Source organism: Nipponia nippon, unplaced genomic scaffold (genome assembly GCF_047370975.1).
Source record: "Nipponia nippon isolate SJK-2023a ecotype South Korea unplaced genomic scaffold, ASM4737097v1 scaffold_4, whole genome shotgun sequence".
Classification (NCBI taxonomy): domain Eukaryota; kingdom Metazoa; phylum Chordata; class Aves; order Pelecaniformes; family Threskiornithidae; genus Nipponia; species Nipponia nippon.
Genome location: NW_028262358.1, coordinates 80,871,115 through 80,943,203, shown reverse-complemented (window position 1 = coordinate 80,943,203; position 72,089 = coordinate 80,871,115). Strand labels below are relative to the sequence as shown.

General features: G+C 39.2%; 1 protein-coding gene across 1 annotated transcript; it reads right to left on the bottom strand.

Annotated features, from left to right (window-relative positions):
• Positions 1-36,684: 36,684 nt before the first annotated feature.
• MCHR2 (melanin concentrating hormone receptor 2) lies at positions 36,685-54,766 on the bottom strand. The gene is given in 4 exon segments (XM_087777127.1): positions 36,685-36,716; positions 36,719-36,882; positions 46,953-47,162; positions 54,585-54,766. Coding segments are annotated over 4 exon segments (588 nt in total).
• Between the last annotated feature and the right edge of the window lie 17,323 nt (positions 54,767-72,089).

Sequence of the window (72,089 nt, the reverse complement as noted above, 5' to 3'; positions counted from 1 at the left end):
AAACTGGAAAACATGCTTGTCTTGCTGCTCATAGGCAAGGCAATGGCCTCGCCCCCATGTTTCACACCAGCCACAGTTCCCGAGTTTGTGTCAGTGCAATCACAGCCGACAGGAACACTTCAGTGAGTGGCTTTGGCCTGTAGTCTGTTAGAAAATAATGTCACAACTAGCCTTCTTTGGTTTTATTGCTCTCCTTTGATCTCCTGGCGACCTTGGTTATTAATTTTCCACAAGGGTAGCACTTCTGAAATCCATTAGGAAACTCTCAGTAGTGATGAGATTCTCAGTTGTCCACCTTCATTTCATACAGCCTCCCCGTCCCTCTTGCAGCTCCTCATCCAAAGCAGACCTCAGCTGCAGCTCCTGGAAGTGGAGCTCTTCCCCAGATGCTGGCCTCGGTGGGTCACCATCCACGGCAGCCGGGGCAGATTGGTATGTGCCTGGCCCAAAGTAGGGCTGTGAAAGGGACAGGGTCATTTAGAGGGGAAATGGGACCTTTGAATGTGTTTTTGAAAATCTCTGTCCAGAACCTTGCACCTGTATTACTGCCTTTTGTAGCACCAAGCATACAGCTGCCTGATAATAGCAACACTTAATCTCAAAATTTAAATAAGTATCAGATTTGAGAAAAAAACGCTTCAAAACAAACACTTCGTGTTTGTCTTCAAGCTGCTATGTAATATTAAAAAGAGCATATTAGGGAGTGATTGCATTTTGGAAAACTACATTACCTAGATATATTTATTGTCTGTACATATTACTGCTGTTGTGTTGCTGTGCTTGTGTTTATATATATGCACACAGACACATAGACATTTCTAACTAGAGCAATGCAGAAACTGAATTTCAATATAGACTAGTTTCCAGCTCAACAAGCAATAGTGATTTTTTTAAACTAATTTTTGAGTGATAGAATATTTTTAAAAATATATTTCTCTCAGCCTGTGTGAGCACGTTAGAATATTTTGATGACAACTGTAGTCCAAATGGCAAGGTCCTGTTACAAGGAATTCATCACAGATGTAGTCCTTTAGGCCAAATTATGACCGAAAGAAGACTGAAAATAAAATGTTAAGAAACAGCTGATATGTTTTAATATATGAAATGCAAACTTGGCACGATCAGTAGGTTCTGACATTTTTTTATTTGCTAGTAGCACTGTGGGGCCATCAGCGAAAACTTTCAGCTCCCATCCCCCTCCCCTTCGGCAGCTGTTGACCATCATTTCTCAATCAGGTCCATTTCTTCAGCATGTCAGTGAGCTTCAAAACTTTTCTCCAGATGGCTGTTGAAGTTGGGAGCGATGACTGCAAGCTGCATATTAAATATCTGAGTTCCTTGCTCGAAGTTTGAGCCTGCAAATTCATGCAGCCTTGTTTTTCCTGGGAGGCATGAGTGGCTGGATGCAGCTGAGGCAGAGAGAAGGCAGGATGGAGTGTGGAGGAACCAGACAAGGACAGCAATGGCATGTCAAACCCATGAAAGTGAAGGATTATCATTGATTTCTGTGGGATTTGGAGCAGGTCCTATGCCTTACGTTACTTCAGATAGGGGCTGGCCTTCAAGGCTGTGCAGGTCCTGTTGCCTCAAGAGCATCCCTTGGGATCCTCTGCTCCATGGCACACATGTCCATGCAATGGTGCCTCTGCCCAGAGTATCTCTGTTCTCTTGGAGTATTGCCAACTTTTCAGATCCCCGTAGAAAAGATTGTGTATCTTTTTTCTGTTCCTGTCACGGGACTTTTGTCACTGAGGGAAAGGCAAAATGCATGCTTTGTATTTTCTCAGGGATGTTATTATTGCATTTGCGCTGCTGTGAGGTCCTGGCCCCTGGAGGTATTATGTAAACTAAGACCAGCTTTTTATTACTATCAACAAACCCCATTTTTTCCTGAACTCACTGGGTGGGATCTAATCTCAAGAAAAGATTCTTAGTAGCTGGTCAACTGAATTGCTCCCTGATTACTGTTAAATGCTGTTGATCATTTATGTGCAGATTACTATGTGATTTTAGGCACTTGTGTCACATCTAAATGTGGACACATAACCTTAGGTGTTTTAACCTTAAATTGAATCACACTCACTGTACTTCAGAAACTTTCTTGCGACTGTTGTCAGGCTGTTTTTTCATACCACGTTTGTAGTCTCTCTCCATTTCACCCCTCCCAAAAAGCCAAAGTAGACAAGTCATATCAATAACTGCCATCTACTTGTGTGCTGTCTGTTTCAGTTACAGCATACACATTCCCAGTCACACTGGTGATAGAAGACTTCTGAATTTCTTCAGTATATGGTGAATCTATATTAAAAATACAGCTTGTCAGACCCCAAACTTATGTCCTCTTACAGAATCATAGAATCGTTAAGGTTGGAAAAGACCCTTAAGATCATCAAGTCCATCTTCATTCAAGCCTAGGTCTAAATCATTCTTTCTTAATATGTTGGAATTTGGCCTTAGCTTGCTTTATTTTTCTGGATGTATTAAAAAGGGTGCCGTCTCAGTATTCAGCCTAAGTTATCCAAGCAAAAGTAAAGAAAACAGTCCCAAGCCCTAGATAGCATCCCATCTGCGATGTGCTAGCAACCCTTTATAAAGCACAACGTTGCCATTTCTGGGAGATGATTGCTTCCAACAGGGCCTCATTTGGTGGGTGAACAAACCCAGGATACTGGGAAGCCCCAGGGCTGGCATGTTGACCATGGGTGGCAAATATGTGGGTCCTGAGCAATTTAAGTACAGCTTCCAAGCGGAGGTCATGAGAGTGTGGGAGCTTCTGGCTGATCTGCAGAAGGGATGAGATGGCCTTCTTGTTCCAACCCTGTCACGCTGAGGCATGGTGGAACACCTTCACTCCAGGGTGGAGCCATGGTTGCCAATGCAGTGTGTTCAGAATTTCCCCTCTCTGAAGCGCGTAGTGTCTGGTGGGTCTTGGCCATCTGAAGATTTTGTCTGAAGTTTATAGATCCAGAAAGGACAGAAATCTGTACTGTAAAGTGAAGGATACAGCTGTACCACTACTGCATAAGGTGAAAATTAGTTCCATTCATGTGTTATGTAGCCATTTGACTTTAATAGTGTTGTGATCAAACCCAGTTAACTACAGGGAAATGCAGTGTTGGGGTAGTGGTTCTCAGATGTTTACCCCGGGTTCTCCCTGAGGATGCTTACTGGATATGACAAAATTCTACTGAAACAGAGAAAAGGTGTTCAAATCTGAAGGAAAGCTTGCATATCCAAATGCTTGTCTGCTTGTTTTGGTTTTTTCCCCCAGCTGAATCGGTGGACTATTATTTTTCCTGCAAACCTTTGTTTCATGAAAAATTTATGGCTTCACAACAATTAGCTCACATCTGTGTTCCCTGCAGGATAGCCACAACAGTATACGGACAGTTTGCTGCCCGATAGCTTGCATATTATTTATTTACAGTTTCTCTTACCTATCATTATTTTATTTATAGTTTTTTATATTTTCCTCCAAGTAGGAATTTGATTCAAGACAAAACTTTATGGGGAGACAACAAGAAGGACTGTTGGGTCACACTAACATTGGAGAAGGACCCTCAGGAAAAGCATGTAGTTTATACAAACATGAGATTAATAGCACCTGTGAGCTGAGATCTAGACTTTTAGTCTTGTTCTCTATTTGGGTTAGGAATTCAGGAAGCAGAAAACTCATTATATCTGGTACTCCTGAGCTGTTACAGATCCACTGAGTGGATCACACTGATCCAGGAGTCCTTCAGTCAAAGTGTTAAAATCTGAGTTAAAAATGAGCCTGGGTTTCTGCTAAGATGTAGCCCATGTTTCCTTCAGGTTTGTACTACTGCTCTCCAAGAAAAGCTCTGAGTAATTTTCAACAAATTATTTCATTGTAGTGAATTCACTACACTGTGGTATATTCTGGGGTTTATTTGGCCTCAGAATAATTTATTTGTCAGTATCAAGAGTCAATACAGCTCTTTGGATCTTCCTGCTGAATCTAAAAGGATAGTACGGAGAAAGAATAACTTTTAGGATGGCCGAATAATGTACAAATCTTTCCTGTGTTGCTAAGCATTTCTGGAATTCCCACCCTTTTTCAAAGTCTAACTAGGAACACAGACCAGCTGGCTACCGACATGAACTCTCTGGCGGGGATGAAGAAGCCTGCTGATTATCCCGCTAAGCCATTTGGAAGTGGCAGCTTGCAGGCTTTTGGGATCTACAAACACAGGAGAGAGAAGTTCAAGCCTGTTGGAAGCTGATAACGTCTGGGTGAGGGGGAGAGGGGATGAAGTGCAATCTGTGGTGTGGGAGAAAAGTGAGAGTCCCAGATTTCCAGCCAGGCTGTTCTGCAGTACCTTCTCCCTATATCTGATTCATTGTGTATCAAACATGAGTAGAACACGATACCAGAGACAGCTGTCTCTAAGGGGAGTACCTGTCATTGCTCGCTGACAACATGTTCCTGTCAATGACCAGTCCGATACTTGGCTAGCTCCTCTATCCTTGGCATTCAGCTTGAGGTGTTTATGGTACACAGGTAAACTCAAACCTCTCATTTCAATACTGCAACAGGCCCAGCAAGAACCCTTAGTGCACTAGGTCAGTTCTACTCAATCATTTTTATTGAAGTCGCTGGATAGTTGTACCAAGTTCAGCCAATCTGATCAGAATTTGCTCAGCAGGAAGCAGCACATCAGCTCCGGCACGTCAGTGAAGCCGTGCTGCGCTCACAGTGGGAAACTGAAACGCTTTGGTGTTTTGCAGGCAAGAGGTCTGACAGGAAGGTGGGAGTCGGTGCATGGAGGGGGCTTCTCTGGGATCCTTTCAAAATTCCCAGGCGACTGCCATCGAGGTCTGGACAGAGTCCCCTATTTCAGTTTTCCTGCTCCAGTCCCTTCAGTCCTTCTGACTTGTAAGTGGGTCCTCTGCCGTGAGTATTATCTGGCATCCTGTGCATTTCTGATCCCTCTGAGTTCTCAAAAGACAGAAGACTTGTTAGAGGTCTGTTTTGTGTGGATTTGTTCAAGATATAAAGGGAAATGCAACAAAGGTAAACAGAACCACAGCAAGGACTTGACAGCTGGGGATTCTAAACATCATCTCTTCTTTACCTAGGTTTGTGAACAAAATACACCAATTATTTTCAAAGTCACAATTCTTTCTCATAAGCTAGAAAAGCGAGTCTTCAGCAGTGTCAACTACTTGCTCAGCACATGTTTTAGGCATCACCTAGTATTTAACAAACAAAAAATCTTAGAAAACTGGATTAACCAGCTGGCATTTACCAGTTCTGGCCTTATTAAAACAAGTAGGTCATATTTACCAAGCCTCAATATGATCACAAACCACAAAATGCATCTTTTATTTCCAGTATGGAATACTGTTATTTTAACACAATTTTAACTTTAATGGAAAGAAAAATTTGCTTAACTGTTTTGATACTGCATTTATATATTTGGAGGGATAGCACTTTATTTATTTTTTTTTTAATTGGGAAGACAGTTTATACTGCAAAGGTGAAAGGATCTCCTTCTTCTATCCAGAGCAAATCAGTGTGTTTGTGAGCTAACCAAGGCCAGTCCAAAGGGGTTAATGTAGCAGAACCTGCTGTGACAAAGGGAAAAGTTGCTGGTTTAGAAATTACTAATGTAGAAACAAGAATCACCAAATAAACCAAGGCAAGTGATCTACCTTGAAATATGCATTAGATCTAAATGCAGAGAACTATAAAAAAGAAAATAAAGAAAAAATTTTTGATGACACAGCCTCCTGAACTTCCACGGAGCTCAAGTACCAGTTGAATTTTGGGTTGTCTCACACCTAGTGTGCTGGATGGCGCACTGACATCGAGTGAGAAAAGAGTTTCCTGCACGTAAGCACGTTCAAGTCATGGCACATTAGCATCAATATTTAAAACATTAATGCAAAAATATCTCAGGCATACAGATAGGTGATGCTCCCAAGCGCCCTGTTTGCTAACTGCAGCGCATTGCAGGAACTCTCTACTCTCTACACAAGAAGAGCAACCCTATCATCTGTCTCTGTTTTTCTTTTGGTTTTGTTGTTTGGGCTGAACAGCAGGTGACTCCGAGCACTTGCAGTTCTTGTGCTTGCAAATACAGCTAATAAAGAGCGCTAGAGCCCTGAGGGGTGTCTGAACACAGCGCAGTCCCTGGCTCGCCGGCCGGGGTACCCAGCAGATGGAGCACTTTACTCACATAATACACGTCGGTGGGCCAGCACAAATGTTTTGGGTCATGGGCTAACACTGATGATGTAAATTATACTCAGTGGTAGTCTTCCAGTACTGTAAGAATCCTAATTTTTTTTTATTTCTTTTGCCACTGGACCCTACATATTTGCAGTCTAACTTGATGATGCTATTTTAATGATGTTGGCAAGTCCAAATGTGTTGTGAAAGCATGTGTTACTTTTGCACTTTCCAGCAATATATTACTTTAATTCATCCAAGGAATGGTATCAGTGTGTTCTTTTTCCTCCTCAAAGCATGCAATCTTGTAACACATTCAGAGCTTTAAAAGTTTGCAAATTTTGTGGAACTAAACCATAACTCAGTCTTTGGAAGTGGATATCTTGTCAGTATTCCAGAGCTGCTAAGACATTTTGCTGATGAGTCATACTTTTTTCTTTTCAAAATCTTGCAGGCTTTAAAATGGAAATTAAGAAGGCCATTATAACGCTTTCTAAGAAAGAAAAAAAACATGTGCCAGCACTCTAAAAGGCAGTTGTTATATTGCTAGACAAATGAATGTAAATTAGAGAAGAGCAAAAAGGGGCATGAAAGATGGAATATGACACAGATAAAGTCTGGAATAAAACCATACAAGAAAAAATGAGTCAGAAAAATCATGAAAGGAACATTCATACTAATTTAGTGAAGGGAAAGAAGAAAATTCAAAGTGACAAGACTGTGTATCCAAAATGGCTTTCCTCTCACATCTTTCAGCCTGCCTAGTAGCCCACTGCTGTGAGTCACACTTGCTGCCTTCTCGCAATTCCCTGAAGTGCTATCAGCTATGATTACTGCATGCAGCCATGTATTCTGTAACCTTGAGCCTTGTCCCATTACCTTTCATGGGTATATGAGACATGAGACTTGCTGAACTGCTGTCCTGGACTTAGGCACCTAAATTCAACCTACTCTCCAAGTAAGGCAGTTCGAATCCAGTCCCTCAGTTCCTGAAGTGAGATTTGGGTGAACTATATGTGCCAAAGTCCAAAACTGGGGAAAGATAAAAAAAATCCACATTGCTTTTTCAGCTGCTGCCTATCCTTAGAGCATTGAAACCTACAAACCCTTCATTTTGTTACTGAAACTACAGTTGCACCTCTGTGCATATCCAAAACTGCCCCAGACCAAATATCCCAGTGCCTTGTTCAAACTCATGGCTCATCATAATCCAGAAATTATTAATCAAATTATGAATTAAATCCAGACTCATCTTCACTTTGGTCCTCTGTTGGGCTTGTTTGAAGAACAAACTGCACACCTGGCACTAGGAAAAGGCACCCTGCAAAATGCAGTTGCAGCCGGTTCCTTTTAAAGGGCATCTGGAAGAAGAAATAGTGCCCTGTATTTATATGGGGGCCACACCACTCTGGCCCAATGAATCATGATTTTTTTCTGTGTAGTGACACACCTTCAATAAGAAAGATGGAGAATCTTTAACCCAGACAGAATAGCCTGGCAGCTAGGACACCCTCTTAGCAGATGTCTTATCCGCCCACAGGCTGTGGGAAGAACTGATTCCAGGTCTCGCCTCCTTGACTAGTGTTTGCGTTCCACACTGGGAAGATGAAACAATTGTGGAAAGACTTTTAGAATGGAAAAAGACCGCTGCTCCTGCCTTTACCTTTTATGTTTCTAATGGCTGAAAAAGGCATCTCCTACAATGGTGACGTATTTAGAACACAAATGTCAGTTTACACAGAAACTGAAGGGAAAAGAGGTGAAATAAAAGCAGTCAGTCAACAAACCTGTGTGTGCATCCAAACCAGCTTGCTCTTCTTAACTAGTAGTGCTCCAATATCTCACTTGAAAGCCAAAGTAGAATGGGACAGATATAAAAATGGGAACATACAAAGCACCTAGCTCATTCTGACTGAGACTTATCTTGTGTAAATTGCATATTCAGGCCCTTCACAAAGCATCACAAGGCTGACCACTGTCAGCTCTGTTTTTAACAATGGAATTTGGAGAAAAATTGTCTGCAGGGGTGTTGCAAATAACATGTTCGTGAGTTCTTGCATCAGAACTAAACAGGCTAAAACTATTGAGAGTCATTGTAAGAGCTCTGAAAACATTTAGTCAAGGAGCAATTAGAACATAAAAGCAGACCAATTCCCTTTCAAGTAGGTGGATTTTAGAGGAAGGAAGGTTTATTCCTTTGGTATAAATGTAGCACTCCAGGCAGTAATGAGCCTCCCAGCACCGAAATGAAATCTAGGAGGCCTGAAAGAATCTGAGAAGAATCAGCAGATTTACATAGTCCCTCCCACTCCCACTTAATGTTAACTGATATTCTCTTGCAGATGAAAATTTACAGATTGATACCACTGAAAACTTTGAACCACATGCAATGGAGAACATTCATAGAAAGCAAAGAAAACTTTCTGTATTGTCTTGTAACTCCTGTGGACACCACCATTCCATAGTAAAGAGGACAGCTATGGCAATAAGACCATTCATAAAATGAGTTGAAGACAGCAATTTGAATATAAGTTCATGTACCACAAACAGAAGTAGGGGAAATAAACAGAAGACATTGTAATTTAGTAGCTTTGATATGCACAAAATTGTTAAGAATGTAACAGAAAATAAAAATGGTTGTTCTGATTCAGATGAAAGCTCACATAGTCCTGTGCTCTACTGATCAACAGCAGATGTTTAAAGACATAATGTAAGAAATAGAGCAACTATACAAATGCTTTTCACAGTATACAGTTCTGGCTTTGGCTACAGGAAACTAAGGATTTCAGGAAAATAACTCACATGGCTTATAGGACCAAAAAGAAAAAAGAGAAAGATTTGAAGTATGAAGAAAACCCTAAAAGAATAAAGGAAATTCTAGTTAATCATGAGGGTCAAAGGACAGAAGTGTTCAATTACTATTCTTGTTCTGTATTTAGAGAGAAGAGGGTGATGTACTCATATGATGAGAAGATGATAAAGTACTTTCTAGTGTTGTCCTCACTAAGAACTGTGGAGGGTGTCATAGCAAAGTTGATCACTATTTGAATAATCTACCTAGAGAAGCGATGAGGAAACCTTCTTCTGAAATGTTCAAATAATTTTTTTTTTTTCTGTGTACATGTATGTAATTTTTGGATTCATACCTTTGACCACAACACTCTGTCATTGCTATTCCTTTTGGTGTTAGAATAAACACAGTCTGATGTCTTATGCTCTGGTATAATGACTGCAATTTCCAGCTCCTCTGTCCCAATGCCATTACTTCTTGAAAGCAGATATTGCCCTTTATTATATAGTGTTTAAATCCTTATCTCTTTACCTATCTGAAGATGTTTCTGATGTGTGGAAGCAGGGGATGGGAGGTACATAAAGGTTTTTGATGATCAACGCACAAGTTTGACAATAGTAGCAGAAATAGTTGCTGTCATGCTAAGCCATCTAAAGCCAGCTTTCTTGGTAGATAGTTCAGGAGTGTGCTGAAGAGCTCACATAGCCTTGGTGTAACACAGAGGATGCTGGCGATGAGCATACCCTGCTAGGCAGATGTCTGTAAAGTGGTTGCCAGTCAGGTACCAAGCACTGAGACTGCATGAGGAAAAACTTTGGTTTTCTAATGGGAGCTTTTTTACAGAGTGGTGGAGGGAAAAGAGTATTGCGTGTCAAAATATGACTGTAATAACTGTGCTTCCAGCCACAGTGAACTCAGAATAAAATTTCATCAGATATTTCTATCACCTCAAGGGAAGTTTTTCTATTACCTGACACTTTGGTCTATTAGAGGAGATATAAGTAAAAAGTATGTCATACTCTTATAATGTGCAGTCAGCTGATATCATGTATCTAAAACCTGTTATGTATCTAAAACCTATCATGTATCTAAAACCTATAGAGAGTCAGCTTGCAAATAATATAGGAAAACCATAAACATTGCAAATCATGGCCTCAATGTGCTGGGTGACCATGGGGAATATGTGAGGAATCCATGTCTTGTGACACTAAAATGTAATAGTGAATATTATTGCAAATGTTTAAAGATCTGGAGGCAGAATTATCTAGAGGAGCAAAGAAGGATATAGCTAACTTTCTTAAAGAGGTAATACCCAATTTAAAGAGTCATTGCAGGTAGGAAAGAAAATGAGAACATTGGTTGTAACTGATGGGAGATCTGAAAAATGGCTTGGGGGGGGGGGCAGATACTATAAAATATTGTCCATCCTGGCTCTATATTCAGTTCATCCTTAGGCAGCCTGCTGATCCTTTACAGCTTTGGTGGCAGCTACTGAACCCTGTGCAGGACTAGTGACTAGGATGTTTTGGCAGCATCCTACGAAGAGAGAAGAACCTATAAATCCAAAGAACTTACGTAATTCCAGCACAGGCATCCACCACCAGGAACTGTTTGTATTTCTTGAGGAAAGTCAGCTCAAGCAACTGTGGGTACAAATGTTTCCTTTCTGTTTGGCCTTTTATAGCTCCAGGATATGTAGATATAAAGAGACAGTAGAAGTTCAGTACTGCTATTGAGGTTACTTGTGGGTTTTCAGGGTTTCAGGTTTGGACTTTTATGTTTGTGTTGAATTTTAGTTATTGCACCTTATCTAACCCCATAAAAAAAAAGTTTTTGTCACCAGCAGTTGAATGGTCTGATGGTATCATTTTGTCCTTACTTCCCAATGTAATTACTAAGTCAATAATGCTCAGTGTTTGCCTTCCCCAAAAGCTTCCAGTTCTACATTTCCAGTTCCTCATGTCCAGATCTACAAAACAGTTTATTGATGTATTGGAAAACAAGCCATCTATATCAGTCAATTATATGGCACCCTATATCCTCAAACTCACAATCACTGTGATTTACATTTGAATTAACACTTTATTTGAAAGAGACCTTACCAAAACAGTCTCTGAAATTAAGCAAGTATTTAATCCTCCAGAAAGATTAACAGTCTTTCAATTCCAGGAGTTTGAAAAACCTATATCTGTACAACAAATCCGGTGGTAATGTGCAATCCATATGCATGTCAAATCAGTAAGATATTTGAGCCTCTGTGAATGTAAACACATATGCCATTCTTTTTCCCCTTGACCCTGGGACCTGCTACCGAAGAGGGAAGTAGTTTCTAGTTAAGCATGTTGGCTAAAGCATCCCAAATGTCCAGGTTCATTTCATTTGAGAGTGCTTCAGAAATGCACAGGGAGAAAGTCCTTTGGTTCGGAGATGCTGTGTTAGGAGGAGGAGAGTGTTTGTTTGCATCCAGTGATGTGGATAGAGGTCTCTCTTGCCTTCAGCTTTTCCAGGCTGGCTTTCCATTGTCACTGCAAGTATGTGAATTTTCTGAATTGTCCCATGTTGTTTAGGTTTAGTTTCAGGAACCATGGCAAGAAAGAGGAGTTCCCCAAAATAAAGAAGGTTGCTTCTTCCCATCCTGACCAATGTGACTGTAAGGGAAGTGGGTCTCTGCTTGCCTAAGCATAGGAATTGTAGTGTCATAAATCTGCCTGGCACTTTATTCACTGTACGAAACAGCTTGTGCTTGTCCAGTGTAAGTGATATCTAAAGGCAGCCTCTGAACAGCAGACCACATGAAGACTATGAATACAATTAATTTAGCAACAGATCTTCACTTGTTGGATATAATTCTGGGGAGCTGGTGACAAGCTAGGTTAATTGTTCCTATAGTGGCATTATATTCTTTAGCTTCTTTGCTTCCCATTATCCCTCTCCCATCATATTACTATTAGACATATGTAGAAGATATTTTGCAAAGGCATAGTACATTTTCAAACACCAGATTTACCATATGCATGCAGACTGCCTGCTCCGCATAAGTTCCAATACTTCTTTGCTGTGTGTGTATAATTAATCCGTTATGACTGGGAAACACAGCATGTGCTGTATATGTACAGAATTGTTGTGTCAGACTTCTGCACTGATCTATTGTTTTTGGAAACCGCTGGGTCCGCTGAGCAGTCACGGTGCATTTTTTTCTCAGCATGCACAGTAAATATGGTGGCTTTAGGAATAAGTAGACCTACCACTAGCAATCCCATTTTCTGAAAGCCAGTTATCGTTTGAGGTACATTTTTTGTTCTCAAAATCCTTGAGGAAACAATTTTGATACTGGCACCAACAGCCTGCAGCTTGCCAGTTGACTGATCAACTTGATGTACTTGTTAGAGACCCACAGTTCATCAGTATGATTTTGCCAGAGAACAAGAGCAAACAGCTTTTATTTTGGTCTTGGACCTTAGTTCTGTATTGTGGGACCACGGAGTTAGGACAGATTCTTTATACAGCTCTGTAAATCTCTAGTACCTCATATGGTAGTTCCAGCGTCACTGGAAGTCGTCCCCTCTCCTCCTTGGTATGGTTACATTGTTCTGCAATAGGCCTCCTGCTCCAGAAAGGCTTGTGTACCTACAAAAGTAGGGAAGCATTTGATATCTGCCACATCTGTCTTTAATATTTTGTACTTGGTCACCCTGTTGAGTGTTCTCTTGTAATATCTGTAAGGCATTCAGATCTCATTCTGAGGAAGCCACTGCACATGTCTGAATTTCATGAGGCAACAAAAAAAAAGGGTGTAGGGGAGAGAGTATGCCTGTGTGCAATATAGAACATTAAGTTAGGGTGAGCTGTCCCACAACATGCTGCAGCAGAAGTCCTACAAGGTATTGTCTGCACAGGTTAGAAAGGTTGAGTTCACCACAAATCTTTGCATCTCATAGGAATACCAACAAAAACAGTGTTTGACATATTTTGGCAAATCAGTGTTGACGGTGGAAGCAGGTTTACTGGGTTCTTGCTTATGAATTACATGTCTGAAAGTTCAGATGGCTTTTGTGGACAGAGAAAATCAGTCAATCCAAGCTATGGGTCTCCATTCAAGGGTATCTGGGTAAATTTTTATAGTCTGTGATACAGAAGAGTTCAGACTAGAGCACCCAATTGTTAGTTCTGGCCTTGAATCTAGCTGTAAATCACTAATTGATGTGCATAAACCTCAATCTGGAGGGATTTCTCTGGTGGCTGGATGTTTAGACTTTCTCTCCAGTTGATCATCAGCCTCATTGCTGGTAGGACCAGCAAGAGACCTCCTCTGTACCAAATGTTGAAATTATTGTGAGCACCTGGGCAATCAAAGAAATAGGGCCAACGTCATCAAATATTTTAAACTTTTCAATAGATTGTAATTTAGCTTCTCTCAGTTGTTTTCATCAAGTGTCTACTTTCACAGCAAAACAACACACTTTTGTTTCTTCTATGACAAACCTTTAAAAAACCCTAAAGTTCTCAGCAACGTGGAGACTAACTTTACTCCTGGATTCTGTTTTGTCTAAGAACTACAACATTTTGGTCTCATGTACTGTGTAATCTTTTGTCCATTCCTGAAAGAGTCTACTGAATACAGATTCAACATGATATCTTAGTGGCAAAAATTTGCTCCCTCTTTCTATTTTGGTGTCTAAATGGCAATGTAATAAATGTATTAAAAAAGGTGTGAGTTAAACAAGAATAAGAGTGGCAGGAGAACTCTGGCTTGGAAGCCTTGGGAGCCTGTCTGTCTCTTTCCAAATTCTGCTATTGATCTGGTGCACATACACACACCTATATATGTATATGTATATATATATACCACTTAGGAAGATCAGTGTGCCACTTTCTGTCTGTCTTTCACACACACACGCGCACACACAAAGACATATGCACATACCCCCTATTATCTGTAATGAGACAGCAATCTCTTCCAGTCTTGCCCGAGGACTCTTGGTGTTTCTCTAACATGAATGTAATGTAATCAGAGCTATATGAAGAAAGGTTCTTATAATGGATTTAGGTATTTTAACACTTGTTTCATTGTAGTTCTGAGAGCTCCTAATGCTCCAGAAGAGCAAGCTGATGAAGGTTGAGCTAGGTACATGCCTCTCAACACATGGAGGAGCACAGCACAGGTTGTTTCCCTTTACACTTTCTAGTTCAAAAGAGATATGACAAAATAATAAATTATTGTCCTTAGTAGTAGCAGAGTATATATGCATGCTTACAAAAGTTATTACTAGTCTAATGGTAGATATGATTGTTCTCATTCCCCATGTAGCTGTCTGCAGAAGAAAATAGATACCTTCACTGCTGTTCACATAATGGTAAAAAAATGATTATGTGAAGTTGTTGACGGGATGATTCACTTGAAGCTGGTGGGCAAAATTACCACCTTCAGCTAAACTCCACTGCCTCTGCTAGTAAAGTGGTCTCTGATCTGTTTGACTTATCATGCCAGGCTGTAAACTCCAGTAGTTCAGGAGTTGCTTCAAAAGGGTCAGTAGTTCAGGCAGTTGGAGGGAGATGCACAACAGAACGGACTAAGCTTGCCAGCTATCCCCCACTTAGAACTGCGTGGAAGACAAAACTAATTTGTTCTCTTCCTCAGTGCTTAAATGACAGAGAGCATTTATCTCCATTTAAATAGATCAGATTTAAATATATCTTTCAAACATATCAGATAAAATCAATTTATCTGATTTTTACATAAGTTTCAGATATCTCCTTTATAAAAATAGGCTTTAAATGGTAATAATTTAGTTAAAATGACAGACTTATTCTGAAGTATAGTTATTGGTCTTTCATGGAGCAAAGTGTTTTGTAAGGTTTCAGCAGTCAATAGACACACGATCAGGCTGAGACTATTTAAGCAACAGCATTGAGGGCATAACGAGAGTTGTCTAGCTGAAATCAGTGGGATTACTCATGTTTTATAAGTGAACAGCTAGCGAGGAGTCTGACACAGGGCCCATTAAAATTCAGGGCAAGCATTTAATTGATTTTTTTAATAAGTCTTTAAGTGCTTTGCTAAACAGGAGGGCTCAGTACCTATAACCTGGTTTACAACTCAGGAATAACTACTTGCTGCTATTAAATTCTTACTTGTCACCATATTCCGCTATTGATAACTCATTGGGAGATCATTACTGACATTCCATACCTAGTTTTGCTCCATCTTGTTCATGCTTTGCAAAATGTTCATCTAACTTGTGATTTTCCTATTGCATCTGCAGTCCAACTCACTTTATTGAGCAGTGAGCCTTGCCAAAACCTTGTCTGTACATGAAAAATTGCTTCCATAAAGTCTGAAATAATTACCAGCTGTGTCTTCTGAAATTCACACAGGCTACTATTCATCATTATTCAAACTGGACTTTGGATTCTTGTACTTTGTGTTTTTACACCAAACTTATCTATTTTTCTAAGTCTTTAGAAGTTCAGCTTCTTTTGCAAGTCAATAGATTTTATGAAAATAGTGAAAATCAAATTATCTTTTTGAAGTAGGTTTAATTTATTTGAGTTCCTGATCAAAAACTACTGGTCTGGATAAACACTTGTGGCATACAAATTCGTTTAAACTTCTTGTATCCTCAAGTTACAGAACACAGTAGGGAACATTATTCAATTTTCACCAGAAAACTTCTAATATAACATTCTTATTTTTATATATGTATTAAAAGCTATGCAGATTGCATATGAAATGAAGCAGATAGTTTGCTTCATTTATGCATATCAATGTCCATTCAATGTTAAATACAAATAATGTTTATAATGTTTACAATGTTTACTAGATAATCTTAAATGAATTGGACAAAAATTTCTCAGCCATTCAAGTGAGGATAGCTCCTCGCAATTTCTGAATCATCAGTTGATACTGCCTCCCAAGATAGCATACACTTCCAGTCTTCTAAGAACACATATGCTCTAAGTCATCACAGAGTGATTTATAGACATACGTACATATATATATATATATATAAAACCTGTCCCAGATAATAAGCAGAAAACAAATGTGGAAATAATCAAAAGTTATAAGTTACGAAACACAGAAAATTGATAAGGGAAGCCACAGAGCTCAGGAAACATACATGGTCGGCAGGGTTACTGGGAGTGAAAGGGTGCGGATATGAGTTGAAAGGGCTGTGGAAGGTGGAACAAAGTTCTGCAGTTCATTAGAGGAGATAAGGGGCACTTGACTGTAAGGGGAAAAGCTGCTGCTGAGAGTGCTTAAGGGCAGAGATTTTGATTACTGCACATTCATCTTTAACTTTGTAGAAAACAAAAGTCTGTCTAGATTTGCCATTGCCTTTGCAATACAGTTCCTCATGTTTGTTCTTAATGTTAGGCTTCAAAAGTCTTTAATTTGATCTGTCCCTCTATCCACTGCTCCTAGAGGGGAGAGCCACTGGTCTCTGACACAACTCAGACACATAGATATGTAAAGGAGCATCTATCTACAAGTTCTATACAGGCTTGAAGGAGGCTCCCAGAGGAACTGAAGATAGGTGAGGGCATACTACATGAAGAAGACAGTTAATGTCAAAAAGCTTAAACTATTAATTCTGGGAAGTGTAATTTTATTTTCCATGAATTTACAGGGACACTGACAGATGGATTAAAATAGTTTGTCATCATTATCATCGTCATCATCTAATAAAAATGGCAAGTATAGCAAAAGGGACCCATGGGTAACTCACAATTTTAAGGGGATGACACAAATTACACAGGATTTACTTTTCTCCTCTTCAGATATTTTTGTAAAGATAGCAGGAAAGGAACTACATGTATTGGGCTCCGATGTTTTGTGGAGCTATACAAATACAGATATATGAAGTGCATCTCAGCTACTAACAACAGCTTGAAAACCAGAGGGATTATTTTTTCTCATAACTAACCTTGGAGTATCGGAAAATAAGAGTATATTCAGCTTTGCATCCTTTGCTTATTCTTTATTCCTTTACCTTTTTCTTTTAGTATCGGCTCTCTCCTTTAAAATCTTGACTAGAAAACAGTCACTGAATGACATGGGAAGATTTCCCTACCCCACAGCAGCATTATGACTGTAAGTGCATTAAAAATAGGGAAGGTGTTCTGGTGTCCTTGAAGTATGGATGTGAGCAAAGATCTAAGATTGAAAGCGTTTAGCATGGATCTGAATGTCTGAGATAAGTTTGTCTAGTTAAAAATAACTGAAGCATAATTAAAGAGGGATGTTTGCGGCAGATGTCTGTATTTCAGATGCCACTGGGGACCCTATGAAAATAGATGGTCAAAACCTTTTTTTTCATTTCAAGTGAAGAACTGCTAGTTTTTCAGTTAACCTTTTCCAGTTGTCCCCTGGCCCTTTTTTGTTTTCTGTATATGAAACCAACTGGATATTTCTGTCTGTTCTTTGGAAAACTGAAAATTATTTGAGATGCTTTTATTTAAAAATCCCCCCCTCTTCTTCCTGCAGAAAGTGATAATAATAGAGAATTTTTTTTTTGTCTAAAAAGTTACAAAAAACTCTCACAGATGTTTAGAAGAAAATAATTTTATACTGAAAGATGTCATAACAGAAATGTTTCACCAACTTCTGTATTATAAAAAAACCAGTAGAACTAATTTGCAGGTATAAGACTAAACCAAGGCAAGACGTAAAAGACTAGGTGTCTGCAGGACACAGATAGCTCTAAAATCTTACACTTGTTTCCTGCTGCCAGAGAAAATCCTTACTTCTTTGATTTTACTCAGCAGCATGCAGAACTGTAGGAAAGAATCACTACAATAAAATTGGCAAGCTTTTTCTCAGCTGTATAACAAATAATACAAGGTATGTTCCACACCTGTAATTTTCAGTGACAGAGATTTTAATCATATGAGATTTAATTGTTTTGGCTTCCAGAAAAAAGAGTTTTCAAACCTACTTAGTTAAGGCTGCTATGCAGGCTTGTATAATAAATAATTTTCTGCACTGCCCCAGGTCAGTGGTTTGCTCTTTGAAGCTGAAGATGTCTTCAACGCAGGTGTTCAAAAGAATTGTTCATATAGAGATGTCTGTTTTAGAGAAAGCAGGATGCATTGTTACTAGATTTATGCTTTATTGCAATACAGCTTTGTCCAAAGGTATGTCACAAATTTTTAAGCACATTGGAGGAGAAGTTGCAGCAGATCCTGAAATTCCTTCAAGGGGACTTTTTTTCTCAACATTAACCTTGATTTGGTATTTATTTAATCTAGATCAGAGTTTAATTGCATTTGAAAATTGAAAGGATGCTGTCACATCTCTGTATGACGCACTGGTTTTACTGGGCAAATGAGGCTTCCAGACAAACTATCACAAGTGATGTAAGAAATTATGACCCTCCAGTTTGCTTCCCTTTGCAGTGAGTAGAAGCACATATGTGCAAACGCCTAATGCTCGATGGGTCTCAGCCTGACAGTGATGGAAGTTTAATGAACACTGGGAAGTGTGGCAATAGAGGAGTGAACACAGATCTGGTTTTGCTGATTCTGAGAGGGCTGAGGGAAACACCTCTGGCAGAAAAGTAGTAGATACCACCTTGGAGTATCTTCTTTAGTTAGCCTGGCTCATCAGGTGGCACTTGAAGTGTTTGAGCAGTTTTAGCTGCCAAAGAAAATATCTAAAAATCAGGGTAAATAAAGCGTCGATTATCATAAGCAGAATCTCTCATTTGGCTGCAGAGGTTCAGCACATGGACTTCCCACGTCTTTCATGGAAGTAGTGCTGGTGGCTTTGGTGGGAGGAGAAAAGCCTCGGGGTGGTTGTTGTTGTATTTATTTATGGATTATGTTTTCTCCAGTCAGGTCACAATCCTGGATAGGAATAATTTTGATCTATTTTTACTTTTAGAGCTTGATTTTAATTTCTTTCTTTAATTGTTTGATTGACTTATCAGAAAACAGGTATCATCTTGCTAATTTCCACTGTTTGTCCTGCATGTGATTGTCATGTTATTTATGACATTTATGATAATATATGTTAATATTATGTTAATACATATCAGTCATAATAAATTTCTATCTATCTCATAGAGTCTAGTAGTTATTGCATGGATTATGAGTTCAACTTCTGATCTCATATGGGTAAGAATCTTCAGACATAATGTTTTACTCTTGGAAAATGCTGATTCAACAAAACTAAAAAAGATCTTTCAGGAACTTAATGATGGGATAAGCGATATCTCAGAGAAACTTTTATAGATGTGCTGTTCCTGTTAGACAGAAATTGAAGCTTTCAGATGTTCCCTTCCTGAGCAGAGGCCCTGCTTTTCCTAAGATTATCTTTATTGCTTTTGGTAATTTACTTTGGCTAATGTTTTCAACAAATTCAGGCAACTTTGCCTAATTTCAGACCATTAAATGAATTAGCTAAACAGCTAAAATTTAAAACTGAAGCATGTTGAGCCAAAAAATAGAGACATCAAGCTCAGTAGACCAGTTTGGAAAATTAAATCACGAGTATTTCTGTATGTAAAAGTGGAGTATGGACTTGGACATTTCAAAGAAAGGACCTATATATTTTTGAATGAGTACTGTTTTGTTTGTTAATGTTGTTAACCCATTATTTTTTAATTATTTAGCTTAGGAGAAAAAGAAAGAAAAGCAATTTGGATTATTTCTTAGATACTGATATTTGGCCTTTTTATTGTGCCTGTGTGTGGCATGTATAAAACATTACATTAAAAACTGTATTTTAAAAAAGTGAAAACTCTCCATGTTCAGAACCTAGCTCAAGTCCTACAGGTCCTTAAGTCACTGTTAGAACACTTATTTTTAAATTTTGTGTAGTTCTATGCTTTGCACAGGAATGAATTTTACCACTGACAAGCAGTGTTAGAGTGAGTGGAAAATAATTTTGCATTTGAAATCGTGATATCATCATAAATGCATGAAGAAGCATGGTGTATATTATAATACACGTGTGGTATTAATTGTCCCTAAACTTTGCATTCTTCCATGCAAAGACAGAAAAACACACCCAGAGAAAATATTTTACCAGTTTCTGTCCTCGTATTCTTTCAAGAAGGGCAGAGACAGTTCAGATAAAATTTTCATTCTGTTAAAGTCATTGGCAAAACCTTTGTGGGGTTGACTTAAACCCAATTCTGTCTTAAAAGCTAATTGTTCTGCTGTGCATCCATCTGCCCCCTCATGTTGCTTTTAATCTTCCATGGAGTTTTAGACATTTAACAGTTTTTCATATATAATTGCACTAATCCTGATAAAGGAGCTAAATTGGGCCTTGAAAAAGAAGATTCCCACCCTTCTCTCTCCTCATTGCTTTAGAACTAGTTCTTACAGAAGATAAACTACTTATATTCATCTCACCCAAATTAGGTGTATGTAGGAACGATTACTGTAAAACTCATGACTAATTTTACTTTCCCCTGAAGATGCATCATACTTCACACTTCCTCCCATTTAGGAAATGATTTATGGTTCTTTAATTACTGTAAGTATCAAGTACTGATTGTTTCAATATTAGCAATGCCTGTAATCTCCATTTGTCCAGAAGGCAAGATCTTAAAGAATGAATAAAAGCTTTCATAGCTAGTTTCTGCTTCTTCCTGATGCCTTGCGGCATATAATTCTCTGTATTCATTGATGTAAAGCCAAAAGATATTTTAGATCCTATATTCTAACCTCTGTTATCTCACATGTCACTCAGCCTCACCTAGTCACTCCTCTGTTGAACATAGTAATTTGTATTTAATGTAAGGATATCTTTGGAAAAAATCTTTCAGGAAGGAATACAGTTTTAATGAGGAGATAGACAACCCAGTGCTGCTTCTCTCAGACAGTGCTTTTATTTACACAGCACACTGTGCAGAGCAGAGCAGATCCCTTTTAGTCATTCAAGTAAATATATAATTTCTTTACAAGAAAAAAACTCTTAAAGGACATTCTCATGAGAACTTCTTGCTGCACTTTTAGATAAAGGCAAGACCATGCAGGTGGTATAACTGCTAGTACCCAGTGGGAGCTGCCTGCAGGCTCCTCTGTTAAAATGAGTAGCTGAGTTTATCCTGCAGCCAAGAACATGGGCTCTTCTTATCTCAACTGCTAAGTCCTAACTGCCCATTGCAAAGGTCTATCACTTTGGAAATTGCATATTCCAAGAATATATGCCAAATCTATGCTGTATTAATATTATGCTTTAAAAAGCAGGCAGGGAGATCTGTTCCTCTCCAAGAGGAGGATTCTGGCAAGGAGTCTCATGAAACCCCTTTTTGTTGACACTTGTCCTATGGGACCTTCCTGGTAAAGCTGGCATGTTTGTATCTCTGAAGAAGAATCATATAACTCATAATAGTCTGATTTACTAATATAAGCATTTCTCACCAATATGCTCACTAGACAGAAATTTTGGAGAAATTATCTTAAAAGTGACATGATCTTATCCAATAAAGGGTATTACATTGATGCTGGATGATCAGCTACCCATATTCAAGTTGGGGAACAGCTAGCTAGGAAGAGCTACTAAGCTCTTCCACAGTAATTTTGATGTTGGCCAAATAGGCATCTGCAACCTACACTGAAGAAGGCTGACATCATTTTCTTGTGTATGAACAAGATTACAACTTGCAAGACATCAGAAATAATTCTTTTGTTGCTCAGCACTGGAGACTGCACTCCAAGAAAAAATGGAGCCAAATGGAAAGAGTCCTGAGGAAATCAGAATCAACAGAAGCCTAGAAAATGTAATTTTATGGTGTTCAACCAAAGAAGAAAACCCCAAGGGAGAACATGAGGGCAGTTATAAATTACATAACACTGCTGTAAAGACACAGGGAATAATCTGTTTTCCATGTTCAAGAGGGAGGTGGCAAGAAGTAATGGCTTTAAATTGAAGCAGTTTAGATATTAGGAGTATGAACTACCAGTAAGAATAATGTAGTGAGTGAGTGTTGCAGACGGAGTGAGAGTGCATTTCACTCATAAGAGAGAAGCAAAAATATACTTTATTGATATAAAACAGTGAGTTAACAAAGTTCAATGGTAAATGCGACAGTGATTTAACAAGATTCGATGGCAAGGTACACTTGATTATTTACTGCATAAAGGACAGGGTCAGACAAAACTGTCAGGGAGACCCTCCCGTTGAGTCATGTGGTTCAGAAAGGAAACCCTTGCATTCTAAGCTCCTTCTCAGAGAGGAGTCTAGGTGCTGCTGGATCCAATCCTAGTCCCAGACTTAACGGTTTATGTCTGAAGTATTATATATGCACAATCAATCCTTTTTATCACTCAGCTAAGATTTCAAAGTTTAGCCTGCTATTAGTCACTTAGCGAGGACCTGTTGTAGCAAGGAATCTCTCAGCCTTGAGGAGTAACCTTGAGAGGTGTCCCTACTCAAGGGGAGATCCTGGTGTGCAACCCACTGTTGTTTCAGGAGAGCTCAATGGGCCCTGGGCTGTCCACTATTTATAGAGTAGAGATAATTGACTTATAGTCATATTTGCATACCAGCAAGACGTTTGGGTCACTGCTCCAGACAGTCCCTGGGTACTTTTTTGCTATGGGTCCCAAAGTCCCGTATAAGCTGGATGCAGCCATCATGACCCCCACTGGTGGTTATTGCTTATGCAGGGTGGTGGGGGAGCACACCACCACAGTGAAGTTGCTTAAGAAGTTGTGGACTCTTTGTAATGATTTACATGGCTCTGAACGAATACTCATCAATCATGACATAAGCTATTATCCTATCCTGACTGAGGAGGGTGGTTGTGGTGATGTCTCAAGAACTGTTTTAAAGTCTGTACCATTCTATGAATCTATGAACTTTCTGAAGACACAAGTCAAACATTCTTAGAATTTTTCTCACTTCTATTTCATTTTTTTTTTTTCAGCAATGGTATATTAATCATCCTCATCTGTATGATGAAGTTAAAGATGTTGTATGGCTCTTCCAGAATGCTATTTATTAGTACGCAGGAACTTTGAGTAAGAGGAGAAGCAACATGAGGCAAGTAATAAATACAGAGCAGCTGACACATCTCAGAGAGCTCTAGTTGATTAGTGAGTAGCTGACTTTGAATGTTCATATTCATGCTGTGGAAGACTCCAAGCAGGACTTCACACTCAGTTTGTCTTCAGACAGATATCTGTGTTGCCAGTCAACCTGATGGATCACTGAAGTACCACTCAGTCAAATGAAATGAAATCAGATCTTGGATGATGTAATGCTTGTGTTACTGTGATCACTGGAAAGAGAATCAAGGTTCCTGTGTGCAGTGCCAAGTATCTACAAACTATTATATATAAAGAAGTTTTTCTTGTAAGACGTCCTTCCAAAACAGTAGGTGAGGGCTCAGTGTATGGCATGTGTTCCAGTGCTGGTGAAGACCATTGAAACAGAGACATAATTTAACAGATAATGATTTGCATTTTGCATGTGGTGGCTGCCACCATGTAGAGCTGACTGAATCAGGTGGGGTAACAAAGTCTACCCAAACTAGGTACGCTGGTCCCAGCTAAAAGATGGGTTCCAACTGATATAGCTATTAAAGTCCAAGTGGACTGGGAGGAGCTTGGAATAGTCTTGGTGTCAGGAAAATTGTAACTGGATTCAGCAATGGTGCAACAGTCCTGGTATGTTAAAGAAGATAAATGTCACACAATTCCATTATGTGCACAATGTGTATAACCCCGAGGTTTTATTTTCTGGAAGAACAAAAACATATGTTAAAAATTTAAAGTTCCCTATCCAGTTCTAATGGTGCCAGTCTGGAACGTAAAGCTCATGTCACAGTTTGCTTATGGATAAACACCAGGGCAAATATGGATCTGGCAAAAGTAACAACCTTAGGCTTATTAAAAAGATAGTCACATCACTGCCATTTGCAGTAGTAATATACTCACGTAGCTGCTGTTGGCATCTGGTGGAGATGCAATGGTGGTTCAGTTCTACCCATACGGCAGTTCTGGCACATTTCTGACCATGCTAGTAACATATGCAGAAACGGTTCTGGTTGTGCAGATTTTGTTCCCACATGACTACTGGAAGGTTGGAAGAATTGATCAATGTGCTTATCACACTGTACTACTAAAACCACAGTAGCATTTAACCACACAATTTGGTTTTAGAAATGTTTCTTGGTCACAGTGTTACAGACACAAATCACAGTTCATTCTGCCAAGTGTTTTCTCCCCACCCTGTTTTTATAACAACTTCTGGAAGCATATAACTACTCTTATCACTAGAAAAGAGGAATCTGCTACCCGCTTCATCTTCCTATTAATCTGTCATCAGGAAAAATCGTTCATTCATTTTTTTAAAAGCAGTTTCATTTTCAAAACACATTCCGATATCTAAAAAATTATGAGACTCTTAATGTTAACACTTCTGGCCCTGGGGGTAGGACTATGAAGTAAATATGCTGTTTTGCTGCAGCTGATTTCAGGGCAGTCACTCTAAGTTATGGCTGCTCTGGCACATAGCCCAATGGATCCCTTCCCTCAGGCTGTGAAAAACTCCTCTGTAACTTTGTCAAACTAAGCTGGGAGCAAACAGCTTAAGTAGATGCCACACAGTAAGTAACAACTTTCTTCTTTTGTTTTGTTTTGTTAATATTTTTCATTAAAATAATAACTTCAAGCCTTTTAAAAAAATTGAAAAATGTTATTCAGCCAGGGCTTCAGTGCAAAACTCATACTTGCTGAGGTCTTGACTTCAAACCTCTCCCTTTTAATATATTTACAACGCTTCACAATGTTTTTTTCTTGCACTTCTCCCTCTGAAATGCTGATCTGTTCTGCAGAATAATTTTTCAAAAAATTAGTTATTCCAGGAGAATTGATCATGATTAAGTAGTGTTGAGATCTATCACTTGTCACTAATCACTTGCAGCACCATTTGGTTGAGGCTAAGGGGCATTACAAATGTCATAAAACCAGGCCAGGTGTTGTGGTTTAACCCCAGCTAGCAACTAAGCACTACACAGCCGCTCGCACACTCCTCCCCGGTGGGATGGGGGAGAGAATCAGAAGAGTAAAAGTGAGAAAACTAGTGGGTTGAGATAAAGACAGTTTAATAGGGAAAGCAAAATCTGTGTGCACAAGCAAAGCAAAGCAAGGAATTCATTCACTACTTCCCATCGGCAGGCAGGTGTTCAGCCGTGTCCAGGAAAGCAGGGCTCCATCACGCGTCATGGTTACTTGAGAAGACAAACGCCATGATGCCGAATGTCCCCCCTTTCCTCCTTCTTCCCCCAGCTTATATACTGAGCATGACATCGTACGGTATGGCATAGCCCTTTGGCCAGTCTGGGTCAGCTGTCCTGGCTGTGCCCCTTCCCAGCTTCTTGTGCACCTGGCAGAGCATGGGAACCTGAAAAGTCCTTGATTAGTATGAACACTACTTAGCAACAACTAAAACATCAGTGTGTTATCAACATTATTCTCATCCTAAATCCAAAACACGGCACTATGCCAGCTACTAAGAAGAAAATTAACTCTATCCCAGCTGAAACCAGGACACCAGGTAACACAGTGGCAAGATTTCTGCATCTTAATTAAACTCTATTTGATCATCATGAAAAGCTGTCATCATACAGCTATAACCAGACAAAGTGAGATTTAATTATGACCTTTCTTAAAAAAAAGAAAGTGCCAGCAGATGCTATTTCTTCTGTAGAGGGCATTCTCAGAGTGCCTATTTCTTCCCAGAAGATATCTGCTCCTGTGCGTCTACTCACATAGAACAGGGAGATAGGAACTGAAGTTTATTTGCTTGAGATTAGACAAACTTCCCTCAAAGGCAATGTCCTAATTGTGAAGTTGTAGACTGCTTTAGGTGGGCTTGGGTGTGAGGAGGAGAAAATGGAGCTTCAGAAGTAATAAGGTCAGAGATAAAGAGAAAATGAGCACAGGCACCAAATCTGATGGCTTCAGAACAGGTCAGGGCTGATGTATTTCTAAATCTGTTTAATACAAAATACACTGACAGTCCCAGAAACAGATGCTAGAATCTAAGGTTCCCCTTCCAATACAGGTCCCTAAACACCTGGCCATAAATTTCTCTTTGGCTGAGGGCAGCTTTAAGCATTCCATGCAAGTGGAAGATCTCCAGTAGGAGTGATGGAGTCAGCTGCTTCCTTGTCTCCCTTTTTCACATGGAAGTTTCCGGGTGTCTCTTCTGTGCATGCCCGGAAGTGCCTGATTCCTAAGCAAGCTGAGCAGTGCAGAAGTTGCCTGGTGCCCCATCACCCCAGGGAAGTTTCGGGCACTCTCCTGGACAGCTGGTGGTGACCCTGTCAATGGAATGTCCTTCAAGGGAATTTGAAAGAAAATTAAATTCATCCAGGAGCTAAGGCACACTCTGGGAAGGGGAAGCTATAGCTCAAGTTCCCTCAGACAGAGAGACCATGTTTCCCACTTCCTAGCAGGTGAGCACCTCTGGGAGTGTGCTTATGAGTAATAGTGTCCGTATTGTAATGGGAGAGAATGCTCACTGATAAATATTATCCGAAAATCTTTGAATGTTTCCAAAATGAGGTCCTCAAATATGATACACAGAAATATGCCTAAAGATACTCATGCTGGTTGGACAAGAGTCAAGCTCCTTGCGAATACTTCTGGGCACATGATTTTAGGAGTGTGGGAACTTAGTGTAAAAAACAAAGGTGCTTAATATGATCAGGCATACCATGGTTCTGAGTGTGCATTTTCAAGATGACACTTTTGAGGTTAAATGCCTAGGTTCTGCCTAAATCCTACATTAGATCTCCCTATATCTCATTTTGGATTAGTGTTCTCAGCTCCATGTTTTCACAAGAATGATGAAAAATAAATAAAGAAGACACAGGAAAAAAGCCATAAAATTATCTGAATGCTGGATGAAGCTCTTTGCAGTGAAAGTGTTAAAGAGCTTTTTCTCTTTAGGCTATTCAAACAGTGTATGAAAAAATGACTTGATTAAGTTTGTAAATACTCTCATAGACAGAAAATACCAGTTAGAGAAGGACTCTGGCAGTGTCACAGAAAAGTGGCAAAGACCAATTGCCAGAATCTGGAATCAGGTGCATGCAAATGACAGATTTGGTATACATTTTTGATACTGAAGGTCGCTACTGATCGGACAATCTACAGATGAAGTGTATTTTGCATCTCTTGATATCTGCATATGAATGTTATTTATCTTTTGGAAAGATATGCTTACATTTTGTCAAACACAAGGTACAGAAATAACTGAAAGTGGTTAAAAAATGATCTAATGGTCCATTCTAGTTTTAAATCTTAAGAATCTAACATCTTCCCTGTGTTTTCCTCATTCTGTACTGAAAAAGTTCTAAAGCCATGCAGGACAGAGGATTAATAGTAGCACAAATTCCTTGGCAAAAGTAATGTATAGCAGTTTTGCACACTTATCAAATTGCTCCAGATTAAATCTCTTTCCACTCTGACAGCATAATATTTAGTGAAGTGATATCCTGTCCCCAGTATCCCACTGATATTTCACTGAGTGTGGCACCAGGGACTGGGAATTTAGATTTACCCTGAACATGACTCAGAGCACTGAGAATATAAGAAAAGGTTTTCCTCAGATTCATAATGATATCTCATATATTTTTAATATATATAGATTGTGCAGTCATGAAGATGACACTACAGTGCAGATCTCAAATTCAGGTTTCCAGTGCTGAGCAATGATAAATTTAAGTTGAGCAATGACAGTCCAGCAGATCAAATTTAGTAAGAGAAGTGGGAGCTGCAATGAACCTTTGAAAGCAGAATAACTATCCTCAATACTTAGTCTGGACTTGGATATTATGATCTAAATCCTGCAACTCTTACTTGGGACATTGATGGAGGTGGTTTGGGCTATTAATAGAGCAGCTGGTTCCCAAGACATTGAAGAAACAGCCTCTGGAAAGCCGCTGCACATGCTTCTAGGGTCTTGGCTGTCCACATGTGGCAGGTGGCTCCTTTCCTTTCTTTTTGCCTGTCAGAACTCCAATGCCAAAGTCTCGGTGCCAATGTCTGGCCAGCTCCCATCCCTGCCCCCACTTTCTGCGTGCCCTACTCTCAGAGTCACTTTTGCTTGCTTGAACAACCCAAGTCTTCCTAAAACAAGACTGTCAAGTATCTTCGAGACCTCATTTATAAATCCATCCTCTCTTTCTCACCTTAGTGATCATATTTTGACGTACTATTTGTTCTGGACTGAAGGTGAGTCACTTGAACAAGTTAAGACCTGTCTTTCATTCATAAGCTCTGGGGTCAGTCCGCAAACCACTGATGTGTCTGTAATAGTGTTGACTTGATAGCAAGGCTCCTTAATAGACCTTTGGCTTATACAGAAAAATGGACTCAGTTTCCAGTACATTTAACTGGAATAAATGTGACTCCAAACAGCATAACCCAGGAAGGCAGAAAGACTTTTTTACTGCTGTAAATCATGTCCACGTGGGGGTTTTGTCAGCTTAGTGGTATCACTAGTCCTGCTAATCAAGCTGTGCAGTGGTGTCATGGGCAGTCATGTACTGGTTCAGGGTGTCAGAAGTCTTTACTCTTAAAAAGATGGGGTTAATCTGCCCTTGCAAACTTGGGCATGCTTTAAATGTCTTGACCTCCTTTTTTTCAGTGTCTCATGGAATTTTTCTGAGGTAAAAACACTTGTCCAGGCTGAATGGTCAGGATGGAGGAGAAATTCCCTTGGGTTCAAATTGCAAAAATTACCTTTGTTCCAGACTTGCAGTTTTACAGAGAAGGAATGCCCTGGCCATTTATCATCAAATGTCAAGTTAAAATACTCAGATCTAACTGACTTATGACAATCCTGTTCTGTAGATGTGGCTATAGATTTCACAAAGCATGCTAGCAAATGGACATAACGAAAAATGGATATGGCAGAAAATGGATATGGCAGACTATGACAGTTAAAAAGGACAAGTGCATAATGACCTACACTTTCAGCTGGTGGGCTTTGCCAGGGCATTCTGATAGCAGAAGGTAGCCCCAGACCTGACCAGTTGTTTAGTGATTGGTCATTAAGTGGGATGAAATGTAGCAGTGTATGATCCGATGTGCAGCATTCTTTGCAGCTGTGAGACAGGTGTCCCTTGAAGCTTAAGATGCACAGGGAAGTCTGAATGAGGTTTTTCTGTATACTGCATACCCCACTGCGAATAAATCTTCTTGTCCTCTTAAATATCGTACAGGCCTATCATAACAATCTGCTCAAATATAAATGCTCATTTCAAACTGTCATTGAAATCATTACCAGTCTTTTCCAATATTTTCATTCCCATATTTTTTAGGAACAGTGAGGTAAGTCTTCAGATCCTCCACAGTGCAGATTAGCTCTTATTCTGACAACACTTGTTCCATCTGTCACTGAACACAGTTTGCTTTTCATAAGGTCTGAGTTAGCCTTAGGATTTCTTTTCACTTCACCAGCTTACACTTTTCAACTGGTTGCACATATTAGCACAAATTAAATTTTTAAAGTGTCTTTCTTTGCCTAATTTGTTTTACCTCATAAATCTATAACACCGAACCTCATTTACATCACGGTACAAACAGCTCAGTTACCTTCACAGAAGTCTAAATGCTGTGACTGACCAGCACCACCTGCCAAAGGAGGGAACCCTGCAGAACCCTGTGGCCTCTGAAGCCCGTTAAGCAGCTCCACTGAAGTCATATGTGTAACAGTAAGCATATACTTAAATTCTTTTTTGGAATTGTCCCAGAAAGTTCAGTACTTTGGAAGACCAACTCCAGAGCATTTCAATTTACACCACACAGGCAAAGGGGAACAGCTGTGGGGTAGCAGAATACACAAGCAGTTGCAGCATTGGTCTTGGCTCCTGGAGGCACTTAGACTTTCTGTAGGGAGCCTTGGGTGGAAGATGGAGGGAGGGAGGGAGGGCAAAGCTTCTCCTTAACCTGGCTTCCAGAAACACAGAGTCAGTGAAACTGCTGTCATTGCCACCACTGCAGTCGTGAGAAGGGACCCTAAACTGTGATCTGGCCCTTAAAATGAGCTCCTCCAGTTGACAAAGCTCCCTCTCCAATCTGGCCATCAGTAAACCTAATGCTGGATCCCGTGAAGTGCAGAATAGGCCAAGTTATGTTTATATTTTCTCTTAAAGAGTTGCAGAAGAAGTGACAGTAGATTTTTGACGACCAAATAAACATTTCAGTATTCAGTGCAATATATGTAATGCTAATATGCTGCATTAGTCCATTAACTTGAGACATTTTTATGGGCCAGGCAGAGCGAAGAATATCTCTTCTCGTATTCATTGCTGTGATCATGCAATGGGCAGGAGGCAAAGGCCAGAAGTGTCTGACTTTCACAGGCTCATTGTGCCTAACATTGGATGTCCAGGATTGATTTTCAGGTGTCCTACGGTACAATCAAGCTATTTTTACTTAGGTAACCACTTAAAAAGTGCCTGCGTATTTCTAGGTGTCCAGGTGAAAAGGACTGACGTGCTTTTTCTCCTGTTACACTTCCATGCACCTAAGTTCATCCATGCATGTAAGAATCTACAAAAGAAAAATTTTGAATGTACTTCCTAAATATGCATTTCATTCAATCCATTTTGTCAATTAAAAATAATTATTTTATGCTAGACAGTACAGGAGTTCATCTGAACCACTGGATTTTGTATTGGGTAGCCTTGTCAAAGCTATTTACTTGATCTTTTTTATGTGCATGCTGAAATGCATTTCACAAAGTGGCATGTGATGTTACAAGATCTGCCTTCCCAAGGTTAATTCCAATCCTTGCCTTCAAGGATCAAATGTTTCAAGCAGATAAGAAGTCAGGTTTTGTTTTGTTAACTAGATTTTTTCTGGACCCAAAAATTTGCTTAAAATAATGTTATATCACCATAGCCATTGTACGATCATAACTGCATATTTAGTATAAATTCTCTTCTATTCTATTCTGATTTCAGTGTCATCAAGATAGCATCTGAATGCCAATAGTGCAGTAAATGGCATAATATTTAGTACATATGGGTAGTCTATACATGTTCTACTCATAAGTAGACCTATTAGGTGTGATTCATCTAATCAAATACTGCGTTTGTGACACATGTGTCTAATCTGAATGAGCCCCTTAGACTCCTTTTATAATCAGTGGAAGAACAGTAAATGTGTATGATTCATCTCATTCTAATACAGATGTCTATAATAAATCATTTGGATTGCCCCAGACATAGATTTTTCCCTCCTTAGCTCTAAAGGTTAGCAGAAGGATGACAAAACCTTATTGCTCATTTCACCATAAATCTTCTACTGTAGTATGTTAAATTACATGTTGGTGAGGCATGAAATAACAAATGGTGGCTTGGTTCAAATTGCAGTGCTGCTTTTCTATACTAGTAATAGTGATAGGAGCAAACAATTATTTCCCAGTGTTACTGACTTTGAGTAGTAGACCTTTTAATATAAATAATATATATATATTTATATATATATATTATATATATAAAAATAATATCTTTCATGCAATACAATATGAATTGACTTATGGCCAATCAGGTTGTATCAGGTTACTCATAAAATATTGCTGAGCTGCAATTGAGAATAAGCTGCGCACTTGCACTCATTATTGCTGGTTTAGTCACCCTTTTATGGGGAATGACAGCCTGGTTCAAGTCTTCTGTGTAATGGTGGTCACAAGCTAAGGATGGCTTTCCCATACCCCCAGGGGAATCTTAGGCACTGAATTACAAATTCAGATCTGCTTGGGGGAAGTTGTTTAAATAGCGTTTAAACATAAAGTAGAACAGGCAGACTCCCTTGCTCAATCACTTGAGCCCATCACAACAGATCTTCTACCTGCTTGAAGGCTCGGATTGCACCAAGGTTTTTGACAGACTTACTGAGTGCTTGTCACCAGTCTGTTCATTATTGTTGCTTGCAGCTTGCACTCAGCAAACTTCGTTACAACTTGTTTCTTTTCCAAGAAACAGATGGTATTTTTCAACAGAAAATAATTATCAGTATTTTTGAAACCTGTTGTAGTAAAACAGAACAGTTCTTCAATCTACAGGAACTTTTCACTTTATTACAGTTTTGAGCTGACTCACTGAAAATACTCTAGTTTTTGAAATGTTTTTCATTCATGTTGATTTTTGGAGAAAATGGCCGATAACTTAGAGTGGGGGGTGCACCGTGAGCTTTGCCCACGTGAAGGATCCTCCACTGCAGAAGATGGATGTTCAGAAACTTGTAATAACAATCTCCCTTAAGATGCATAAACTGGGGGCTAAACTCACAACATCTAGATCTTCAAAGAATTTCTAAAAATGTATTGTGCTGGTTTTCTATTTATTTAGATGCAGCTCTGATAAGTGCCTAGTTATCTTACTAAAGGTAAATTAAATGTACTGCCACAGTGATTTATTTAAAAAAGCTCATATTTCAGAAATCACTAATGAAATATTGAAACTTAGGAAAAGGATTACTAGGACATTTTCACTTGTGCTTTGTGCTGGAGGTAGTTGGGTAAATTCAAAGTTACCCTATGCTGTAAAAATATAGTGAAAAGGAGGAGTTTCTGCTAGAACAGAAAAGTCATATGAATTTTGCCCAATATGCTCTATCAGAGAGCTGGTTGTTAAAGTAGTGCAGAGAGCCAAAAGGCACAGTAAATATGTCTGATGAGCACAGTCCATGCTGCTACAGCTGGACTAGAGCTGGTACTCATGTTAGTCCAGTTATCTCTACTTGTAGTACAAGTCAAAGTATAGGCAAACTCTAGTGAATGTGGTATTCACAAGGATGTGTGAGGAAATGCCAAGCAGTGTGCACATTTTTTCAAACCTTTGATTACAACTCAGCAACTAATTTTTGCTCTTCTAAAATCAGATGGAAAAATTGCAAGGTTAAATATTACATTGGTGCAATTGTAGATTTATAAGGATTAGGCCTTAAAGTCCAAATCCTTACAGGTTTCTTGTACAGCAGAATCTTGAATGAGATATCATTGGAAAAAAAGTAAATGTATTTCTCTTTCTGCTTGTATAGTTTTACTTCCTAAGCAGGCATATTGCTATTTCAGTAGGTAAATTGCTTTTTTTAAATCCACACAAATCAGAAGGTGTAGAAAGGAGTGCTGAAAAAAACAGACCCTCCCCTCCTCTCATTTTCCTTTGTGCCACTAATGCTTACTGAATTTTTAGACTATACATATAAACTTTAGAGAAAATGGCTTATGTCCCAGGAATGCAACTGTTAGTTCTCTCTCCAGCTAAAAGCAAGGATTTAATTTAATTTTTCTGGTTTGTGAGACTTTACCCCAATTTATTTAAATAGAGCAGATTATGAGACTATTCAAGTTACTTTTGTTCTCTTTTGCTGCTGGTCTAATGAATGGCAGCAGTTAAAAGCACCACTAATGAAAAAAATGGGAAAAAAACCCTCCTCAAATTTAAATGAATACATTTGTTATTAATTATTTTCTCTCTGTATTTTTCCTCTTTCTTAGTGAAAATGCTTTCAAGAAGATGGTGTTCTGAATCTTCAAATACCGAAGAATTGCTTTTTTGTCCTTTCTTTGTCTTATCTGCTCTCTACTGTCCTCTGCCATGATTTCTGAATCACAGAAAGGGAAAGGAAGGTGAATTTTGGGGGATGAACCTAAAAAGAAGAAGGCTGAACTGGATGAGAAAGCATTTTTCTGCTCCCTTCCCAGAGCCTAGAGAAGGGTGCCAACTCCCAGCTCCTTCCCTGCCTAGCCCTGCCAAATGCCAGTGCTTCTGCCCATCTCCGTGTTCCCAGCCCAGAAACCCTTCACCACCCCTCGGTGGCTGGAAGATGTGCTGGGAAGGGCTGTCTGCCTGGGACACTCAATATTGTTTGTCCTCACTTGTGCTCCTCTCTCTACCCCTCAGTGACATTGCTTTTAACTTCTTGACAATGGGCCCTATTTCAAAATTGTCTTTCTCTGAGGTGTTTGTACGTGAAGGAATTAGGAAATCCAGGCTCACAAGCGAGATGTCCATTTTGATCCCACAACTTAAGCCAGACAAATGGCTTGAAATCTGTTCAGGTGTGTCTTTGCCCAAATGTCAGCTTTATCCCACTAATTTACTGAAGTGACTGGTGCAGGTTTAAGTGTCCTCATTCTTCCCACTTATCTTGTGGCTCCAGAGCTGGCCAAAGCCCCTCCAAATCCCAAACCACGCAGGAGACAAAGCAGTACATCATAACAGAAAGCGAAGATAAAGTTTCATTGTCTTCAAGGGGTGATTTACAAAAAGCTAAGGAAATAGCTCTGATATTCTCCTTTCTCTACAGGAGACGAGAAGATAGGCCTGTCAAAGTATTCAAACATACTCCTAAATCTAGATGAATTAAATAGTCAGAAGCAGGTGTATAAGTATTCTGCTGAATCAGAGCTGCAACTACAGTATGTTTAAAACAGACAATATTTGCAATATACAAAGATCTATTTCTCTAAAATGGCTGTGTCCACGGAAAGGTAAATGACATCTCTACACAGTCTGTAACAAGATTTATTAACCAGTGAGAATATCACTGCTCAAGAAAACAAGGATGTGCAGAGACATTGTTATACAAACCCAATGTGGAAAGAATTCTTTAAAATGGAAACCTCATTGAACCAAAATGTCAGAATTACTTATGATAAAAGGAAGAAACCATTACTTTTATCTTAAAGACCTTATTAAAAATACTTTTACTAAGGCTTTTAGTATTTTTTACTTTTCAGTACAAATGGCCTAAACAAAACACGAACATGCTAGCCTTTATATCCCTCCTGTTACACAGAGTATTGTATGAGAAAGGCACATGGATGAAGTTTAAAGCTTAAGCTGAGACTGAAGCTATTGGCCCAAACAGTTCATACAGCTATGGCGTTACTTTTAGTGCTTCTTTTCAGTTTGTAGGGTAGGACATCCAATTAAGAAATATGTTTTATTATCTCATGTCTAACCAAACAGAGTAAAAATTTATTATTTTATTTATCATCAGGAACAGGACCGGGTCATTGCTAGCAACATGACAAAGATTCAGCAGTATGAAGTCGATCTGCATAAGGACAAAACTAGAGCTTCCTTCAGTGTCAGAGGCCTTTCTGGTGTACAGCCTACAGGTCCTGGTGATTAATTCCAACTACTTCCTTTGAAATGGGAAAGTACAATGGTAACTAATGGTCCCCTCAACTTCTTCACCTTCCCTAGAGCAATGGAGAAGGTAGCCACCTATGATAGTGTGGTATGGTCCATGTTAGAAGGCATCTTCTATCTATCTATCCATTCATCTGGTAAGACAGTTCAAACTTTGACACAGTCTGTCCTCTTTCACAGTGTGTGTGCAAAGAACTCATGGCTGTCGTGGTTTAACCCCAGTCAGCAACCAAACACCACAGAGCTGCTTGCTTACCCTCCCACCCCAGGTGGGATGGGGGAGAAAATTGGAAAGGCAAAAGTAAGAAAACTTGTGGGTTGAGATAAGAACAGTTTAATAACAGAAATAAAATAACACAACAACAACAATAATAATAATAAATTGTAATGAAAAAGAACACAACAAAAAAGAAAGAGAGGAACAAAACCCAGGAAAAACAAGTGCTGCAACTGCTCACCACCTGCCGACCGATGCCCAGCCAGTCCCTGAGCAGTGATTGCTGCTCCCTGGCCAACTCTCTCCAGTTTATGTACTGAGCATGATGTCATAATGTATGGAATATCCCTTTGGCCAGTGTGGGTCAGCTCTTCTGGCTATGCTCCCTCCCAGATTCTTGTGCACCTGGCAGAGCATGGGAAGCTGAAAAGTCCTTGACTTAGTCAAGCACTGTTTAGCAACAAGTAAAACATCAGTGTGTTATCACATTATTCTCATCCTAAATCCGAAACACAGCACCATACCAGCTACTAGGAGGAAAATTAACTCTCCCAGCCAAAACCGGGACAGTGGCACAGCAGTGTGCACAGTGGCAAACACCATGTGAACAAAATGAGGACTGGTCAGTTCCTCCTGGGTGGGAAGGCGAGAGAGCACTGATAAATAGGAAAAAAAAAAAAAGATCAAAACACACACAAAATAGTTATTTTATGAAACTTACAGCCTTTTTGGAATGAACAAACAATTTAAGAAAGATTGTGAGTGTGTTCCTTTTATTTTTCCAGGTTTGCCAGTAATGACATAGAAACAAATTTTCTGTTCCACACAGTCCTGCAAAACTGCATGTGAAAGATTAAAAGGTCTGATTCGAGACATAATGTGGTTGCAACCTAAGCAATTTGAATGTTGGGGTCCAGGCATTGAACCTGTGGTAATATATCCTTGGACATGTGGACTCCCTCAAGCACAAATACAGAGTCCTTTGGCAGTTTATGTATTTCCATTAAAAGTGTAGGAACAGACTTTCCTTTTTTTTTTCTGCCTCTTTCAAGGACTCTGAAGACTCTAAGACAAGTTTTCACAACATGTCTTAGGACTGAAGGAGAAATGGGAGCGTACATTAGCAGAAGCTGCTCTGAAGCAATGTGATCCCAAGCTCTGTCTGTCAAGCAACTCTCAAATCTAATGTTTAAAATAACAAACACACTCTGGTGAGTGTGTTCTATTCTATCCATCCATCCATCCATTTATCTGTCTGCTGGTCAGGGATGCCAGAGACAAAATGGGTGGTTTCCTCAATACCAGCTGAAAACATGATCCCCCGAGCTTTGAAGGCTTACCAGAGAACATCATCAGGTAAGGTCAGATAAAAGCACAACTTTCCAAACCATCTTTGAACTTTATTACTTTTGAGTAGACCCACACAGGGAACATCAGAATAAGTGATGCCACCCATAAACATAAATTTACTCAAATTGTCTATGATCTCGTTCTCAGGTGGGTTAGGCGAAATGGCTGGACAAGAGCAAGGTACCTGTAAAAGCAGGTAACATAGTAATATAATAGAAAAACAAGAAAATATTTAGGTTAATATTCTTGACCGCAAAACAAAAATTCTAAGAATAGCCATCACAAGGGAAGGAAACAGCATTTTTTAAAAGTTGTCTAGTACAACATGCCAGAATGGCTTTTATTCAAGCAATTCCCTTAACATTCAACAAGTGTTGTTACAACTGAGCATGCTTTTGTCACAACATTATTTAATTAATATGATGAGAGTTTTTAATAAATTATAGTAGATTAGCATGTAGGAGATAGAATTTAAAAATTCAGACATACAAGAATCAAGCAGAGAGAAAATCTGAGATGAAGTTAGTTCTAGAAAAGGACTGGAGACAATTTAATACAGGCAAGACTGCTATTTAAAAAAAAAAAGAACTTTCTGATATATATTTAGCTTTAGGAGCACTCAAGTCTGTTATAGTTGTAATTTAAATGTTTAGTCTCCACATAACTGAAGATACAACTGAAAGACTTCACTACCTTAGAAGTAATCTTCAGTTAGCAGTGGCTTATGATACAAAATGAATTCAACTTCTTTTTCATGACCTACACATTTTGGAGTGAATTTTAATCTATCAGAGCAAAATGGATTAAAGTGGGCAATCTTGGAGCTGAAAGCAGAATATTAAATGCAACAATTCACATGTCATAAAAAAGAAGGGGAAGTTAAAGTGGGGTGTATTTTCCCTCTATTTTTTTCAGGAGTGAGTAGGGTAGGTACAAAGTCCACTGCATTTGGGACATCTTTTCATTTCCAGATGAGATCAGACTACCTACTAACATGACCACTGATTCACAGCTTAACAACTTGTTTGGGAAGAATGGTGTCAAATCATCTTCGAATAAATTCAACAAAGGTACAGAAACCTGACAGTTAATTTCTTCCTTTTTCTTTCCATCCTTTGCACATGCAGAATCTGGCATACTGGGACCAGCCATAGGCCTGGTCAAAAGTTACTGGGTGCAGACAGTATGCAACAAAGGCTGAAAATTAACATTGCCTTGGGTCTTGGTACTGCTTTGTGGCTGTCAAACTCTGTAAAGCAGTTTGAGGGAAGCTGCAGCACTGCCCTGTGATGGCTTTGAGGTGATATAACCACGAGACAACCAGAAACCAACCAAGCGACCTCACTCTGGTGTTCCACAGGCAAGCTACGGCGGAAGAACCCAACCTCTGGCAGCAGGAGCTGGTGCGTGGGTGAGGAACCATAATGCTGAAGAGTAATGGGTGAGATGAAACTTATGGAGAAAACTCAGTTCATCCATTTATCAGTTCATAATTCTTAAATTAATAACAAGTGATATGGCTAAATGAGAGCTCCTGAATGTCAAAGTTTTACATAAAAAAAGGAGAGAGGAAGCTTTGGGGCTTTTTTTTTTTTTTGGTAGAAAGCATCTGTTTTACGACCAGCCTCTACAAAATGGATCAAAAATTTAATTTTTTCCTTTTCAACTATATCACACATGCCTTTTTTCATGCATAATGCTGGAAGAGTTTTGGGTAGTAGTAGTGAAACACATCTCTCTTGTGGGAGTTAGATTGACTCAGTTTCTTTCAAAAAGACTGAAAACTGAATCATAGTCACAGAAATCTTTTGAAAATGTAATTTTCTGAAAATGAGTGATTTACTAGCTGTTATGAGAAAGACAAATTATATAGGAATTTAAACAATACTTGAAAATAATTTTCTTTTAGTGATTGGCTATTAGAAGCTTCTCTACCAAATTCCATCCTGCTGACTTCATGTCAGAATATTTAAAACTTGTGCAAGTTGAAAGGATAAAACTGAGAAATGTTTAAATACTGGTGAAATGTTCACTGAATGTTAGTGCTTGTAGAGCAGAAAAAAATGACAGCCCAACAAAACAAGACAGTCCAAGCTAATGTAATATGAATATTAAGATTGAGGTTTCTGGTACTGCCTAAGGCAGCACTCTTTTTCTAAAGGGTTATCATCTACACATGGAATCCCACAGCTCTTGTGCTCAGCTAATTAAGAAAGCTGATTCGGAAAGTACTTCATTCTTGCAGAAGACTATTTTTTTTCCCAGAAAGTAGTATTTTTGGTGTGTTCTGAACAAGGGCCATTAGAGATTAACTCTCTATCGCTCTCAAGCTATACCTTAGCTAGAAATGAAAAGCTCTGTCTCAGTCAGTGAACTATTTATGCTGTTCACAGATCAAGTGAGAAAAATGCAGAAAAAACACAATAAAAGTCTGCAAGAAACAGTCTTTATAATGTGATTCCTTCTTAAAAGGATTTCATAAAAGAAAAACAGGTGTAGACATGTATTAGGTGGATTAAATTATTAGAAATAAAGGAACAGAGTTTGGTGGAGTTATTCTACATTTACATTGATAAAAACACAGGAAGCCAGATAGGTGTATATAACACCAACTGTAATGTGTGCCAATTGAACATTGCATTTTGCTTTCAGATACCCTGGTATGCATCTACGTTTACTCTACTAAAACCAGGAATGCTGCTGTGAATTTTCTTCAATGCAGCTGAGAGCAGAAGCTTCGTAAGTGACTGGTTGCTTAAGAATGTGTTCGCCAGGCTGAAACCTCAATTTTAATTAAACTGTGGATTAAATAGTCCAGTACTGGTATCAGTAAATAACCAGAAATATCATTAACTGGACAGCAGTAACTTTCAATACTTGTCATTCCTTTGCTGTGTTGCTGTATCTGTATTAATACATAGCCACACTTGTACAATTTACACAATGTAAATATCTGATACAAATCAGAAGATCCTTTTCTGTATTTGCTGGCAACATGTTGCCTGCAAGACCTTGGAATGTTTCTCGAGGTCCTGTACTTGTTTTTCACAGATCACGTTCAGCAGCCTGTCAGAACAACGTCCCTGCAGGACCTCAGTTACTTGGTACTATTGCCCTTGGGCCAATGAAGATCAGGAACCAGTGCATAAGATCAAGAAAGATTCGTATTTCATGTGATAATAAATTATTTTCAGTCTTGCTTGAATATGAGCATGAAAGAGATTTCTTTCGTTATTCAAGCTTTGCAACAACGAAGTTCTTTTCACTAAATAAGGTTAAAGTAATGGCCATTATTGCTAGAATCAGCAAAAGGCTTTTCTGGCATCTGATATCTTAAAAAGCTATGTCTAATTTCATGCTGTTATTCTCAGTCCTCATGATGGTGACAGAAAGAATAGAAATCCTCTACATTTGCAATGGTAGAGCTGCTTTGTACCATTCTTGGTACAGCTACCTCTCCTATTTCACTGGCTGCCTCATGGAAATAGCTTCTGACACTGATATTGCATACAGGATCACTGTAATTGAGAGTAATTTACAGGCTTCTCAAGTTCTTAAAGCTTGTGATTACTCCCACTTTACACAAAATTTGACCTCTTAGTCTCAATGTAAGCACAGTATACTATATATGCTTTGAGCTTGCTTTCATTTTTCAAATGGTGCAAACAACATCTCCATGCAAAGTAAGGGAGCAATACTGCAACTCTTTTTAAAATTGACAGCAGAGATGTTTCCAAAGAATGAATACTGAAGAAAGTTACAATGGACATTACAAAAAAAATCAGTGAACAAACCGTGAATTAAAGGAAGTATTTGTGAGAAAATGGAAGTGTGTAAGATGGAAATAGGGTGTGTGGGAGAAGCACAGAAAAGTGACGTTAGTAGCTAACATGGAGTAAGAAGCGCACCTAAGCAGGCACCCCTCTTCCTGCAGGCTGAAAGGAAGGTGACAGGACATGATTTTCTGTCCTTAGCTGTGTTCGCCATATGCCCTGCGAGTCACCTCTTAGACATGCCTGCTGCCGGCTGTTAATGAGAGACTGAACTTTATTTTGTGCTTACAGTTGGGTGATACAAAAACACCTTAATGCTTTCATATGCTTCTGCTTAGCAGGAAGGTTTCAGTGAGATCTCCCTTTTGTTTCAAGCTGCCTATGCTCACAAGATACCTAACCACAAAAACATTGGTTATTTCTTGTTAGCTCTTTCATTAAGAACTGTGTATTGCACAAAGGTTTTTAACACAGGTTCACATGCACAGAGATTTATTACCAGGGTCTGTAGCTGATGGCATATAGTTACTTTAAGGGAAAAATCAAAGTGAAAAGAGAGAGTGTGGAAAGGTAAAGCTGTCCTGAGTGGCCAGCTGGGAAGAGAAGCAATGGGGGGGTCTCCAGACAAGCATCCTTCTCTGGGTCTCTTCTCTAGTGTCATATATGGTTCCCTCTGTAATGCTTTTTTCCACAGTATCAACACAGTTTTCATTAGTTCTTACCAGTTGCTCCTGCCTATGATGTTATTGATGTTGCTGAGAGCACGCCTTGTTGAGGCTGCACGCTGACTTGCTGTTAAGCTTGGGGCATGCAAGTTTTTGGGTCCACTAATGTCAACCAGAAGCTTTGACCACAGGGTAGGAAAAGGGAGGGGAAGAAGGGGTGGTTCTCACGCTGGTGGTAGTCACTTCCCATGAGAACACACCGTAACAACGCGGTTGGGTTTGCAGGTGCAGGGCTGGGAGGATAACAGTGCAAGATCCACAGCGTGGGAACAAGGGGAAAGTGCTGCCCCAGAGGCTCTGGGAAAGGCTGCTGCGGCAGCTTGGGTGACTGGGCACAGAGCTGCCAGCAGAAAGCCAGCTACAGAGCTTCAGAGAGAGGGCTGTTAGCAATGTAAGAGGCTGAGGCTCTTAAGGCACCATGTGACATGTGGCTTAACAGATGATATTGCTTTTGCTCAAAAAACCAGAGCCCCGCACAGCTCAGGACTTCTCAACAGTGAATGTAACTCATTGTGATAGCAGCTGCAGTGTAGTGGTTATCAGACTAATGTAGTTTGTAATAAAACTAACTGTGTTAATGGGCATTGAGGATCTTTAAGGGAAGGAATGGCATGTGCAAAGGAGCCCCCTTAGCCTGGGATGGGTACGGAATCCACATCTTCCAGCTCCAGAGGTGCCAACCACTGCCTATGGGCTGGCTGACCCTTGTTCCTTTTGCTGTGTAGACATTGTCTTCCTGGATACACAGCTGAGTTTTCATAGGATTCTCACAAAAGTAAAGGGCAGGTTACTAATGATGCAGGTGAGGGTACTAAAATCTGGCCTGTATATCTGTGTATTTCCCTATGTATTTTAAAATGACTTTTCACACTTTCTGGATCAATTATTTTGCTGAACATTTTCATATACTGATATGTGACTTTAAAGGATAATTTTCCTGGATTTCTAGTTCTCATTTTTAATATTCATCTGAGCAAAAGAAAAAAAGTCATTTAATGAACTTAAAGATGAAATCATTAGACTGAATGGAATGAAAACACCACCAGAAATTCAATTCAATGTAAATGTAAATGATTCTTTTCCTTCATAGAACTCAAACTTATTGCAGCCTGATGGTATTCTGACTTACCCTTCCCCAGACAATAAGAAATTAATCTCACCCTAAACACTTATCAAGCAGCTTTTGTCTCCATTCTTTTGCAGCGGTGGATTTCTATTGGTTGTTTCAGTTTGGATGTAATTTTCAATCTTGCCTACAGTCCGATGATAAATGTGTGAAATGAAATGTGAGTGGTGCATTTGGGAAAACATGCTGTTTTGAAAATACAGGGTAATTCCCACTTCAAACAGAGAGTGGAACTTAAAGGCAGACATGTTCCCTCATCTGACAAAGTAATTATCAGTAACAAAAGAGTCTTTTGTTGGGAAAAGTCTGAAGAATACTTACCTCAAACAAACAATAACGGGAGTGTCAGAGCTGTGTCTCTGACACAGAGAGCTGGAGAAGGAGGCAGTGATGGAGCCTCCAGAGCTCTCAAAATGTACAAGGCACCAGGTATATGGTACCTGTTACCCATGCCTATTACCGCCTTTCTTTTTTGCCTTTCTGCCAAACCTGCTGTTACAATGCTGCGTGGAGGAACATCTATGAGACCAACCACCACCAAAGGTAAGATCATGAAAGCCAAGGTGACACTTTGAAGGAGAAAATATTTCATGGGAGCATGTGCTCCTAGTTAATGTTGTAGCTAACTGCATGTCATCTTGTCTGATTTCTAGCAAAGCCATAAACATGTGGTCATACTTCTGTCATGCATATTGGACAAGGAGAAGGGAAACATCTCAGAGCTTGGATTTTTCCTTGCTTTCTTTCTTCCTGCCTCTGGATGTATCTTAACGTATGATATTTGACATCCTATGGTCTAACATTATTACTATGTATTGCATATAGTCACAATATAGTATACTGACACTATTATTATCATTAATATCACTAATTAGCATCAATTATCCAATTAATGTTAATTACTAATTTGTTATCTTTATTGGCTTAAAATGTAGGCTGTTAGGATTGCTCCAAGAGGCTGCAAAGTGTACTATGTTCAGCATCAAATGATGGGCTGCTCAGGAGACTGAGCTTTTAAAAGGTTTTTACCTTTTCCTGTGGCTGGAGTGTTTGTAACTGCATGTGAAGTGAAGCAAGGAGCAACAGAAAAAGGAGTGTGAAGAATGAGTAAATGGATTAGTCCATGGTAAATCAGGTGGTTCTGGTTTTAAATAACTGAAAGCCCATAACATTCATAGAGATATGGCCCACCCTACCAGTGATACTGCCTTGGTAAATGTTTCTTAGAGGAACATTACATCAACGGGCAAACAAGGAACATATTTTCTCATGTCTGTCAGCCTCGGCTGCTGCAAACAGTTGGAACACCTCCCTGTTTCTTCTCAGCCATCACAGAGCTGCTTAGTCCAAATTTATCTTCCCAGCTTCACCTCTCCTTTTATGTGCCTGAAGCCTTAAGAGCTTGGCTATTACAACGGACAACAGACTACAGACAGCTAGGACTAGCAAGCTCCTAGGCTAAGTGCTAATACTCTTACCACCCCTGTGCGGCACCCTTGAGTCTTTGCTGTACAGCTGACAGTGGGAGTGGAGGGGCACCTTCAGACTCCCTGATTCTCTTTAGTATTTTATACCTTTTTGTGCCAGTGTTTCTCGAACCTTTGAGTTGCCAACTGTCTCCATCTCAACGATCTTATCTCTGGCTGCAATCTTACCTTTCTTAGCACACATGGTTCTACTCTAAGTACTTTCACACAGTTTAGCATTTAGCAATTTCCTTAGGAGGCTGAGACAAGATTATACAGCTGTGCCATACCAAAACCATGCCTTGGATCACAGACAACTGAACCCCTATCAAAAGGATTACACCTTTTCTTATGACCAAATTTTGCAAAAGAAGTAGTCAGAAGCAGATTCACTCTGTAAGAAGGGACCCAAACAGGGGCATTTTCCTATGACATGCTCCAATGCAGTCATGCTACAGTGAATGAGATGTGCCTCACAGCCTTCCGTCACAGAAAGAAAGTCTGGCATAGGTTTTACCAGCTGCATCTTGTACGCCATTAAAGAATAAGGAATGATGTGACTTCTGAATCTGCATTAGTTATTTTGAACATGTAAATCTTGGCTCTTTTCTTAAAATGTCATAGGCCATAAAGTTCCTCTGCCATTTCAGACAAGTCACTAACATTGCTAATTGCAATGTTCATATTCAGTTTAAGTCAAGTGACTTATTGGAATGTTCCAAGTAAGAACGTTAGTGTAGGACACCATACCAGACCTCCTTTTCACCCATCTCATGCTCTCTCCTGTCTCACCAGAGACTGCAGCATAAGAGTATTATCAACACCTGGGATCGAGGAAATGCTGTCTGCAGCATACACAGTTCTGATTTCGCTTAGGCAAGTGATATTTTCATTGAACAGTCAAATTTACTTTTGATGTACATGGGGGTAAATTGTATTAGGATTGTTGTCTATGTGTGTCTATGTGCATCCTCATCCAGAGAACGGGTGGTGTGGGCTGCTCCTTAGGAAGCTTTTTTTTAACTGATAGGCCAAAGTTCTGCTACCAAGGTTTCATTCAGGTTTAATTTATGTAATGTTGCCTGTGGCATTAACAGGAATCTGTATTAAAAAATGTATTTGATGTCAGTTTAGAAAACTTTCTCATAAATTTTAATACGCATACCTAACTTGCATAGTTTTTACAGCTTTCCTTAATGTTTTTAATTTCATATTAAAGTGAGTAATGAAAACCAAACTTTTATACATTGTACCCCTCATAAATTGACCCCTAGAGCTCCATGGAGAGAACAGCTGGTTTTGCCACTTCTTAAGATCTTATAAAGAAATTTGATTTGCAAAAAGAAATGTTGAAATACTAAAGTCTCTGTAGGACCATTGCATGACATAGTTCACTCCTATTATGAAGCAGAGGATTTATGGGAATAAAAATATTATCCAGCAATATGACAGATATTAATTTGCATGTGATAGTCATTTTATTCAGCTCAGACTTCTGGAAGTGCCTTCCCAGGTCTGACCTGCTCCTGTCTTCCTTTAGAAGTGCTTTTGTTTTTGAGAAAAGTGAACGAGAACATGAAGCTGCTCAATGCTGCATTAGCCATAGAATTGACTAAGGTGTCAATTATGTTTCTTGCTTTTATTGTGAATTTGGGATGATTTTACAGTCAAACAAAATCTGATAAACTCTGCTGATTTTTTGCAAAATAGCCGATTTAATCTTTTCACTTAATGAAAGCTCCTGGGTGGATTCAGAGGTGCTTTTCTGAAACTATCAAGCACTAGACAGTTTGGGAGCTTGTTGTGTGAAAAACCTTTGTCTGTCTTGGCTATAGTGTCATAATTGGTATTAGCAGTGATAAAACAAATGGGAGAGAAGTAATTTGAAGAGCTTTTCCTAGGCAAGTGTATTTGAGACAGAAAAACTTGCCTCAAAATAGAAAAGAAAGCACAGTAATTAAAAAAAAAAAAAAAACCAAATGTCTATTTTAAGACATGGCTTTACTTTACTTACAGGTATATTTTTTATACCAAGTTTTGATATTCTGTCTTTCTTCATTATATGTTGTGTCTTTTTCCTGCCTTTTGCATACTACTTACTGTCTTTTGCATAATTTTTGTTCTCTAAACAGCAAGATTAAAGATACTGGTATGTGTAAATTCTTTAGGAATACAGGAAAAGTCTGTCATTTGTCACATTACTCATATGCAAGTATAAGAACAGAGCTTTAAAAATTGAACTTCAAAGGAATTGACAGTTTCTTGTCTCTTTTTTAACTGCATGTCAACCAAATAAGACTTGTAATATCATGCATTAGTGTAGCCTCTTTATGATAGCCATACTTTATCAATTTCAATATTATTTCTAACTTTCAATTTTCTACTTTCTGCTTTCTGTTTTCTGATAATTTTTCTCTCCCTCCCTTTAGTGACTACATTCCACTTCCATGGCAGCATGCTGTCTTGTATGCTGCAAGTTCAATAGCAACCATCCTTCCCATTGGCTCTGTTTATTTATCCTAGCTCATAAGTTCAAAGTTGTCCCTTGAATGTCTTCTTAATGATTGACAAGTGCCTCATGCTATGCAGGAAAGTTTGTCTTTTTGTTTTCCTCCATGCTCTCTCTGACATGTGAAAGACCTCTTTGGTCCAAAGCAGAAGTTTCTTTCCTGAATTTGGTCACTTTTTCCTTAAGATCAAGAATATACAGAAGCCGTTTTTGAAATCTGTAGTTATGATAAAAGCTAAAATTCTTGTTGTATCTTACAGCATTTTAATAAATGTTTTAAAAAATAACAGATACGGTAGGTTTCTGCAGTCTGCCTGGAAACCAAGTTTTTACCTTAAACAAGAACAGTTAAAACAAATCTAGTTTTAGTGACATTAAGCCTTTACTAGAAGCTGCACCTCTAAAGATGGGTCCCAGAACAGTAGTACTGGTGTTGTCTAGGATCCCTTAAGGCCTTGTTCATAGCATGATGCTATAGCGAGACTTAAAATACTTCTGCGACCTCCACAAACATCAGAAAAAGATTCCTGCAGTTTTCAAAAAATCATTAACCATAACTGATGGCATTTCTCATTCTTGAATTACTACAGCTTTGCATAAACACAATCAGGTATTATTGTCCTTGCGTACAGAATGAAAATCTGAAACCACATACCTGTCCAAGCTCATTGCTGTCATAATGGCACTGCATGCAAACTGGTTGCATGTGTCCAGGGAGGTAATGATGGTGCAAAAAGGGCTGCCAAAAACCCACTCACCTCCACGTGCTCATTAGTGAATGAGAAAGGGCATGCCAATTATATGAACCAAATCTGTTATAGCCAGATTGCAGATGTAGATATCTGGGATAGTTTTTTTCTGAGTTCTGAAATAAATTGGAAGACGTGGAGACAATTACTTGACAAGTTACTGTGTTGTTTTCCAAGTATACTGTTGATAGAGCAGACCTCAAAATGGAACTACACACAAATAAGTACACCATGAGAACCACTATTTTAGAGTTTACATATTTCAAACCAAAAATTTTAGGCTCAACAAAAATATATAGCTCATAATTTTGCTTTCCAGTGAGGCTGAATGGGCTATTTAATTTATTAACATGAGCACAATTATCTGTATTCTCCTTTGAGAACTATAAAGTGTTCAAAATTAAAACAGGTCAGATGGAAATAGGAACTCTAGAAACATCAGTCTAGCATAAATAGGAGGAGAGATCAGAGCCTTCCTGTGACACAGTTGACCCAGGGCTGAATCTTGCTTAAAGATGCAGACAAGAGGTTCTCAAGTGCTCAAGGTAAAAAGGGAACTGGTGAAAGAGGAATGATCCTCAGGGGAAAAAAAAATAGTATGCAGTCAAATACTTAAAGATAGTCTCATGAAGTTTATACATACATAGGGAACACAACTGAGTTAAAACTGTATGCACAGTCTTCATTTAAGTACTGAGAGTTTGGATTTGACAGTTTCATAATGTTATATTGCATGGTTTTTGTGTGATATATACACTTTCCTAGCTTCCTTTACGAAAATGTAATCCTTAGTATACCTCCTGATTTAGGCTTGGAGGAATGTTATACATGCAGTTGAAAGAATTCCTGACTTTAAATTGCCTTATTCTATACAAATCAAGGAAAGAAGCACAAAACATCTTTGAAAAGCACTGATATTTATAAAATATTTTTTAATTACAGGACCTTATTAAAAACATCCTTATCCACAGTCTCCATATAGGAATTATCTTAACTTACAAATTAGATGTCCAGTCTAAGCTATTTGTCTAGGCTCCCTCTCAGTATCTCTAACCATTTTTTTTTTCCCAGTCTACTGCAAAGTACCAGTTTATTTGTTATTCTTACTGGAAGACACAGAAGAACTTGCAGCTGGGGGAACTCTACCTGGCTGCCCACAAACCACATTCAGAAGTCCAGCTCTATGACCATCATTTCCTAAAATGACCTGTGTGAGAAGAGTTCCTAATTACACATTTTTCATGTTGCCTTCACTGCATGCTACGAGCTATGAAATAAACATCTTTCCAAAGAAACAAATTTAAGCTAGAGGGAATGAGCCAGACAAAAGTATTTTTTTGAAAAATTTTTAGTAAATTATGAAGTATGGTTCACTGTCATCTGGTTATGATGCTGAAAGCAAAGCCAGACATCTATAAAGTATATCTTCTGGCACTAATGACTGGAGCTTGTGGAGAGAATGACGCATATGTGATCTTTTTCCTCTGGTGCCTTTAGCTTTTTGAACTTTGAAGGTTGCAAAATCTCCAGGAAACGAAAAGCCCCAAACTGTGTTTCCTGCAAGGCATCAATTGGTACCATTATGCTCAGACACACAGGTTTCAAAGCATCTGAAAACTGCCTGTACATGTCATTTCATGAAAAAGTTAAAATGGTCTTTTTCTGCTTTATTTCATTCACATTACCAGGATAAATCATGCTAAATTAGAAATTACTTTTGGACTGAGAATGAGAATCTCAAATTCTAAATTCACTTTATGCTAAATTTAATCAACAAAGAATGTACATTGAACAGCTGTCCCATGGTCGATGTAAAAGGAAGTGTTGTAAGACCCACTGTCCCATGCTTTACACTGAGGTTCAGAAAATGATGCCTTTTTAGATCAGTGTCCAGAGGCCAGGACACATATTTTCATACATATTTTCATATAGTTTCCTGTGGTGGCTCAGAGCCACAGTATATAAATGGTAACTTATGCAGTAAACTTTATAATATCAAATAATTTTGGCCATATTTTATAGTTTATAACTTTCTTATATTTTATTAAGTCAGTAGTGCTTGCCTTCTGCTAAAACTATCACTTTACCAAAAAAAAAAAAAAAAAGAAAAAAAACCAGGAGAATAATAGTGATAGCCTCAACTTCAAACTTCTTTCTTTTCATCCTTTCAGTGTTTTCTACTTTCTCACCACAGCTTTGAAAGATTCTCAGCAGTTTCTCAAGCCACAGATATTAGCTGGTCAATTGATCCTTCCACCCACGCCAGGTTAATTTCCATCTCTGAAACACCATACAAAAAATGTACAAAAGCACAATTGCTGTTCTGTAAAATCTGTGCATATGTCAAATCTGTGGTCAGTCCTACCTTCTCTTCAATTCTACTTCTACAGATTAAACTCATTAAAAAATGGATTTAAAGGATCCCAATCCATTAAAAAAAAGAAGTGTTGAGCAGACACGACAATGTGATAATCCATATACTGGCTGTCACTCCAGTAAGCACTTTGAGGAACATGACAAGTGCATTAGGTATTGTCATCAGTCATTATTTATCCCCTCTGACTGCATTATGTGCTGTCATCAGTATTTATTTATACCCTCCTAGACAGAGAGTCTTCATTAACTAGAAGCTTAAGTGTTAATTTGGAAGTGATCTTTCAGGTCAAAGACAAGATGATTTATAAGTATCACACATTTAAAAACACAAGCATATACCCTTTCTTCAAACAGGAAAGGTCAAAATGGCATCCCTTATGGGCTACGTCTGCAATGGCAAGTAGCACCAGCTTTAAGGTCCTTCTCTCACCTAGGCCTGTCCTTCCCTACAAAATCTAACCATTCCCAGCAAACCAGCTTGACTGACAGGAAGCTTTTTTAAATTTATAGCTCTGATGTTAACCATAGTCCCCTTCTGCTGTCATACTTGGAGTTTACCTAGATCCTCCGTCACTGAGAAGAGCAAGTCCAACAGCAGCAGTCCTATACGTACTTAACGCTATCTTGTAGCCCTTTTGTGCTGGTAAGCATGTACTGTCCTCCCTCTTGGATCATTTCTGTGCATGTTATTTTCCCCTAGTGGCTGAAAAAACATCTCAATAATTTATCAGGAAAGACTTGTACTATCTTTTCTCCCTTTAATTGAGGGTTGGATTCTTCTTAGCTAATTTTATCGAATTGAAATTTAGACCTCTAATATCTCCAGGTGATCTTGGCTCCCATAATCACTGCAGAGAAACAGAACTCTGGGAGCAATTTATGCTCTTAGATAGGTATATGACAAAGATGATACGTATTACTCTCAGTAGTGCCTCTCCATGGAGAGACCCAGATGACTGGATTGGGCAATCAAAGTTAGGCTGGAAAAAATTTACTCACATCCGTACAACTGGGTAAGGCCTATAAAATCTTGTGAGAATGAATCTTGCTCAGTACCAATTATGAAAAACTGCACAAAGAAATGGCAACCATTTTTGTTCTACATCTCTGCCTCTATGTCTTCTCTCATTTAACCATATCTAGCGATGAATACTTCCAAGTAATTCAACTATCTAATTTGTTGTTCAATAACAACATTATCTAAATGTTTAACATTAGATTAGCAATAGCTACAGAAGTTTGTCCAAGATATTCTGGTCCAAAATATATTATTGTTTAACTGAATCTTACAGTCAAGCCAGATAACATCACTTAGAGACATGTATCAGTTGCTGTGCCAAATGTGATCATGGGAAGACCCACACTTCTAACATTAGCTTGTTTTTTATTTCTGAAACAAGTCTAAAACAGAATCATAGAAATCAGAGTAAATTGACAGCATGCTGTCAATGCAGAGACACTTAGCTTTCCCATCTCAGCAAGGAATAAAGAACAGAACAGCTGAGATACGTTGTAGGGCACTGGGTAGTTGTTTAACATGATGGGGGGTTTTTTGCTAGATTTAGGAAAAGCAGGAACCTAAGACTGGAAGAGAGAACCCTTGTCACAGAACTGAGTCATTGGCTATTACGGGCAACAAGGTCAGAAAAGACCTCCTCATAACAGAGTAATTTCACCTCAGAAATAATGATTTTACTTCCACTGCTCCTACTGAAGGCTATCAGAGGACATCACTGTTCTAGAAGGTAAAAATCACCTTCCAGTTATCAGCCTTTAATAGCTCCTGACTGGGGTCTACCCAATTGCTCTTGTACCAGTTTTGGCCTTTAGTTTAAACAGTCCTTTAACCTTTCTGCTGCATTTGATCCTGATTTATAGACAGCAAACGTACACCTCTGAGCCTTTAAAAAAAAAAAAAATTAGGTGAATTTTCATAGTTCTCCATTCTTCTGGTTCTAGTAATTGTTCTTTTCTGTTCTTATTCCAGTCTGAATATCTTATGTTTCCTGGAAACAGCTGGTGAGAGTTGTATTTCAGGCCTTGTTATGAGCCTGGAGAATGGCATTAGCATTTCCCTCTTTCCTCTGGAAAGGCAGAGCCTTACGTGTATTACAGCTGTGTGTGCTTCTCACGCAGCTTTAGCCTACTGACAGCACACAGCAATCCCAGGAGTTTTTCCGCTGTTGTTTTCTAACTGACAGCAGGGCTTCATATTTATAAAAAAAAATAAAAAAATTCTATGGCTTTGTGCTTTGTGCTACTAAATGTTACCGCATTTCTGCTGCTCTAGTCCCTCCTCTATCTAGTCCTTCCTGTATGACAGTCTTATACTCCTTCACATCAGCCACATCTCCCCAGCATATGTCATCAGGAATACTATTGACACACTCTTACACTTTGCCTCAGGTCTCTGAGGGAAAATATGAAATCTGGCTGGCCCCTTGACCAGTCCCTGAAAGTTTCACGTTAACCTATTTCTCCTGAAAATCTTTTCAGGAAACTTGTTTCTTATCAACATTGCCTAGTGCCATCCACAATTTAGCTAATTTTTTTCTCATGTTATAATTCTTGAACTCATTACATTGTTCTTTAGCTGCGTTAATAACTTCCAACATGATAACATATAAAATCTGATAACATAAAATCTCTAATCTGGACAGGCTAGCTGTATGTAGTGGTTTCAAAAATTTTCTACTGGTGACTACATTCAGTTGCAAATACACCTTCTCCAGCTGAAGACTCAGAATGCAAGTAATAAGTGTTGTAACACTTATCTGCAAGCTCTGATTTAGGAAATACTATTTTACCACTTACTCTTAGTTACCTTATTAAAAATCAAATTAATCTGAAAAGCTGTACTCATAGATAATTGAAACTGTATTTGATTCCCTTTTCTCTTCTATAACATACTCTTCCTTAAAAATACAAAGTCAGACTAATGCAGCTAATCGGGGTTGTCTGGATCACATTTTCCCTCTCCACACAAAAACATAGACATTCTCCCACCAGCTGGTTGACCAAAGTCAGTAGGTTTACATAAAATGCTTTCTAGCAGAACTGCAGTTTTGGGGACCAGTTTTTCTAGGTTGCTGGGATGAAGATTATTGGGTACTTCTGGCTGACACTGAACTCTTGCAGCATTTTCTCCACCAATTTCTTTTTAATTAAATAGCAACATATCTCAACTCCCTCTATTATTCCTAGGGATTAAATTCATTCACACAAGGAGGGCCAGCCAAAAGTCATTGACTTACTAATTTTTAAATTAAATCTTAGTGCATAGACATATATTACATGTAACTTTCATTAGGACTTTAGGTATTTTCTCCCAATAATTTGCAGATAATATAATTTTAATTCACACTTAAAAATGTTTGTCCCTAGCTGGCAGACCTGCAAACAAAATTGAGGAGCTGAAATTCCAAGGTTCTTTCTTTACCATGTTCTATCATCAGTAAAGCATTTGCTACTGGAAAGTAAATAACTTTCTAGTTAATTAGAGAGGTAATCTAGCTTCTTTCTCTCTTAAAAGAATTTAGTCTGTAATGCTAACAAAATTTAAATGTATACATGAGAAAATGTATTCAATAAAGAGTGACAGCACAGCTCGGAAGCAGAGCCTTTGAGGAGAATCAGATCTGTTTAGTGAAGGATGAGAATTTGACATGGTTATTTTTCAAAATGTAGCTACTTTTTAAATGTATATTCATCTACAGAGTCTGAGGTTTGTGGCTGTCTTTTTTAGTGTTGGTAACTACCACATTAATTTTTCAATGCACTATTTTCAAATTCTTTTCTTGTGTATAAATATTCATGCCCATTTGAACACAAATGCGGTTTAAATTATATTATTTTTTTCAAGTCATTGTTTGTGCCTATTTGCTCTGTCTCTCGTATTTTTATTTAGGCTAGACAAAGGCTTTTCACCAGGGACAAAAGAAATCTTTGTTCCTTCTCATTTTCCTTCCATTCTGTTATTTTAGAGACTCTACAACTAATTTTTAGAAACTCAGTGATTTCTTTTTTCCTTTCTATTCATTCATACATTTTAAAAGTCGTATTGCCACTATGTTCACTTGAGACATACTGTTTCCACATCTCTTCTGCATTCAGATTATGAGCTACAATGTTCTTGAGTGCACTAGGCTTTGGATTTCTGGTAGTTTCAAGCAAAGTTTACTAAAGTTCAGGGGCTGACAGACACTTAGTCCTAGGTTGGCCTTTGGAAATCTTTCCTTTAAAAGCACAGTATGTAGGGGCGGAGTCCATCTATTAATCATTGTAAAGTGTGACATATGTATGCCTTATGCTGTCATAAATCTTTATGTTAAATTTGTGCTGAAGATAAAAGCCACTTTTTCAAGATACATGCTTATGGATTTAGAGTTTGTGGTAGCATCAGCCACTTGACAGCAAATTCTTTATTATATAGAAAAAGAAATCTCTTGTTAAAATTAAGAGACTAGAAAGTATTTTTGTGCATAAAGGATGTCTGGGTCAGATTTTATGACCCAAAAAACTTTAGTAACTTCAGCAATTTTACCTTCTCAGAATATAACAAAAATATCTTGAGGTATTAATTCCTGTCATGTGAGAATCCTTGACTGGCACTAAGGCCCTTGTTTCTAGAAGCAAGGTGGTGCTGGAAAAAAGCAATGAGTTCTAGGAAGCTGCTGTAAATGGGCAAAAGTTAGATGGAGCTCTGTTGTTAAAATAATCTGAGGTAGAAGTGCAGTTTTCAAAGGAGAAAAAGACTGTATTTCAACTGATCTTAAAAGCATTTTGTAAGACATTATAATGCCTGGCTAGTACCATAACTAAAGTTTAAAGTTCAGTCTAGCTTTTGCATGTGCTAGTGGGAAGATTGCTGCCAATTACAACAGAAGCCAGGGAAAAAGGCATGTATTTTGGTTTCTGTGATATGTTTGAAGTCAATCATACACTTAAGTGCTTTCTCATAACAGAAAAGGCTAAGCAGGCACATATTACCGCTATCTGTAGTCATGATTTAATTTTTTTTGACGAGATGTAAATGTCAATGACTAAACAAAACATGAAAAACTTGCTATCCTTGTCTTTTCTGGGCAATTCACTCCCTTAATGTAGTCATAATTCTTTTTTTCAGCTATAAATCTTATTGCAAAATGTATTCCATTCCATACCTTCTTACTGTGAACACAATGAGGGTATTTCCGACTAAGCCTGTTGAACAGATAATCCCAATCAGAGAGGGAAGGATGATTGTCTCTGCAGCACCGATCACTTGGTAATGGTGCCATCTGCTCCAAGACCTGTTAAACAAGTCTGGTGTACTGTTCTGACAGGAATGCTGAAATTCATTCATTCTTCAGTGACTTTAGGACTTAGTTCTGTAGTAGCAAGAGGAAAGAAATTATTTGTGGACTAATCATTTGAATATAATTAGTTAAGTCTGGTATCTAAGTGTACACTACTGTTTAATGGTCATCTGAATTTCATAAAAACCTTTCGCCAAATGATTTTGTACATTCAGGATTGGACATAAAAGAAGTGGATGTTGTTGTTTTCAAAATGAAATCTGTGATATAATAACTCCATTATAATTTAAACAATTTAATTGTCCAAGACACACCATTTTAGAATCACAGTGTTTATTCTGCTCTCAAAAAGCCCAGTGTCCACTTTTTCTCTTGGCTGGGGTGGTCCCAGTAGACAAGGAGTTGAACACAAGCCATCAATGCACCTTCGCAGCAAAGGTCAATAGCATCCAGTGCTGCATTAGCAGCAGGACAACAGAGGTGATTCTTCCCCACTTAGCCCTGGTGACACATCTGCAGTGCTGGATCCAGGTCTGGACTCCCAAGTGCAAGAGAGACAGGGACTTACTCGAGGGCCATGAAGTTAGTGAAGAGACTGGTGCATCTGGCATATGAGAAGCTGAGAGGGCTGGGGTTGTTCAGCCTGGAGAAGAGAAGGCTCAGGGGAATCTAAGCAATGTGTGTAAATACTTTGTTGCAAGGGAGTGAAGACGCAGGAGCCAGACTCTTCTCAGTGGTGCCCAGTGACAGGACAAGCGGTAATGGGCACAAACTGAAACACAGAAAACTCCATCTGAACACAAGAAAGAATTTTTCCCTGTGAGGGTGATCAAACGCTGGACTCAGGTTGCCTTGAGAGGTTGTGGAGTCTCCACATATCTCCATCTCTTTGAATATCTCTTAGAGATGTTAAAAAACCCCAACTGGATGTGGCCCCAAGCAACCTGCTTGAGCAGACCCTGCTTTGAGAAGGATGTTTGACTAAGTGATCTCCAGAGTTCTCTTCCTACCTTACCTGTTCTATGATTTCTTGAATATGTGAAACACGAGACAATGATGTTAAATCTATTTTTTTTTATTCAAAATCACCTCTAATCTTGTGTGTCCGTTTTGAGATGCCTGAAGCTACAAGAAACCTATTGTTTTCTCAGCTATAAGTTATACCTGAGGACAAAGCTATTGGTGCAGATGCATATAGCCCATTTCTTCAACAGCTCCAGCTGCTGCAGCAAAACTATCTGTCTTCTATCCCATAGGCTCACTTTCTATAATAATGCACTGAACAAAATCAAAGTCTTTACCTTCAAGATTCTTTGTCGAAATATGCAATACTATATTTCCTTAAGTAAAGATGATATATTTTTCCTTAGATCATTTCCCCCCCCACTTCACTTATGCAACTGTAGCCTGATTCTCTGCTTTATTTGCCTAGTGCAACTTCAGGCTGGCAGGATCTGAACAAATATATAAAGGCACTCTGCTCAAAATAATTTAGTAAGCCCTGCTGAGAGTCCAGCAACTTCAGATAAGGCACTGAAGAACAATACTGCCCTGCAGTTACACCCATATCCGACTTTAAAAAACAGTTAATTGAGAGGCAGATCATACTTGTGTGTTTTTAGTCCTAATTTGAGACAAATCTACATCTGTAACAAATTTGATATTTATTTCAGTAAATACAGTACCTTAAAGCAAAATTGCAACCGAGGATAAAGTATAAAATTCCTTTATATAATATAAAATTCCCTTATGCATTTGAGAATAAAATCACCTGTTTCCCAGATTATAGTCTTTACGGGATGATGAGTCACTGCTCTTCAATAGCATCAAACTAACAGTAGCAGGGTTCTGCTGTTCAAGATACAAAGAAGGCAGCAGGTAATAAAGGCTTAATTTACTTGCTGAAACCAGGGGGTCCAAGAGGCTACCAGAAATACAAAAAAATAATGAAAATAAAATGCAGACACAGAATTTTTTTTAAAATTAATTTAAAAATAAGCAGTTTCCTGTTGTTTGCAGAGAAGAAACTTACCTGCGACAATATGTTCCCTGAGTACGAATAGGGGCGTAATTTTTACACTTGTATAATGCATTTAAGTTGAAGACCACCAAGAACTTTACAAACTTTATGTTTCACAGCAAAGTCATGATGTAGGAAAGTATCTTTTTATGGTGAAGTACCATTTGTGCCATACAAATCCTAAGTGAATGGCACGTGATTACAAACACAGTTACTTGTATTGGTCAAGATAAATGGCTCCTGCAGTGAAAACAATTTTTCTTGACAAATATGCTTGAAACCATACCTTACTAAGGTGTTTATAAGATACATTAGAGGCATGATCATTTTATGTATTATAACAAAATCACAAACTTTTCAAGAATTAAAAAAGTGGAAAACCCAAAATTGGTTCTGTTATTGGTGTGACCTCCCATTCCCAATGAGTGATTGATCCAGCGGTCATTTAATAGTAAACAGATACATTTGGCTAAAAAGAAAATAGTGCCTGTTTAGTGCTTAGCTTCTATGAAGTAAATGAATGCTATCTTATTTGTAAAAAGGGCAGATGAGAGTTTTTCAGCCAATTAAAAAAATCCTATTTCTTTCTGTTTGAAAATGTAAGATCAGCACTTTGTGAAAGAATTGGGAAAAGAATAATAGTTTACTTCAGTAAGTAGGGTGTCAGATATAACAGACCAGCTTTAAAGCTAATAAGCCCTTCTTTTTTTTCTAACTCTCTCAACTGATTTATTAAAAAGCATTATTTTAGTACTTGCCTCCAAAATTACTGACATCAATCACCCTTTAAATTTCAGTTGGGGAGTAGAAAAAAGCCTAATAATTTAAGTAACATAATCCCTGAAAGGACAGACTATTCAAAAGTGTATCATCAACTTCTTTCAGTGACAAAATGTAAAAGCTAAAATATACTCTCTGAAGCTTCTAATTTTTGATACATCTGTTATGTGTTCTCATTTCCTCTGACAAGCTATTACCATACAAAAATGGAAGGCTGAGTCAGTAAGGAAAACATCTTAGCTAACCTAAGTTCAACTATAAAAGCAAAGCCCATATAGTCAGCATTTTGAAGATAAACACAGGAATGTCTTCTCATGGGCCCTAATGATATAGTAGCACAATTCTTTCTTGTACCTCACTTCCTATAAACTCTGGCAAGGAAACAAACTCTTCCAAGTGTAGCAAGGCTTATGATGGCTCTGTAAGTCAGGGCAACATGCTGAATCATAGAATTGTAGAATTGTTTAGGTTGGAAAAGACCTTTAAGATCATCAGGTCCAACCATTAACCTAACACTGCCAAGTCCACCACTAAACCATGTCCCTAATACTGATGCTTACAACCCATCCTGTAATTCTTCTATGACATAGCAAGCCACCATCTGCAGTAAAATCAACAAAACTCTGTTATATGAAGAACTAGAATTATGGGGGAAATTCAAACCAGTAATTTTTCATCACTTAAGGTCACAGAAACCAGCTGCACACAAATTCACCATGACAGTGACACAAATTCAGAAACCCCAAAAGCTGAGAAAAGAAGCTGGCTCCTCGGTTGCTTAAGTATGGAAGAATAGATATTTAGAACATGGAGTAGGGCTTCTTTTTGAGGTCTGGATCAAACTGGCTAATGAAACTGAGAAAAGATTTCCATAGAATAGTTGAGACTCTTAATGAGCGTCTTTAAGATTTCTCCTCTGTATTTTAAACCGTTACACTATTGAAGTGTTTATACAAGCTGTCTAATTTAACTTCTTGTATATAAATGTGTTTCTTACAAAATATCTTACCTGTTACTAAGCAGTTCAGACACTTAAAACAGATGGAATTTATACTATGAATTTATTCTTCCTCATCGATGATCCTTGTGGGTCCCTTCCAACTTAGGACATTCTATGATTCTATGATAACTGCCAGGGACTATTACAGGAGTGAGTGCATACTAACCCTGATTTATTTTTAGTAACAAAACACACTTTTACTAGAGGCAAAATCAATCAAGAAGAGTAGCTTCTTTTATCTGTAATTTATGCATTCTGAAGGAATAATTCTTGGTGACAGCTTAATCAAATAACAACAACAAAAAAATCATCTTTTCATTTAATTCTATCCAGTTACAGACTGACTCCTACATGGAAAAAGTCAGTGACTTAGTGTGCTTGACTTAGTTTTGGTGTCACTTACAACTATTCTCACTTTCTCTGGTGCCTTTGACATGCTCAGATTTTGTCTGAAGGGCATGCCCACATCTTGCCATTGCACGGTTCTGCAGTTCGGTACCAATTTTAGCATTGACTTGGAATGTTTCGAGTCAGAAGGTTATCTCATTTAATTAGGGAAAGTAATCTTTTGTCTTGTTGCTTTTTGATAATTTGACTTGCCCTTTTCTCCATTGCCTTTATTCTAGAAAAACTGGAAGATGTGGATTTAATTCTTGCTTCTGCCACTGATTCAGTGTATGACCTCAGGCATGTTTGTTACATCCTTTGTTGCTTAGCTAGTCCATCTGCAAAATGTGGACACTTACGAAGTTTTTCTTACACCTCAGTAAAGTGAAAAAAGATCCAGAGACAGAAAATATTCTCTAGACTGGTATTCAATCTACATCTTACAAATACACTATAGTCTCAATTGCAGTGCTACATAGTCATAAGGGCTCTAATAAAGAGTGGGAAAACCAGAGACTAATGGGTGCAACCTGTGCTTGTACAGGGCAACCATGAACTCTGACCTGGGCTATTGTTGGTCGGAGTTTTTACAGAGCGTTTAACAGCCTTTAGGCACTTTTTGCATAGTCATAGACTGCAGGTTCTTAAGTAGTTCTTTGATTTTTATTCCTTATTAGAATAAATAAATACATGACCATTTATACTATCCTGCTTGATCAAATAGCACATACAACTTTGAGTATATTTATAATTCACATTAGGGAATTCATTGATTCTTCTTCACACAAAGCTGTAGTCTTAACTTTCTCTTAACTCTGAGCCAATTGCAATATTTATTACTTATTGGACATTCCTGATGATATAAGATTAAATTCCAGACAGCTTCTATGGCATTTGACTGAATGTCTCCCTTTTGCACATGCAACAGTACCTCAGGGTTCTTGAAAATGAGACCTTTGTGCTTGAACACACTTAAGATTAAAAAGAAGACAATAGAAGAAACTCTGGTGATTCCTACAGCTCGACTGAGACAGTTTCTGGCACAAAAAAAGCTATGTCCAGGAAAAGACAGAGGTAACCCTACCAGAGAAATCATTAGATTTACGCCAGATGTGAGTATGGTATAAGTAGCTTGTTTGAGATAATTTCTCTTGTGTCGCAGATTATCTCCTCTCCAGTACATTGTAGAAAACCTATTTACATAGAATAACTAGAATAACTATTTACAATTTGAATTTACTCTCTTTAAACCAATATACGACTACATTTGAAAGTATACCCATCAGAGTGTAGAGAAGGAAATAGCAACCCATAGATTGGAAAAGGACAGCCTATGATTAGATAAAAATATATTTGGGATGTTTGGAACAAGGGCGAACTTCTTGACATTCAGTATCTTGGACAAGTATCTTGCAAGAATCTATTTAAAACTAGGTACTAATTCTGGCTGAGCTCTTAGATTTGTTTACTTTGTTCTACTATAAAGGACTCATAGGAACTAACACTTTGATGTTTATTGGAAAATATGCTTATTGCTTTTAGAGTGACCTTCTCTAGTAATTAATTTTTCTCAGCTAGGAATTACTGTCAGTCATTTAGTGACTTGTGTGTAGTAGGCATATTTCAGGAAGTGCGGGATGCTCAGTATAAGCAGGTAGAGAATGATATTCAGCATCTTTTGGGAAGCTGGAAATGGAACGTAGTTATTCTGGTTTCGAAGCTTGTGGTCAAAGCTTGGGGAATAATCATCTGTTCAATTACTTCCTTTCTAAAATTACTTCTCCAGTGTTGAAGTATGTTTTGAATCCCAATCAGTAAAGGCACGAATTCTGCAAATGACTGATACATTTTAATCCTTTTCTGTTGTCGTGGAAAGAAATTGTTTTATACAGTGCAAAAGAAAACAAAACCTACAAGTGAACAAATTAGGAAGAGAGGAGGAAGAGAGATTTGGAAAAGGAAAAGAGCCCTGAGCTGACAAGTCTGAAGATCGTAACTTAAGAGCAGAAATTTGAAATTTATGCAAACTTGTTTGAAGCAGTTACCTAAGAATGTGGGGCATCCAGAAATCCTCTGGGTTTCTGAATCCATTCAGCCACCTGCCCAAGGGAGCAAGTGAGAACACTGATGACATTTACTATATCCAGTTCAAGATGAGATCACTAAACTCTGACTTTACAAAGGCTGAGAATTATCTTTCCCTTTTTGTTGATGTGGCAATAAAGGTGGAAAAAAGCTAACAGGTTATTTGTCTAAGGTTGCTGTCCAAGGAAATTACTGTGATTTGTGCTGAAATATGCTATTCATCTTACTTTTGATTAACCTTTTTCATTACTTACTTCTGAAATATTGAAACACCTTCATTGCTTCCCTTCTTATGCTTCCCCTGGCATTTGCGAAGATTTCACTGTTAAAGCTTCTTTAAAAAATTCTGCCTACAAATTGTTTAAAATAAGTATGCTCTGATCACTGTCTAACCTGGTCGTCTTCCACCTAAACAAAACTGTCTTTTTGTATCATGAATCAGTTTGAATGGGTATGCTAGGACCCTGGTGATGCTGGGATGCTGCTATGTTAACAAGAGTGCCCTGACCATGTTTCCCTTGGAAAATTTGCAGTCTGTTTGCTGTGAACAGTGTGCCATATGTTACATGGCAAGGAGTTTAAGTAGTCAAAGTGAACAGCAGCTGTGGAATGGGTCAATTTAATTTGCTGACACAAGTGTGAGAGAAATACCAGTTTACCTGTGTATCAACCATGCCCTTCTTGCAAGTGATACAATTTTTGTTTCTTATTTCTAGAAATAAAATAAAATAAAATAAAATAAAATAAAATAAAATAAAATAAAATAAAATAAAATAAAATAAAATAAAATAAAATGTAATGTATGAGATTGTTCATAAACAGGGCTGGGATGTACTAACAATTGGGTGAGGGTAGCTGTGTTCAAATGAAGAACAGAGGAGAAGGGAAGTAATTAAGTGGAGATCTACCTGCTTGGCCCAAGAACTGAAGAAGAAATTTGTACCACAGAATATCTGCCTTAGTTCTGTAAAGCATTGCTAAGACAGGCCCTTTCACCATCATGCAACAAGCCCATCTGCACCACGACGAGAAGAACAGTGCTGGAAATGCAAGGTAAATGTTACAGCTTAGGTTATCCATTTACATCTACTGACGCTGAAGACCTTGAAGCAGCACATATATTTAAACAGTTTACATGGCTTTTTGTAAGAGTGGATACAGGATACTTCCCATTACTTGGACATAGTACTAGTTTCAGAATGAGCAATAAACTGGACACCAAGTTAAATGAGAACACAGAAACATTAATCTCTAGCCTGCTTAGGGTCTGTCCTGCTATTTTAATCCACTGGCATGTTATCACAGAACCAGGAAAATTGTTACTTATACTTCTTCCATATTCGCCTGTTTCACTATACATACAGCTCCATTGTATCTTTGCCCCCACATAACCAATCTGATGGACAAAAATTCAAGACCAGATCATAGCTAAGTGATATCACATTTCCTTGTCAAGTATAATCTTCCTTGGCCTTTGTGTGTGGTGCAGTGCCTCCCACTAGGAGAGGTAAGAAACCTTCTGGATGTTCCTCCTTTACTCACAACAGACTCTTTTCCCTGGCTTCCCATGCAGTCTGCTGCCTACTTGGTTGTATCAGAGGTAACTGCAGATAATCCGGGTTTATGCGTGTCACACATACTCACCTAAGAGAACAACTGTAATTTTCCAAACCACTATTAAAATTTTCATATTGTTAATAAGACTTCCTATCCAAAATAATAACCCTGGATTAACAAACCGCTGTGGTGTAGACAAACACCTATTCCTTTGACAGATCCTTTTTTTTTGAGGGGGGGTGGGAATGTAACAATGGAAATCTAGAAAATACTGAAAATGTTGCTCAGTATGTGACATTTCCATTGAGTCATAGAATGTTAATGACATCATAGCAGAAGCTCTGCTTGGACATTTCTGTGTAAGACCAATATAAATTCAATAAAAGAGTTGCTTCTGTAGAATTTTTCTGTAAATCCTTTACTAATCCTTAGCTGGTATTACAAAGCAGATGTTTATTGAACCTGAGTTAAACTATTAAGATATTTTTCTTCACATGTTATGACTTGACTTCACATGAGTCTGATATCAAAATGCAAGAAAATAAGGCAAAGTGTCAGGAGAAAGAGTATTTAAACACAATAGCCCCATCTGATTTTTAACCCTGATATTAATGCCTGATGGTTATGCTGCACAATAGCCTTTAAAAAACCCTCTACGTTTCATTTTTGACTCAATTTCTGCTGCAAATTAAAGATATTTAGTTCTTCTTCAATAAATGTGAGGCAATGAATGGCCAGCAGAAAAGGTCATTCTGCCTCATTCCAATGAGTAGGAAAGATGGGAAAATTATAATTCTTTTAAGAAGTTGAATTGCTGACTTAAAACATAGCTGTCATATCACACAAATCTTTTGTTAGCCTTCCTATTTTCTTCTTTATAAAACCACCATGCAAAGCACTTTGCCTTAAATAATGCCACAGCATCTTTCTCTCCAAGACAGGCTTGGAGAGATACTGACTCTCATCGTTCTCCCAGGCAACTAAACTTCTTCAACATTCTTTGCTGAATGCTGAATTACTTTAATTTTACTAAATGCTGAATTACTTTAATTTACTGAATTACTTTAATTTACTGAATTAATTTAATTTACTGAATTACTTTACTTCTTCAACATTCTTTACTGAAGGCGCACGCACACCTTTCCACTACAGACAAGCATCGATCCAAAAGTGGATTTTTTTTTTTTAATTAAAAAAGCAAAATGAAAAAGAAAGAAAGACATCCCTCAAGGCTGATAGCACACAGAGCACAAAAGTTTAGAAAACTGCAGCATCCTGGGTCCGGCATCCCCCCACCCCGCCGCGGCGGCCGTGCGGCTCTCGGCCCCGCAGGGAGGGGCGCCCCGAGCCACCCGCCCCGCCGCCCCGCCGCTCGCCCCCGGGGCGCGGGAGTAGCCCGTGGCCCCCGCCACCCCGCTCCCGCGGCGGGGAACCCCGCCGAGGCGTCCCGGGGGCCCCGGCCGCTCGCCGCCTGAAAGCTCCCCGCTCCCGGCGGGAGCAGCCCGCTGTCGCGGAGGGGTAAGTGCTGCCCCCCGCGGCCCCTGGGTGAGAGCCCACCTGTAGCCGTCCTCCGCTCCCATCCGCTTCTGCAACCGGACCTGCCGCTTCTTCAAGCAGTCTTCGGCGGAGCAGCGTGTTACACCTAACGCAGCCTGCTACACCCAACGCAGCCTGCGGCTGTGCCCATCTCCAAGCGCTTGCACAAATGTTAAATATAAAAACCCAGCACGATAGTTACCCTGGGGAAAACAAACAAACACCCTACTCTGAAAGAAGTTTAAAGATCATAGGAAAATATGATACCTATTTTGCTGCCTACTCCAAGTTCCACAGCACTTACGTCTTCACAGTTTTAAACCTCTCTGACGTTTCAGGGAATCCTTCTTATGAAATAGGAAAGAAGAGAGGGAAATGGCCATATCTCTATAACAGCACAATAACTCTCAAAGAACCCTGGCAGGTGCTGAGCTGTATTAAAGCAGAGATGACCGGACAGCTCTGGTTCAGGTTTCAGATTCTGGTTCTGATATGCAAAGGTAGTGACCAAAATATTTTTTTTTTTATTCCCCCTCTCATATGTGTGAATGCATGCTTCATTTTAACTGCAGAGTTGATCAATTTTTTTGTAGTAAATTTTCATAGTATATATGCAATAAATACCTGAATGGAAGACTCTTGATGCCAAGACAAAACAGTACTGTAGTGCTGACAGAAGATTATTGTCAGAACTGCCTTTCACACTTAATTTTGGCAAAAAATATTTCACATAAGATGGAAATCTATTTTTGCTGAAACATTCCTGATTTCTCTCATTTCAAAGACACATCTCAGTTGACTAGATTTGGAATCAACATTGCCATTTTAGCTTCTGTAGAAAAAAAATCTTACCCCAAAGTTCTGAATTATCTTTAAAAAACAGACACTGCCCCTATACCCTCTCAGAGAAATGCAGCTAATATAAGAGTATAAGAAACACGAACTGTTTCAGTAAAGCAGACACATGAGAAAGGCTGCTAGAAAAAAGCTAATCAATTTGGGAAACACCACAAAATGTAAGTTTTACACTCAAAAGGAAGAGAAAGCCCCAGTGGTATATTCCACAGCAATATGCCCTTTTCCAGCCCTGTGCTCTGGAAACGAAAGTTTCTCAGCCTGCTGCCAGCTGCCTTGTCCTGCCCATGACCGAGCCAGCCCAGCTGCCTTTAGCTGCCACTCATACTCCTACCAGAGATTTCTGCCTCCTCAGATGTGCCAACATAACTGCAGGTTTCATCCCTCCCTTACCTGGTTCTTGTCAAAAGATCAGGGTTAGAAAAGTTTGCTATTAAAAGAACGTAAATGAATCCCCGTGAATCCGACAGAACCAGCCGACAGAGGCAATTACCCATGTAACTCGTGCAGATCTGTGAGAAAAGTAACCTCTGGCAAACCCCAACCCCCAGCATCGGTCAGAGGCCTCTGTGAAGAAAAGTCCCAGTAAAACTGGGCAAATGTAGAGTCAGGCAGCCAAAACCAAGGACTGTAGTTCATATTTGTGGGGGTTGAGGTGTCTGTCTCAGGATGTAGTATCTTTGGAAAGGATTGCAGGGGAGGGGGAGAGGGGAACATGGGTCATTGTGGAAAATCAAGTAAACACAGGCCCTCAGGTGACATCGTGCAGATAAGTGGCTAATACAGTCCTTAGACATATAAATATTAATATCAATAGGAGGGAGAGGAGGAGAGATACTATCTTTATTTGGCACAGGGAGTACTGTGCCCTGTTCACATTCTTACAGCACAGCAGAAATCACAGAAGATTTAAAAGCAAGATGAGAATTTTAAGACTGGAAAACAGGCATGTAGAGAGAGAGACAAGGCAGGGATACACATGACTGAATCTCTTTCCTTTAGCAAAGAAAAGATTAGAAGCTTTTAATTTCATCATTTTATGAATATCAACATAACAACAAAAAAAAAAGTTTTATAAGAAAAAGCTCTCTGTCCAGCAGGTGGTAATACAATTAAACTGACAGTCTGAAAACTGAATTAGAGAAAAATGACAGTGGAAATAAGACATCGATTTTATAGCCAAGACCTCGATAGTTCGTAGCCATTGGAACAACTCACTGAGTTTGAAAGGTAGGTTCTGCAACACTGAAACAATTCTTAAAGCAGTTCAGAAATTTTTCTAAAATATACATTCTTGCTAAAATGGGAATTAATTGCAAATAGCATATTTTGCAATATTTTACAGAAGGGCAGATGACTGTTGACAGTTTCTTTAGTAGCTTTCTAATCCAAGAGAAAGCTGATGCAGTATTTAGGAGGTGTGGTACTTACCCCTTTGGATGCAGCTTTGAATGTAGATCATATGTTTTGACTTTGCAGATACAGTCGCAGAATGGAAATCTTTGAACTTATGACAGTTTGTGATGCTGAGTTCCTTAAAGCAAGTAAGGTGGCAAATATGGAAATACCTACTGAGAGGTGAATTGAGGCCAGGCTACCAGACAGTTTCCATGTCTTACTGAAAACTATTACTGCTTTACCCTTTTCTCCAGGCATGGTATAACTAGAGCAATTCTAAAAAAGTTTGTCCTTTCAAAAGGAAAACTTAAACCTCTAGAAAATTGCTCCAAGGTAAAATTAAGATCTGTTAGTTTGTAAATGTAGTAAACTCACTACTTATCGCTTACTGTGATAAAGCTCAAAACCCGGCAGCTTATTTTTGGCTGTGAAAGCTTTTATTTGCTTGTCTTCACCATTATGTGCCCATACATTACTTCATTTCTTTCTATTTTTAATCTTTAATAGGGACAGTTGACAGTTGTTTTTGATTCATAACAGCTTTGACTCATAACTGGTGACATGCTGCAAGTTAACAAATCCTTAACTGATCTGAGCTCCACACAAAACGTTGTGTCTGGTTTGGGACAAGTAATGAAAGAAAAAATGGCTCTCAGATGACTTGGGAGATGTTTACCTGCAACAGAGAAATTAGAGGACTAAGTATTTTAAATTAAGATTTAACTGGAGCAGGGACTGGTACTCTGGACTCCCTGTGTACTCATTCTTTCTCTTCCTCTCCTTCTGGTACAGTGAATTTTAATTATTTCATGAGAACTGGAAGAGCATGAGGAGGAGATGGCAGAGTTCCCAGCTCAGAGTGCCCATGTGGTTAGGCCACGCTCATCACAAACTCCCTCGGGCAGCACAGATTAATTTATTCCAAGTCTACCAAATCCAGGAGAGTTATCCAGCATCTCTATAATCATAGAAGTAATTTCATGTTTGTCATCTCTGCTTTCTAAGAAAGGCAATTAAGCCAGGAATTACTGTGGGGGTTGGGTGGAGGGAGAGGAACGGATGGCACTAGGGATATGCTTCATGGATGGAGGGTGCTGCCTACCTCAGGTGGGTGTCAGGAACCTCATTCCCTCAGAGCAGCAGGTGATAAGCCCTTGTCTTTAGCATGTCTGGCTTCTGTAGTTTCTAGTTTTTGGCACAAAGCTTTCTTCATGTGGGGCATGGAAATCTTATAGGATAATCTATGAGGGAAGTTGTGACCTTCTTGTGAATAATTCATTTTTGTGCATATATTAGCTTGAGAAATGGTTAAGAACAAAGTTAATAAAAAAAAAAAAGAAAAAAGAAAAAAGAAAAAAGAGTTTGACTTAGAATTTTCCCCATGGCTGAAGTTCAGCTGAAGGCTTCCACTTTCTCCAAGGTTATCTATCAATATATTGACAGAACAGCCTCATATTAATTTGAGTTTATTGTTATATGCTCCCCCCCCCCCCCCCCCAAGTAGTTTCCCTCAAAACAACTTTTCTTTGAAGGAAAAATGAGTTTCTGTGGATAATCTTTGGTTTTGGTCCTAGTCTCTAGTTCTCACTCACTGGCATTTTAGAAGTCAATAGCAAACATCATGTATAATTCACAGGAGTTTAGCTTGCTTTTTTTTTTTCTCCCAAGGTGCTGAAAGACTCCAGATTTTACTTCTTTGAAAACATCATACCCTTCTTGACCAGAATTTCTTTATCAGGTTGGAGAAGAGGGCTGAAACACCTGCTTTTTCCTAAGGAATGACATGTTTGACACCCTGTTTCTTTGCAGGCACATTTCTATACAGAAGGAGGCTCTGTTATTTCATAGGACATTCAGTGCAAAGCCTGAAATGCCTGCAATCTGTTTTCCCACTTCCCCACGAAAAGGGACCGCTAAGAGCAGTAATACAACTCCCCATTCTTTCCATTTACTGCCCTGAATACAACTCCCTTCTTACCTATGTAAGGCAGGCAGGATGCTACACCAAATAACTATAAGAAGTCGATACCACCAGGTGGTGCTGCTAAACGTAGTTTTCCACATCCTTTTTATCCCTTTGAGAAGTAGTCTAAAGAAGATCTACCCGATAGCTAATTTGAGCTTGCTCAGTTTTATAAAGAAGCCATTCTCTTTGGGGAGGAGAGAGTAGGAGAGCATCTTCTCTGCCTGGGTACCTGAGAAGAATCAATACCTGAGCCAAATTGCCTGATACGTGAGCATTTTTGAAAGACGGAAAGTACACATGCATTATAACCACCACTCTCCCAGACAAAGTAAATACATTTCACTACTACTTCTGCCAAGCCAGTGTGCAGGGTCCAGCCATTACCTTCTCTTTGAGAGAGAGTGAGGGGTAGCAATGAGTTTGAATACTGAGTTTGGAAAAAAGTGATAATAAAATAACATTTCTTAATATGTTTCCCCTACTGAGATAGCAGTGTTCCAGGTAGACATGATTTGAAGGGAAAACTGGAGGAACTGGAATAATTGGTGGGCTTTAAACTGAAGGACTTGGGGGGTGGGGTCCAAAGTAGCAATGCTCACGCCATCACACGCAACTGGGGAATAAGCCAGGCCAACCAGAGCAGCGACAAATGTTCCTTAGCTGCCTCCCAAGATGACAACCAGAAGGCCAACCACCTCAAGGGTGTGTATGGCTGTGATGGATCCTCTTGCACACCTCCTGGGAAACATGCATGCTCGATTACCTCTCTGAAATGTCTGTACACCAGCGCATGCAGCACGGGAAATAAACAGGAAGAATTAGAGATCTGTGTGTGGTCGCAGGGCCATGATCTCATTGCAGTTATGAAGACATGGTGGGATGGCTCACATGACTGGAATGCTGTCATGGATGGCTATGTACTTTTTAGGAAAGACAGGCCAGCAAGGTGAGGTGGGGGAGTGTCTCTTTATGTGAGAGAGCAACTGCAATGTATTGAGCTCTGCATAGGGGTGGATGAAGAACGAGTCCAGAGCTTATGGGTAAGAATTAAGGGGCAAGCTAATATGGGTGACATTGTTGTGGGTATTTACTACAGGTCACCTGATCAGGAAGAGGAAGTCAATGAGGCCTTCTACAGACTGCTGAAAGTAGCCTCACAATCACAGGCCCTGGTTCTCATGGAGGACTTCAATCACCATGATATCTACTGGAAAGACAACACAGCTAGACACACACAGTCCAGGAGGTTCTTGCAGAGCGTTGATGATAACTTTTAGACACAGGTGGTGGAGGAGCCAATGAGGAGAGGTGTGCTGCTGGATCTTGTACTAACAAACAAAGAAGGACTGGTTGGGGATGTGAAGGTTGGGGGCAGCCTTGGTTACAGTGACCATGAGATGGTAGAGTTCAGGATCCTGCATGGAGGAAGCAGGGCAATAAGTAGGATTACAACCCTGGACTTCAAGAGAGATAACTTTGACCTCTTCAAGGACATACTTGGAGGAAAGCCATGGGTTAGGGCTCTAGAAGGTACGGGGATCCAAGAGAGCTGGTTAATATTCAAGCATCACTTCCTCCATGCTCAAGATTGATGCATCCCTATGAATAAGAAATCAAGCAAAGGGAGCATGGACGAGCAAGGAGGTTCCGACAAAACTCAAATGGAAGAAGGAAGTTTATGGAATGTCGAAAAAGGGACAGGCCACTTGGGAGGAATATGAGAACGTTGTCAGAGTATGCAGGGATGTGGTGAGGAAGGCTAAGGTCTACTTGGAATTAAATCTAGCAAGGGATGTCAAGGACTACAAGAAGGGCTTCTTCAAGTACATCGGTAGCAAAAGGAAGATTAGGGAAAATGTGGGCCCACTGCTGAATGACAGAGGATACAGAAAAGGCAGAATTACCGAATGCCTTCTTTGCTTCAGTCTTTACTGCTAAGGCCAGCCTTCAGGAATCCCAGACCCTGGAGGTAGGAGAGAAAGTCTGGAGAAAGGAAAACTTTCCCGTGGTCGAGGAGGATCGTGTTAGAGATCATTTAGGCAAACCGGACACCCACAAATCCATGGACCCTGATGGGATGCACCCACGAGTGCTGAGGGAGCTGGCAGATGTTATTGCTAAGCCAGTCTCCATTATCTGTGAAAGGTCATGGAGAACAGGAGAGGTGCCTGAGGACTGGAGGAAAGCCAATGTCACTCCAGTCTTCAAAAAGGGCAAGAAGGAGGACCCAGGAAACTACAGGCCAGTCAGCCTCGCCTCCATCCCTGGAAAGGTGATGGAACAGCTCATTCTGGATGTCGTCTTTAAGCATGTGGAGGAAAAGAAGGTTATCAGAAATAGTCAACACGGATTCACCAACAGGAAATCATGCTTGACCAATCTGATAGCCTTCTATGATAGCATGACTGGCTGAGTAGATGAGGGGAGAGCAGTGGATGTTGTCTACCTTGACTTCAGCAAGGCTTTTGACACTGTCTCTCATAACATCCTCATAGGTAAGCTCAGGAAATGTGAGTTAAATGAGTGGACAGTGAGATGGATTGAGAACTGGCTGAGCAGCAGAGCTCAGAGGGTTGTGATCAGTGGTGCAGAGTCTAGTTGGAGGCCTATAGCTAGAGGTGTTCCCTGGGGGTCAGTACTGGGTCCAGTCTTGTTCAACTTATTCATCAGTGATCTGGGTGAAGCTACAGAGTGTACCCTCAGCAAGTTTGCTGATGATACAAAACTGGGAGGAGTGGCTGATGCACCAGAAGGCTGTGCTGCCATTAAGCGAGACCTGGATAGGCTAGAGAGTTGGGCGGAAAGGAACCTAATGAAGTTCAACAAAGGCAAGTGTAGGGTCCTGCACCTAGGGAGGAATAACCCCATGCACAAGTACAGGTTAGGGGTTGACCTGCTTGAAAGCAGCTCTGTGGAGAAGGACATGATAGTGCTGGTGGACAAGTTAACCATGAGACAGCAATGTGCTCTTGCGGCCAAGAAGGCCAGTGGTATCCTGGGGTGCATTAGGAACAGTGTGGCCAGCAGGTCGAGGGAAATTATCCTCCCCCTCTGCTTTGCCCTGGTGAGGCCACACTTGAAGTACTGTGTCCAGTTGTGGTCTCCCCAGTTCAAGAAAGACAAGGAACTATTGGAGAGAGTCCAGCGGAGGGCTACAAAGATGATTAGGGGACCGGAGCATCTCTTTTATGAGGAAAGGCTGAGAGCGCTGGGTCTGTTTACCCTGGAGGAGACTGAGAGGGGGTCTTATCAACGCTTACAAATATCTTAAGGGCAGGTGTCAGTAGGATGGGGCCAGTCTCTCTTCAGTGGTGCCCAGCGACAGGATACGGTGCAACAGGCACAAACTGAAACACAGGAGGTTCTGTCTGAATATGAGGAAAAACTTCTTTACTTTGAGGGTGACAAAGCACTGGAACAGGCTGCCCAGAGAGGTTGTTGAGTCTCCTCTGGAGATATTAAAAATCCGCCTGGATGCAATCCTGTGCAACCTGGTCTAGGTGAACCTGATTTATCAGGGGGGTTGAACTAGATGATCTCCAGACGTCCCTTCCAACCCCAGCCATTCTGTGATTCTGTGAAAGACAATTGTTGCCACCCCTAGAGAAAGTATAGATTGCACTTTTTTGACTCTGCATTCTTGTGTGATTCCTTTAGATACTCCTACTGCTCCAGTGTGACTAAGACTGAAAAAGCAATATGATCCTGGTGTTACATAATAAATCTCAGACTTACTCCCCAAGCGCTTTCTATCTGCAAAATATCTAATTGGAGGGAGCTATTATT